Below are 72,089 nucleotides of genomic sequence, written 5' to 3' on the forward strand. Positions count from 1 at the left end.
CAACCAGCACCGTACAATAAAGGGCCATTGTATGCACAATAAGAAAGCCAAAAATTTACACAGTTGACAGCTTCCATTGCTACAACCAGCACCGTACAATAAAGGGCCATTGTATGCACAATAAGAAAGCCAAAAATTTACACAGTTGACAGCTTCCATTGCTACAACCAGCACCGTACAATAAAGGGCCATTGTATGCACAATAAGAAAGCCAAAAATTTACACAGTTGACAGCTTCCATTGCTACAACCAGCACCGTACAATAAAGGGCCATTGTATGCACAATAAGAAAGCCAAAAATTTACACAGTTGACAGCTTCCATTGCTACAACCAGCACCGTACAATAAAGTGACATTGTATGCACAATAAGAAAGCCAAAAATTTACACAGTTGACAGCTTCCATTGCTACAACCAGCACCGTACAATAAAGTGACATTGTATGCACAATAAGAAAGCCAAAAATTTACACAGTTGACAGCTTCCATTGCTACAACCAGCACCGTACAATAAAGTGCCATTGTATGCACAATAAGAAAGCCAAAAATTTACACAGTTGACAGCTTCCATTGCTACAACCAATACCGTACAATAAAGGGCCATTGTATGCACAATAAGAAAGCCAAAAATTTACACAGTTGACAGCTTCCATTGCTACAACCAGCACCGTACAATAAAGTGCCATTGTATGCACAATAAGAAAGCCAAAAATTTACACAGTTGACAGCTTCCATTGCTACAACCAGCACCGTACAATAAAGTGACATTGTATGCACAATAAGAAAGCCAAAAATTTACACAGTTGACAGCTTCCATTGCTACAACCAGCACCGTACAATAAAGTGCCATTGTATGCACAATAAGAAAGCCAAAAATTTACACAGTTGACAGCTTCCATTGCTACAACCAATACCGTACAATAAAGGGCCATTGTATGCACAATAAGAAAGCCAAAAATTTACACAGTTGACAGTTTCCATTGCTACAACCAGCACCGTACAATAAAGTGCCATTGTATGCACAATAAGAAAGCCAAAAATTTACACAGTTGACAGCTTCCATTGCTACAACCAGCACCGTACAATAAAGTGCCATTGTATGCACAATAAGAAAGCCAAAAATTTACACAGTTGACAGCTTCCATTGCTACAACCAATACCGTACAATAAAGTGCCATTGTATGCACAATAAGAAAGCCAAAAATTTACACAGTTGACAGCTTCCATTGCTACAACCAATACCGTACAATAAAGGGCCATTGTATGCACAATAAGAAAGCCAAAAAATTACATGAAGCTTCTTCTTCTACTGCATTTGTGGGCTGCAACTCCCACGTTCACACGAGTGGGCTTTTACGTGCATGACCGGTTTTACCCCGCCATGTAGGCAGCCATACTCCGCTTTCGGGGGTGTGCATGCTGGGTATGTTCTTGTTTCCGTAACCCACCGAACGCTGACATGGATTACAGGATCTTTAACGTGCGTAGTAGATCTTCTGCATGCATTTACACACGAAGGGGGTTCAGGCACTAAGCAGGTCTGCACATATGTTGACCTGGGAGATCGTAAAAATCTCCACCCTTTAACCACCAGGCGCCGTCACCGTGATTCGAACCCGGGACCCTCAGACTGAAAGTCCAACGCTTTAACCACTCGGCTATTGCGCCCGTCGTACATGAAGCAAAAGGTAGAGAGAGAAAAAAAGAAAAAAAAAGTACCTGCTGTTTCGCACATTGTGCCTCTCTCGATCGCCTTGTTGCTCGCAAATTTGGAGAGCTCTTCAATTTCGGAGAGCACATATGATGATAATGATGACGATGATATGGATACTTATATAGCTGGGTACCATCTTGTTTCCATACTGAACTCACCGAACGCTGATATGGATTACAGGATCTTTAACGTGCGTATTTGATCTTCTGCGTGCGTATGTATACACACTGGCACGAAGGGGGTTCAGGCACTAGCAGATATGCACATATGTTGACCTGGGAGGTCAACCTGATCATCATGTCGGTGAAACTTCTTCTTCTTCTTCTTCTTCGTCGTCGTCGTTCGTGGGCTGCAACTTCCACGTTCACTCGTATGTACACGAACGGGCTTTTACGTGTATGACCGTTTTTACCCCGCCATGTAGGCAGCCATACTCTGTTTTCAGGGGTTGTCAATGAAGCAAATGGGAAGCCTTTCATTAAAAAAAAAAAAAAAATTAAATATTGCCTGTCCACAATCATTTTATCACACACACGCTGCACACGCGTTCACACACACACACACACACACACTTCAGTTTGGAGAGTACATACACATATCATGTGACGCGCCTCTTATTTAGTCATGTGAGCAAGGAAATCTAGGAAGGAACGGTCTATCTGCCACACTCTCAGTGGGCACAGTTCACGTACATAGCAGGGAGTCAGTTGCTACACTCTTCAGTGGGCACAGTTCATGTACATTGCAGGGAGTCAGTTGCTACACTAGTCAGTGGGCACAGTTCATGTACATAGCGGGAAGTCAGTTGTCACACTAGTCAGTGGGCACAGTTCATGTACATAGCGGGAAGTCAGTTGTCACACTAGTCAGTGGGCACAGTTCATGTACATAGCGGGAAGTCAGTTGCTACACTAGTCAGTGGGCACAGTTCATGTACATTGCAGGGAGTCAGTTGTCACACTAGTCAGTGGGCACAGTTCATGTACATAGCAGGGAGTCAGTTGTCACACTAGTCAGTGGGCACAGTTCATGTACATTGCAGGGAGTCAGTTGCTACACTAGTCAGTGGGCACAGTTCATGTACATAGCGGGAAGTCAGTTGTCACACTAGTCAGTGGGCACAGTTCATGTACATAGCGGGAAGTCAGTTGCTACACTAGTCAGTGGGCACAGTTCATGTACATAGCGGGAAGTCAGTTGTCACACTAGTCAGTGGGCACAGTTCATGTACATAGCGGGAAGTCAGTTGCTACACTAGTCAGTGGGCACAGTTCATGTACATTGCAGGGAGTCAGTTGCTACACTAGTCAGTGGGCACAGTTCATGTACATTGCAGGGAGTCAGTTGCTACACTAGTCAGTGGGCACAGTTCATGTACATAGCGGGAAGTCAGTTGCTACACTAGTCAGTGGGCACAGTTCATGTACATAGCGGGAAGTCAGTTGCTACACTAGTCAGTGGGCACAGTTCATGTACATTGCAGGGAGTCAGTTGCTACACTAGTCAGTGGGCACAGTTCATGTACATAGCGGGAAGTCAGTTGTCACACTAGTCAGTGGGCACAGTTCATGTACATTGCAGGGAGTCAGTTGCTACACTAGTCAGTGGGCACAGTTCATGTACAAAGCGGGGAGTCAGTTGTCACACTAGTCAGTGGGCACAGTTCATGTACATAGCGGGAAGTCAGTTGCTACACTAGTCAGTGGGCACAGTTCATGTACATTGCAGGGAGTCAGTTGCTACACTAGTCAGTGGGCACAGTTCATGTACATAGCGGGAAGTCAGTTGTCACACTAGTCAGTGGGCACAGTTCATGTACATAGCGGGAAGTCAGTTGCTACACTAGTCAGTGGGCACAGTTCATGTACATAGCGGGGAGTCAGTTGTCACACTAGTCAGTGGGCACAGTTCATGTACATAGCGGGGAGTCAGTTGTCACACTAGTCAGTGGGCACAGTTCATGTACATTGCGGGAAGTCAGTTGTCACACTAGTCAGTGGGCACAGTTCATGTACATAGCGGGGAGTCAGTTGTCACACTAGTCAGTGGGCACAGTTCATGTACATTGCGGGAAGTCAGTTGTCACACTAGTCAGTGGGCACAGTTCATGTACATTGCAGGGAGTCAGTTGCTACACTAGTCAGTGGGCACAGTTCATGTACATAGCGGGAAGTCAGTTGTCACACTAGTCAGTGGGCACAGTTCATGTACATAGCGGGGAGTCAGTTGCTACACTCTTCAGTGGGCACAGTTCATGTACATAGCAGGGAGTCAGTTGTCACACTAGTCAGTGGGCACAGTATCAGTATTAGTATCAGTAGCTCAAGGAGGCGTCACTGCGTTCGGTCAAATCCATATACGCTACACCACATCTGCCAAGCAGATGCCTGACCAGCAGCGTAACCCAACGCGCTTAGTCAGGCCTTGAGAAAAAAATGAATGTAAATTAAAAAATAAAAATAAATAAAAATAAATAAATAAAATAACAAACAACACAAACAAAAATAAAATAGAATAAATTAAAAAGAAATAAGTAAATAAACAAATAAATAAACAATAGATAAATACATAAAAAAGAACTACTACTACTACTACTACTATTTATAAGGTGCAAAAACTTGATGAAGTCAACTGTAAGCGTACCAAAAAAAAGTATCAGTGCGGTTTCAGTTAATGTCACACACACGCGCGCGCGGGCAGCCGTCCTCCGTGTAAAGAGGGAGACAGAGAGAGAGATATGACATGACATAATGATTAGTTTGTTGTCAAAAGCATTCACAGCCATTTGTGAGACAGACAGACACTGACACAGACAGCACAGAGAAGCAAGCACACACAGTGGGGTCTGCCTGGAGAGAGGGAGAGAGAGGGAGGGAGGTACCGTAGTGTAGAAGGGCAAAAGAAGACCGCAGTCTTCATTTCCAAGGAAAAGCTATGGTATGGTCTGTACTGCTGAATCTGATGATAACTGAGGCGGAATATATGCGGCACTGATGATCACACACACACACGTACACTCACACACACACACACGTACACTCACACACACACACACACACGTACACTCACACACACACACGTACACTCACACACACACACACACTGACACACATACACACTGACACACACACACACACACTGACACACACAGCACACACAGGGAGAGAGAGTGTGGCCAAGTTACTTGAAGTACAACTTCGACCCACTGCCTGCTCCACTGACTCCTCGCGGCATTCCTCAGCGCCGGTCGCATCGTCACAGTTACCGCCGTCTCTCCAGCTCATTGTGTCTTGTTCATTTCGTTCATTCACCCGCTACCCCCTACCCCCCACACCCTCTCCCGGCCCCACAAGAGCTGCGCGTGCCTGGTGGCCGGCCGGGTCAACATGACAGGCTGACACTATGACAAAACCGGAGATCCACAACTTGAACGCTACACCACATCCGCTAGGCATGTGACGGCACAACGCGCCCAGCCACCCTTGACGAAAACATAAAATGAAATAAAAGTGAATACATAAATAAATAAATGAATAAACGGAAAGAAAGACAAAACTTGAAGAAAGAGCCGCCAAGCTGACCAAAATTAATAATGGCTAAGTTTGTTTTGTTTTTTGTTGTTTTTTTAATGTCAGCATCATGGCTGCTCAGCCAACTACAAAGACCACCCATCATTCTGAATGGGCATAACTGAGTCTGGCAAGATAATGATAAATAATTGAATAATAAACAATTCTTTGGCTGACGAACTCAGACTGATACGATGATTCTTCCGTCGTCATCAAGAGTAGAAGTTCTCCCTGGCAATCAGTTTCTTGAGCGTAGCAAATTGATCCGATGAGACTGACATCAACTGATGTTGTCAGTTTCCACGTGCTTGGAGTCAATCACTTTAGGATGTGACGCGCATGAAATAAACTACGAACTTTTTTTTTCCTCCCCTCAGTGATTGATTTCTGACTCAATCCCATCTTGCCAGCGCTTTTCGCCGTTTACTCAATTCATTAAGAGTAGGTCGTTTGAGGAGCTGGCATACAGCAGTATTTAGGCCTAATTAACGCTTGGAGAGAGCCTTGGTATACAAGGTCTTCGTCTCGGCAGTAACAAGAAAGGGGCGGAGCTGCGGAAAAGGAAGAACGCCCTGCATGGCAGCACACACGATTGGCGTGCAAACATTTGGTTAAGTCATAAGATCTAAACTATATATAGACAGCGATTCGAATTGACCTTTTTCTCTCCAAATATTTGAATACCTTCTCGTACGCTAGGCTGTGTCAGGAATGCTAATTAGGAAAAAAATTAAAAAAAGAAAAGAACTGACTGACACCAGGCTATTTCAGGATATTACTCTCGTACTCAAGGTGACGGATGGCATGTTTGTTCAATGCTGTGTGACTCTGACTTGGAAGCAAAGGTTTAGATACCTGTGAAGGTATCCCATATAGATTGCCGCTTATACTATTTCTTACTGACCGATTGATCGATGAAATGAACGATAGGACATTGCTTTGTGAATGATGACTCTTCAGTCCCCTCCCCCCGGCACCCCCCATTCCCCCCCCCCCCCTCTCTCTCTCTCTCTCAGTCTCTCCCCAGTTTCTTTTCCACTCTTTGTGAATATATTTGTCAGTGATTTGAAAACTGCCGGTTTTCTTCTGTGAACCATTGTCAATGGAGTTGGAGCTGATTTCCAGTTTCTTGGTCTGCACTCATTCACTGATTTTCATCCCATTCATTTTCAAATTCCACAGCTCAGTCTCATTCGACTGCAAAGTTTTATGATAATCCACACACTAGTATGTTTGAAACTGTGTAAAGTTTAATTCGGAGCCCAACTGGCTTTCTGTTGAAGTACTTTGCTGTTTTCGACTTCTCAGGATACCTCACGTCAGAAGTAAGACCTATGGACACAGATCGTTTTCTTTTCAATCGCCAAAGACGTGGAACAAGCTCCCTGATAACCTCCGTCATTCTGATTCCCTCGCATCTATTAAATCTCGTCTCAAAACTCACCTTTTCCCTCAGCAATAAGTTCGACTGTGGCAGGTCCACTTCCTTTGCGTTAGCTGTGCTTGACTATGTGTGTATACATATGTATGTGTACATAACTACATGCATGTATATGATTATGTATTGTGTGTGCGTGTGTTTATGTAAGTTTGTGCCTTCCTATGTGTGCGTATGTGTTAGGATAGCTGTTAGATACACATGTATGTTAAAATGTATGTAAAGCACCTAGAGCAGATTTCTGGATAGTGTGCTATATAAATATCCATTATTATTATTATTATCATCTTCATCATCATTTTCTCTCCATTGAAAAAGTAAATAGAGGATGGTAGAGACTCGGAAGGGGTGGGGTACGGTGGGGGCAAAAGGCATGAACAGATTAGGAAGAGAAACAGTGATGGTTGAGTAGTATATTTTCGTCTATTGAAAATCTACTGAAAAAGGTGGATTTTTAAACAAGAGACCCCCCTCACCCCCTCACCCCTGCACGCAAGCACACACATATGCCGAGAGAGATAGACATTGAGAGGGGGGTGCAAGACAAGACAATATTCTTTATCAATTACAAGCATAGAATTATGAAAAATACATAAGCAACCAGTGCTCTTTTTTCAGTTTTCCTCCAGATTCTGCCCTCAACACTAAGGTCTACACTACACAATACTAAGTGATAAAGGCACAATTGGTAATAAAATAGTACGGGTAATAAGGGGGGGGGGGGGGGGGTAGGGAGAGATAGAGAGAGAAAACCTAACTGTTAATGGTCAGCCAGCGTCACATCATCGTCGTTTACCCTTAATCTTGTCCGATCGCTGCGCAATACTCCCCGGCCGTGCTCCCTCCCCTATGACATAACAGACTGTAGTGATGTAAGGGTTGTCCAACGATTTCTTTGTGTGTGTGTGTGTGTGTGTGTGTGTGTGTGTGTGTGTGTGTGTGTGTGTGCGCGCGCGCGCGCGCTTTGAGTTGACTTAATCAAGATTTTGTGCCTTTTGAATATTATTATTATTATTAGTAGTAGTAGTAGTATTTTTATGTATTTATCCATTATTCATTTATTTATTTTATTTTATTTTTGTTATTTTTTACTTTATTTATTTTATATAAATTTATTTATAATTATTATTATTTATTTTTATTTTTTGTTATTTTCTTTCTTTCTTTTTTTTTTCTCTCAAGGCCTGACTAAGCGCGTTGGGTTACGCTGCTGGTCAGGCATCTGCTTGGCAGATGTGGTGTAGCGTATATGGATTTGACCGAACGCAGTGACGCCTCCTTGAGCAACTGATACTGATTCTCAACGATTTCGAAGGTGGAAAAATATTTAACGAGGCTTGTGGCCTTTTCCACACGTGAACCATCGCCAAGCGGCCTCTTGGCAACCTGTTCAAGTGCAAGAAATAGTTCTTCTTCTTCTTCTTGATGTAATGCCCACAATCATCTGGATGCCAATGTATTTTGAAGTATTGATTTTGTTCAGTCAGTCTCGAGTATAAGTTTGCTTTGTATATGTGGATATATTTCTATTTCTGAAGCATATAACTTTATTTACAGGAAACATAATTCTGAGTGAGTGATTTTACGCGGATTAATTTTGAAAACTTCCGGTTTCACCGCCATCACTAAAGGTCGCGAGATCGAACCGAGTAGTCTCACATTAACTTCAAGTTGAAGCTTCGATCGACTGCAACGAATTTGAAGTATGTCGTGCAAGACAGGTGTTAAGAATCATTCTGCAAGGGTTTAGAAAGTTGCGTTTGAAGAAATGCAATCACCCATGCTACTGAGGGGGCTCGCTCAACTGGGTAAGTTGTGTCACATTTCCCCCCCGACTGTGTTACACATGCTCGGATGATGCAGTCTTGTCTTTGCTCCTTTTTCATTTTTTTTTTTAATCCTCCATTCAGAATCGATATCGTAGATGCCATCAGTAGCACTGTATATCTGAAATTATTTATATGTGATTTTGCTGTCATCAGAATCCATGATTCAGGAAAATGTGCAACACGATTTGCCTCCTTTTGAGTCCTTAGCTTTGGCCCCTTCAAGCAACCATGTTGTTGTTGGACTGGGATGATAGAAAAATTTTGAATTTACGTACAGGAGGACAAGTCACTAGGTTTCGGGTTACCTAGTCTGAATGGTATATTGTTTTCCAGTTGTTGTATTGTACGGTTCAGGACTGTTATCCGATGCTCTCTGTTGCATTTCTGTGGAAAGCAGTAGAGGCAGATAACTCGTGTATGAGAGACACGCAGACAGCAAGAGAACGGTCCCACATCGGGATGGTTGATGCCACTAGTGGTATGATTACCTTATTTTTGCAATTCTTTTGTGTACAGAACGGCACAAAACGAAGTTAAATGTCGAACATGACAACAATTATCGCGGATCACAAAGTTTTCTTTTGAGTGACATGGCACAGGCAGCCATGCTCATGTAAGGTTTGTTTCATGGACACAGGTTGGCTGCCTCTTTCTTATTAGTATTTTAATGGGAAGAAGAAAGACAGTTATCGAAATAAGTTACTTTTAAGACATAGTACATAAGCTTAGTTGTATGGGATACGTGCTTTTGCATTTTTTTCACCCCAGGATATTCTATTGTAGTTTGCTGTTGTAGTTTGCTCTGGTCTATGTTTACCTATCGATGACAGGAATTCATTATATATTTGTTCCATAATAATGATAAATGAAAAGCTTGGAAGATTGACAGATATGTGTTTTGAATTTTGAAAATTGCAGCTTCAGTGCAAGGAAAGGATGAAAGGTACTTTCTGCTGTGGATAATTTTTTGATATGTGGCATGTTTAAAGTACTTATGGTAATGGCAGTTTCCAATATAATTTGATATTTGTACAGGTATGTGAAAGTTGACAAAATCATATTTTGTTAAAAAAGGAATGAGAAAAAGGTGTCTTTGTATATGATAGACGTTTTGTATGTTGAAGCTGGCAAAATCACAATTTGTTACAAAGGAGTTCAAATACATATGTTTCATGGCAAATGTTTGGGCTTGTAAAAGAGAAAAACTTAATTCTTTTTGTGTTAAATTTAATTATTTTTTTTATGACATTGCTCTTTTAGAATTTGTGATGAAATGCACATTGACTACAGTGGTACTACCAGCAGACTGTGTTGATGATATGCAGATTGTGTGGATACTATTACTAGTGGACCTGTAGTGGCTTCATGAGTGATTAAAAAAATATATTAAAAAATGCACTTTTGACTACAGCGTACTATCAGCAGACAGTATGAATGGTGTAATGTGGATACTGGACGACCTGTAGGGTGTCATGAGAGGTGAAACACACTTTGACTACAGTGGTACTGTCAGCAGACAGTATGAATGGTGTAATGTGGATACTGGACGACCTGTAGGGTGTCATGAGTGGTGAAACACACTTTGACTACAGTGGTACTGTCAGCAGATGATGAGTGCCTCAGGTGATAGCCCAGTGATGAACAGATGGTGCAAATGGAATAGACTGAGATACAGATTTTTAAAGCAAATTAGCCACTGACAACTGTATATGAGAGTTTGATCAGTTGATGAGATACAGATTTAAAAACAAACCAGGTATTGACGCGATGGAATAGATAATATTTATACAATGTCTCTTAACCCTCTTACCCCCAGGTCGCCCAGCACTAATCACCCATGAAATCCCATGCCAAGGGGAATAACTCTTGTGACTTTCGATAGTGGGTTATTATAGAAATTGATTAAGAATATAATTACCTTTTTTTGTTGCACATATTTATTTTTCCTGCATTTTAATTTCTACACATAATAAAGTTGCAAAAGAATTTTTTCCAGGCTTATGTTACTTTGTACTTACACAAACACGAACAAAAGTGTCAAATTTGATGGTCAACTTCGAAAAAAATCTAATTACAGTATGATTTTTGTTTTTGTTTTTTTTTGTTTTTTTTTTAATGCTTGTCTGGTGTGCAGTGTCTTCTAACACATCTTTTAAAATTCTTTTTCTTACTCAACTTGAATTGCAACAATGAACATGTTGATTTTTTATGCTCTTTTCATTTTGAGGGATATGTTTTCCTATGATGGTGGGGAGAAAAACAACAGCAAACAAACAAACAACAAACCTACCTCACTTGTAATTTCTCCATAATGAAAAGAAAACTATAATCCATTGAATTAGCAAAATCAAGAAGATTGTGCAGAATGCCAATAAGTATCACTGACAGTATCGATTCTGACAGTCTGGCAATCAGTTCACATTTTCGGAGGCCTGGCAGTCGATTCACAGTTTCGGAGGTCCGGCAATCGATTTTACAATTTCGGAGGTCCGGCGATCAATTCACACTCAAGTACCGACTAGACTCTTAATATTGGTGAAACTCGGTCGATGTCTAGGTCACTCAGTATGATTGACTTTTACAAAATTCTCACACAGAAATCATCTTCAGAATAGTCGTTCAGATTATGCTACAACTCTGGACAGTCATCAAACTCATTGTGCAACTTTGAAACTTCAGAACTTTGGCAAAACTTAACCAAATCAGTAATATATTCCATTGAACTAGCACAGTCACGAAGATCGTGCAGAACGCCCATAAACATCAGTCAAATTGAGATTGACTCATTGACAGTTTCAATTTCGGAGGTCCGGCATTTGATTCATGATTTCAGAGGTCGAGGGGGGGGGGGGGGGGGGGGGGGCTGGGTGTGACTAATGTTTTCCCAACAATTTTTAATTGTGGCCTCCCCCTTTCTCCCAAGTTTGACTGGAAAATCAAACTGAGTGTTTAGTAATTTGGATGACACTGAAGACCAAGGTCCCCAGTGCAGCATGCACTTGCCATATTGAAAAAGAACTGATGGAAATGGGTGTTGTCTTCTGGCAAAATTCTGCAGAAGAAATGCACTCCGATAGATTCACATGTATGTATGTATGCACTCATAATGTGACCAGTGCATTGGGTTAGGTTGCTGGGCAGGCATCTGCCTGACGGATGTGGTGTTGTGTATGTATTGATATACCTGTTCAGTCCACATGCAGTGACACCTCCTGGAGAACATGAAACTGAGTTTATTCAAAACAACCAGATACTTATAGTTGGTATTTGAGTCATTCTCCAAGATTGGTGACTCACATGCTGGAATTGTATATATATATATATATAAAATAAAATAAAAATAAAGAAGCTACTGAAGTACTAACTTCTTATAGAGCTGTATACACAACATGCGTCTTGTATTTGAAATGGAAAATGAAATATCAGTGCAGTGGTCCGATTTTCTATATTTTTGTTCAGTATATTAGTAGGGGGGCAGGTTATTCCTCACACGTTACAGTGTGCCATTAAGTTGCATAAGGGAACAGTAAATGGAGGCCTCAGGAAATAACAGCTTGTCAAGTGATTCTGGTGCATAGAAGAAATCCAGGAACACCTTTTTATCCTCTAACCTGTATGTGTGTATGTGTGTGCAAGGGAAGGAAGTACGGTGAATACGTTTAGGCATGTAGGTATTTTTCTGTAGGAGTGGAGGGGGGGGGGGGGGCAGGATATGGAGTGGGGGAGTGTTTGGGGTCTTTGATTTAGTATGAATGAATTCAAGTTGTGTTACTGTGCCGTCTCTTAATCTAGTGATCTATGGAAGTGCTGCTTTGTGATTTGATATTATTAGCCTGATGATATTTAATTTGTGAATTTTTGAATAAACTATGTACCTGGAAGTTGTATACATGATATTTGATTTGTGAATTTTTTAATGAACTAGGTATCTTAGTAGTTGCATACTCTGTGTTGTGTACATATGCATGTGGGGCATGGGAAGATGTGCAGTGTAGTTTGGTTGACAGCAGTGGAAGTGCACGCTAATTCAATCTGTATATTTGTACATATATAGCTATTTGTTCAGTGCCATCCAGTTTATCTTTTTATTTTTCATATGTTTTATTTTACTTGTTTGTTTTTATGTTGGACACTTGCTGCTGCCAAAAGGCAAATCTCCATACCTAAGTACAGACAATGAAGTGTGGTTATTGTGTTGTGTATTGTGAACCCATCTGCACAAAGTGACTTTTTAATGCGCATTTGAATGCCACAATGTAATACATGAGATGCCAACTTTCAACAATTTTTGAGGCAGTAAAACTTCTTAGAGGCATCCATACAAACTAAAAATATCTTCACTGTATATATCAGTTGTTAAGAGCTTACAATGAGCCCAGTATGCTATAATATAGTTATATATATCTCGCTGGTGTAGTTTTAACGAGGACTTGTCAATGTATTTTTTTTTTATTGTCATGTTCCAAGTGACAAAAAATAGCAAATACAGAATCAGAATCCAGTAACACCATGTACAGTATCATAAGTTTGTTCCATGGTGTCTACAATTTTGTTGTGACTAGATTAAGTTGTATGTCAACAAGCTTGTGTCTTTGATATTGACTGTGTTGCCAGCGACAGTGCAGGAGGTCTATCCATTGTCGGGAAGTGATACTTTTGTTTCTTCTGAGTCACAGCATTTCAGGTTTATTGCCCAGAACCAGAACTTAAAACCACTGAATGAACTGTTTGAAAACAATGCTAAAATAATATGTAAAGAGTTCTACAAGAGAAAAATTGAATGATAACTCAAGTTTTAGTTTTTCCAGAATGTTGTCAGCAACCTAACATTTCTGTTAAATCACAAAATGTGTCAAATAAATCAATGGAAATGGTACTGCAATTGTCACATTAATGAACAAATCAAGATTGTGTTAATAAATTCATTGGGAACCTATAAGATAACAAAATATTTAATGAAAAATGTGATCGTCATGATGGATGCAAATTGTTTCTTTAAGCTGCTTTTTGTTGAAACACAATAAAAGTAAAACTAATGTGAGATATTCTTTCTCATGTACACATTTCCCACAAAGATATTTGAATATCATCAGTGGGGAAAGTGGTAAATTTTTTGCAGTCTGTTGCCTCATGGCGTTACGTGACATAGCAGATAGATAAAAAAAAACCCAAAAAACTTGTCACAGTTACGGGTGTGATGCATTGTCATTTAGAAATTACCTATGCCATAGAGTCATCGGAATTAGAATCTGTGAACCCTGACCTGTACGTTTTATGTGTGTGTGTTATCAGGTGAACTGTGAACTGACCTGGCTCTGGAAAAAGGATGTCCACACAGACAGCGATTTGATCAAAATTGAGGACGAAAAAAACACGTCCGCTGGAAGAGAGGAGAGATTCAGCAAGGCTGATCAATTTTTTTGAAATCCCTATCCTATCCAAGATAGATGAAATAAATTTGCACATCAGCTGCTTTGAACACTGATGCACATGGTACAAGAACTGCCACATCCATTGTAATAGGACCTAAACAGGTCCTGGAATAAAAAATAAATTAGGAAGATAATTTTTCTTTTGTGTAGAATCAAATTGGATTTCAATTTTTGAAAGGTCTATTTGCAGTGTACAATCTAGCAGTTAATTGTAGCTTGTACTATGCATGACAAACCTGCTGGTGAAAATACCAACATGTCTGGTATGAGTGTTCTGGAAGAGAACTTGTTCTCTTGGCTTAAGGATAATTTGGATACGTTAGGATTGGTCGAAAGGGATTTGACAAAGCTTTTGCGAAGTCTAGCAGGCATTTTTAAGATGAGTCGCCAAGACTTGATTCAGGACGTCAGCGAAGAAGCCCAGCATTCTTCGCAAGCGCCAGCGCTCCTGGATACGTCAGTCAGGGATGAAGTGCTGCAGAAGCATGTCTTCATCCTGGAGCTCACCAAAGTGGCAGTGAGTATCTCGCTTCACTCTTGTCTATCTAGGCACATGTGGGGTGCAAAGTTGTACGCAGACATATAAAACTTCAAAGTTTGACAGAGAGGATGCAGGCCTGTGGAAAAAGGAGGAGGTTTTAACTGAAGTTCTCAACCATCAGTTAGGAGCAGGAGCAATTTGCCGAAAGACTCGTGTATTATTGTGCTAAACTGAAAGCTGGGTTGCCCCTGTTAACTCCCATCTTTCACTGGTCCTTTTCTTATGCCGGATCATTGAGTGGAGGTCTGGGTGCTTGTTTTTAGCCTTCCCTATTGCTGGATCATTGAGTGATGGCCTGGCTCTTGGTTTTTATGATGTTATATATATATATATATATTTATTTATTTATTTATTTATTTATTTATTCTGTTTATTTTATTTTATGTAACTAAGAGAGGGGAAGAGAGAATGAATAGTTTATACTCGAGTTCTTGTGATTGTTTTTTATATGGTAGGTTTTGTTTGTCATTATTTTGAGAAAGTTTTGTTTACTGTTACAGTGTTTGAGCAAGGAGGAAGTGGAGCAGTTGGTGGTTCAACTGTTTTCACAGGACGGCCTGATCGCTGTCAACGGAAGAGAACAGGATGGTAAAGTTACAACTTACAGATTGCATGCATTTTAGATTAAATGTATTTGCTCTCTTTTGGGTGTGTGTGTGTGTGTGTGAATGAAATTACAAGCTTAAGCGTTTTAGTGTTTGCGAGTATGAGTGTGAATATATTTTTAACATTTTATCAGCAAACAGCAGGTACCAGTGCTAGAAAAAGTTATTTTGGCGGAATGATTCATGAATAATGACTATAAGTAACAGAATGCTGAATGTGTAGATAATTAACGCCATTCCATTTATGAAGATGGTGCTGGGGTATAAGACAATTTGAGGTCCATTATTCATTGGTGAATGAATGATACAACAGTATTTATGATTTGACTTTTTGTTCTGATAGACAAAAAAGTTTGTTTTACTGGAAAGTGTTCACTTACATTAAGTGACCTTTTCATGCAGGTATGAACTGAAACATAGAGCACATCCGTACTCCCAGCTTGGGCAGAATGAAGAAACTTGCATGAGAGGACAAATGTAGCAGTAGGAACTCTGACCTCTTGTGACATTTTGCCATTGGTGTTTTGTGGAGGGAGTCCATTCTGGTTGTCAGTGAACAGACTGGTGGGCAGTGTGACTCCGGGTGCACCACACAGTGATCAGTCTGTGTGTTGTACAGACATTGCTGCACAGACAGTGACATGTTTACCACAAAGTGATCAGTCTGTGTGTTGTACAGACATTGCTGCACAGACAGTGACATGTTTACCACAATGTGATCAGTCTGTGTTGTTATTGGTGTACAGACATTGCTGCACAGACAGTGACATGTTTACCATAGTGTGATCAGTCTGTGTGTTGTTGTACAGACATTGCTGCACAGACAGTGACATGTTTACCACAAAGTGATCAGTCTCTGTGTTGTACAGACATTGCTGCACAGACAGTGACATGTTTACCACAAAGTGATCAGTCTCTGTGTTGTACAGACATTGCTGCACAGACAGTGACATGTTTACCACAAAGTGATCAGTCTCTGTGTTGTACAGACATTGCTGCACAGACAGTGACATGTTTACCACAAAGTGACCAGTCTGTGTGTTGTTGTACAGACATTGCTGCACAGACAGTGGCATGTTTACCACAATGTGATCAGTCTGTGTTGTTATTGGTGTACAGACATTGCTGCACAGACAGTGACATGTTTACCACAGTGTGATCAGTCTGTGTGTTGTTGTACAGACATTGCTGCACAGACAGTGACATGTTTACCACAAAGTGATCAGTCTGTGTGTTGTTGTACAGACATTGCTGCACAGACAGTGACATGTTTACCACAAAGTGATCAGTCTGTGTGTTGTTGTACAGACATTGCTGCACAGACAGTGACATGTTTACCACAAAGTGATCAGTCTGTGTGTTGTTGTACAGACATTGCTGCACAGACAGTGACATGTTTACCACAATGTGATCAGTCTGTGTGTTGTTGTACAGACATTGCTGCACAGACAGTGGCATGTTTACCACAATGTGATCAGTCTGTGTTGTTATTGGTGTACAGACATTGCTGCACAGACAGTGACATGTTTACCACAATGTGATCAGTCTGTGTTATTGGTGTACAGACATTGCTGCACAGACAGTGACATGTTTACCACAGTGTGATCAGTCTGTGTGTTGTTGTACAGACATTGCTGCACAGACAGTGACATGTTTATCACAAAGTGACCAGTCTGTGTGTTGTTGTACAGACATTGCTGCACAGACAGTGACATGTTTACCACAATGTGATCAGTCTGTGTGTTGTTGTACAGACATTGCTGCACAGACAGTGACATGTTTACCACAAAGTGATCAGTCTGTGTGTTGTACAGACATTGCTGCACAGACAGTGACATGTTTACCACAAAGTGATCAGTCTGTGTGTTGTTGTACAGACATTGCTGCACAGACAGTGACATGTTTACCATAAAGTGATCAGTCTGTGTGTTGTTGTACAGACATTGCTGCACAGACAGTGACATGTTTACCACAATGTGATCAGTCTGTGTGTTGTTGTATAGACATTGCTGCACAGACAGTGACATGTTTACCACAATGTGATCAGTCTGTGTTGTTATTGGTGTACAGACATTGCTATACAGTGATATGTTTCCCACAAAGTGATCAGTTGGTGTGTTGGTGTTGTACAGACGTATCTGCACAGAGGAGACCGGTGACCCGGCCAGCACCCAGGAGTGAGCCAGTGTCCAGAACAGAACTTGAGAACAGGTAATTTGTGTCCTCTGTCATAACTCATTAGACATGATTAGTTTTACTAGAGAACAGGTAATTTGTGTCCTCTGTCATAACTCATTAGACATGATTAGTTTTAGTTTTATAGAATGATTTACTTAATTCCCACCAGTCAGCTTATAGACGTGGTCATAGTTGCGAAACAGCCCTTCTTAGAATAGTGAATGATTTGCTTTCGGGATTTGATGAGGATAAGATATCTGTTCTCGCTCTCTTAGATTTGTCAGCAGCTTTTGACACTATCGACCACTCTATCCTCTTGAACAGACTTAAAACTTCCTTTGGTATTCGTGACACTGCACTAGCATGGATCACGTCTTACCTGTCAGATCGTACACAGAAAGTGTGTGTAAATGGTACATACTCTAGAGTATCTGCCTTGAAATATGGTGTCCCACAAGGGTCCGTCCTAGGTCCTGTTCTTTTCGTGCTGTATGCGGCTCCTGTGTCGGATGTCATCAGTCATCATGCGATGTCGCATGAGAGCTTTGCTGATGACACACAACTTTATCAGTCGGCTTCCATAGCTGAATTTGATGCACTGGTGACTCAAACACAGGAGTGCATTGCTGGCCTAAAGGACTGGATGACTCTCAACAAGCTGCAATTAAATGATGATAAGACTGAATTTATGATAACCTGTCCAAAGAAGTTTCGTCAACATCCTTCCTTTCCTGACTCTGTTCTGATCAATAGCACACCTGTTTCACTTTCTCCCTCTGTTCGCAGTCTTGGTGTAATCCTGGACCAGTCTCTTTCCTTCCAACAGCACATTTCGAATATCTGTAAAGTTGCCTATTTGGAACTGCGTAGAATCAGCTCTATCCGCCACTATCTCTCAACCGATGCAACCAAGACACTTGTATGCTCTCTGGTTCTCTCAAGATTGGATTACTGCAACTCTCTTTTGGCCGGCCTTCCCAAATACCTGTTAGACAGACTCCAAAGAATTCAGAATAACGCTGCCAGACTCATTTGCAGAGCTTCTAAATTTGACCATGTTTCTCCTCTCCTTCAGTCTCTCCACTGGTTGCCTGTTTCTGATCGAATAGACTATAAGCTATCCACTCTGACCTTTTCTGCAGTCAACGGATCTGGCCCCAAATATCTTTCTGAACTCATTCATATCTATACCCCTTCTCGCCAGCTCCGTTCTTCCTCTGATACTCGACTTCTCAGGATACCTCACGTCAGAAGTAAGACCTATGGACACAGATCGTTTTCTTTTCAATCGCCAAAGACGTGGAACAAGCTCCCTGATAACCTCCGTCATTCTGATTCCCTCGCATCTTTTAAATCTCGTCTCAAAACTCACCTTTTCCCTCAGCAATAAGTTCAATTGTGGCAAGTCCACAACTACATGCATGTATATGAATGTGTATTGTGTGTGCGTGTGTCTATGTAAGTTTGTGCCTGCCTATGTGTGCGTATGTGTTAGGGTAGCTGTTAGATACACATGTATGTTAAAATGTATGTATGCAGTGTGCGTGTGTGTGTGTGCGTGCGTGCGTGTGTGTGTGTGTGTGTGTGTGGTCACATTTTGGTGTGTGCATGTAACATAGATATAATGTTTTATGTTATCAAAAGCGTTTTTGTAAAGCACCTAGAGCAGATTTCTGGATAGTGTGCTATATAAGTATCCATTATTATTATTATTATTATTATTATTCATTCCTCCCAACACATACTCATCCATAGATGCTAGCTGTTACAATTTTGCCGTGTTTTGTTCCGCTTGATCGCAGTTCCAACATTATGCCAGTGTCAGAATTGTTCTGATGAATTCATCTACCTCTAGAGACATAGCATGGTCACACGCTTTCCTGTCGTAACTTTACCCAGATGCTATTGACTTATCGGATATGAAGCTAGGGCAGTCACTACTAACCTTGGTCTCATGTGATGATGCTCAGCTAATTGCATGCTTGTTTACACTGAAACAGCATTGAGTGGACCAGTCACCTTAATCATTTGCCCGAACAAGAGAGAATGTGGCTAAATCAAGTTGCGTCTCAATCAAACAGCCCATTTGCTAATGTGGCCCAGAGTCTGAGTGTTCCTACCAGATTCAAAATGTTCCTACCAACTTCCCTGATTGTACCTACAAACACTTAACAAGGGTTGGCATCTCTGCTTATGAGGCATCAGAGCTTTCCCAGTTTGTTGAGTGTGGCATGTCCAAGGGACATGCAGTGATGTGCTGACACTGCTTTGGTCTGGTTTGCCTGTTTTAGAACCCACTTGTAAATACTGACAGCAAATTTGATGCATTGTCCATTTCAGTTGTTGTAATCCACAGCAGTGTATGTGTCTGTTTGCAGGTTAGGAAGGGGATGCAGAGAATTTGATGCATTGTCCATTTCTGTTTGCAGCTCATTTTGATATATATTCCAGTGACCTAGACTTGTCTTTCTGTTTGCAGCTCATTTTGATATATATTCCAGTGACCTAGACTTGTCTTTCTGTTTGCAGCTCATTTTGATATATATTCCACTGACCTAGACTTGTCTTTCTGTTTGCAGCTACACGGTTGCTTTTCCACCTCTAACCCCCAAAGGCGCCAAACCAAAGGCAGTCAACATGCCCCCTGTGTGGCCAGAAAGGAGTCCGCTGCGTTCAAACCTGCCTGTTCAACCTTTGAAGATCAGAGGCCAGGCCATTTCCCCTGAAAAGAGGAGACAGAAACATCCAGGAAAAGAGAACGGGGGGAGTGATAGCCGTGCTGAATGGAAGAGAAAGAATGTCCGCCGCAACATCTATGATGAACCGGCGGAACGATTCCTCATGATGGGCATGCTGAGCACGAGGTTAGGGGTAGAAGATGAGGACTGGAAAGCAGAGGACAGTCGGCTCCAGGCCCAGAGTCCCGTACAGCTGTCCTCAGTGTGGGGCCCGCAGCATGTCACCAACTACCCCTCCTGGCCGACCAGTGCCCTGCAGCTTGGAGACACTGGGGGTTACAGCACTGGCAGCCAGCGCTCCACCTCAGAGCCCCATCTTGCTCAGCAAGAGGCATCGCAGCCCTGTATGGCACAACCAGACGTTCCTTTGGCACAGCCAGAAGGTCCTTTGGCACAGCCAGAGGCCTGTTTGGCACAGCCAGAGGTTCCTTTGGCACAGCCAGAATCAAGAGAAAGCGGCAGAGGGACCACTCATCCAGTACTGTCCCCTGCAGTCCTGGGGTCTGGATATGAATTAAATGAAAGATCACCGGGAGTGCAGTTTGACTGCCAGGGCCATCAGCCTGCTGTTGGTAGCGGTTCCAGCATTAATCAAGATTGGTTATTTTTCAACGGTCGAGAACCATCCATCTGGAGCAGTGACAGTCTGCCACGAGCTAATTGGCCTCTTAACCTGTTTTTCATCAAAGAGGAGCCTGAGGAAATAGCTTTTGGTGAAGGTCTTCACTGGGATTCATCAGAGAAGTATAGATATTCCTTGGAAGTTATAGATGATCCTCTGCGACGAGGACGACGCCGTCAGCCGCTGTATGCCCGCAACTTTTCTGGTATCCGAGCGCAAGGATTGTTAGACATGAGCTTATCTTCCACAGAACTCATACAGCAATCATTGAATGCCTACAGGGAACCTTTCAGTGTTGGAGTGGTCATTAAGTGCCCAGTTGAGAGTAGTCCAGAAGAAGAGCACATCATCCAATTTAATCCAGGCCCGGGATTCTCTCTCCTAAGCAGAGCTGGTGCTCATCTCCTTCATCCCCCTGCCGTCCAGCGCAGCCCTTTCTCCACTTCGCAGTGCCACAGCCAAAACGATGTGGCAGATTTATTTTGGAATCGTCGATTCTCTACTACCTTTGAGAGTTTGACTCCGCGTTCTCATCATCAACAAACTGGGCCCTTCAGTCATCTCCTGTCATTCCAAAGAGATCTTTGGCCCCAGAGTTCCAGTGCACTGGACTTCAGTGATCCCCTAGGGATGAGACGCCTGCCGCAGCAGCTTGAGCAGATGGTTGATCCAACAGTGACACTTTCTCCTGGCCAATTAGAGGGCGTCCTGTACAGCCCTGCTCCCATTCCCAGCCCCTGTGATTGTGAAGGGGCCTGTAACTGCGGGACCATGGCATCCTCCAAGTGTCAGCAAGCTGTTGGGGAAAATGGAGGAGGCAGCTGCAGCTTAATGCCATCTGACACGTCGGCCTTTGAGGAGGTGAGCAGCCTCTTCAGCCCGCCCCACCTCCGGCCTCTGAGAGTGGAGGTGCCTCCTCAGGTTGACCTGCGCTGCATTGCTTGGCGTTCGGCCACCTGCTTGGTGGAGAACGCCTCGCACGACCAGCGAGAGAGGATGAGGGAGAACATGGTGAGTGTCATCCAAGAAGAGGTGGATGGGAGTCCAGAGACTTCCTTGCTTCGCTGGGGCGACCTCTATGGGATGTGGAACCCTAGGAGTGAAGAACTGCCGAGCTTTCTGCTGATGGAGTCCAAGTCGACCCAGACCCGGGACAGCAAGGTCAGCTCAGACGGGGCGTCCCCAGGCCCCTCGACCAGCCTGTCCCCGGCTGCGATGGTGTACGAAGAGAAGACCTGGAAGGACATGTTGCCCCTGACAGAAGAGGACATCAGGAAGGACAGGCTGTACCATGCAATGCAGACTGAGCAGCAGTATCTGACAGATCTCGACGTGGCTGCTTTGGAGGCGGAGGTCAGTGGTTTTCTGTGACTTTTCTGTATGTCCACTTGTTAGATAGAGCATGCGTTGGGAGGGGGATGTGGGGGGGCTGACTTGGGGAAGACTGTTTCAGATCATCCATTTCAGTGTGTAAATAAGTAGTGTCTGAAATAAGAGGCATCACTGTGTTTGGACACATCCATATACACTACACCACATCTGCTAGGCAGATGCCTGACCAGCAGCATAACTCAACGTGCTTAATGAGACCTTGGGTGCATGTGTATACATTTGTGTACCTATTGGAGTGGATTTCTTTTCAGTTCAGAATTTTGCCAGAGGACAGCACTCATTACCATTGCTTATTTTTCAGTGCGCCAAGCATGTGCTGCACACAGGACCTCGGTTTATCGTCTCGTCCAGATGACTAGACGCTCAGTTTAATTTTCCAGTCAAACTTGGGAGAAAGGGCAAGAGGGGGATTTGAACCCAGACCCTCACGGACTCTCTGTATTGGCAGATGAGCATCTGAATGATTGTGCCATCTTCCTCCTTATCTTGTGTAAAGATAACCCCAAAGAAACCCCACTAGGGTTGGGAGCACAATGTTTTGAGAATTGATGCTTTTTCAGTTCTTTTCATACCAGACTTTCTCTTTGTTAATGTTGTTTTCCTCTTCATATACAATTTTCCAGATTGCTTCCACAATCTTTCTTCTTTTGTCATACTGTGTCTGTCTGTCTGTCTCTCTCCCCCTCCCTTCTCTCTTTCTCTCTCCCCCATCTGGTCTCTCTCTCTCGTCTCTCTCCCCCCCTCCCTTCTCTCTTTCTCTCTCCCCCATCTGGTCTCTCTCTCTCGTCTCCCCCCCTCCCTTCTCTCTTTCTCTCTCCCCCATCTGGTCTCTCTCTCTCGTCTCTCTCTCCCCCTCCCTTCTCTCTTTCTCTCTCCCCCATCTGGTCTCTCTCTCTCGTCTCTCTCCCCCCCTCCCTTCTCTCTTTCTCTCTCCCCCATCTGGTCTCTCTCTCTCGTCTCTCTCCCCCCCTCCCTTCTCTCTTTCTCTCTCCCCCATCTGGTCTCTCTCTCTCGTCTCCCCCCTCCCTTCTCTCTTTCTCTCTCCCCCATCTGGTCTCTCTCTCTCGTCTCCCCCCTCCCTTCTCTCTTTCTCTCTCCCCCATCTGGTCTCTCTCTCTCGTCTCTCTCCCCCCCTCCCTTCTCTCTTTCTCTCTCCCCCATCTGGTCTCTCTCTCTCGTCTCTCTCTCCCCCTCCCTTCTCTCTTTCTCTCTCCCCCATCTGGTCTCTCTCTCTCGTCTCTCTCCCCCCCTCCCTTCTCTCTTTCTCTCTCCCCCATCTGGTCTCTCTCTCTCGTCTCTCTCCCCCCCTCCCTTCTCTCTTTCTCTCTCCCCCATCTGGTCTCTCTCTCTCGTCTCTCTCCCCCCTCCCTTCTCTCTTTCTCTCTCCCCCATCTGGTCTCTCTCTCTCTCTCTCTCTCTCTCTCTCTCTCTCTCTCTCGTCTCTCTTTCTCTCTCCCCCATCTGGTCTCTCTCTCTCTCTCTCTCTCTCTCTCTCTCTCTCTCTCTCGTCTCTGTCTCTCCATCCCTCTCTAGTCTCTCTGCCCTTCTTTTGTCTCCCTCTCCCTCTCTTCTCCCTCCAACCCTGGTGTTTTCTGAATCTCTTTCTGACAGGTGATCAGTAATCACACTGTGTGTGTGTGTGTGGCTGTCTGTCTCTCTGTGACTGCAGTCCCGTTTTAGAGAAAAAAGATTGACATGATTATGAATCATCCATGATGTAAGTTGGATGCGCATGCACAGGATCCAAGATGGCTGTGGAACTCTCCACCGGTCTATTGGTTGGACGAATTTGACCAGTTTGAGCTTGTCTTTCTTAGTTACACGGAAGCTGAGTGAACAACTGACACATTCTCTGCCTTGATCTTTCACTTTGTTTCAACCCACTTTATGAATTTGTTTAAACTCTGTGACAGAGAAGGGTGGTGGCAGGGTGGTGATATGATGCACAGTCCGATCGAAGACCACTTTGAAGGGTGATTTTTTTTTTTGGGGGGGGGGGGGGGGAAGAAGGATAGAATTGAGGGTCTGCTCCTCGGCATATCTAAGGTAACATTAGCGTAGGATTTCCCCTGGCCCATTCTCCAAAGTGCCAGTCACATACCTCATAGTGCCTGAGACAGAATGAGGTGGGTTGACTTTCAAGGCAGACGGCCCTAAGGAAATGGATGAGACAGAATGAGGTGGGTTGACTTTCAAGGCAGACGGCCCTAAGGAAATGGATGAGACAGAATGAGGTGGGTTGACCTTCAAGGCAGACGGCCCTAAAGAAAGGGAGTGTGGAAGGGGGATGAGACAGAATGAGGTGGGTTGACTTTCAAGGCAGACGGCCCTAAAGAAAGGGAGTGTTGAAGGGGGATGAGACAGAATGAGGTGGGTTGACTTTCAAGGCAGACGGCCCTAAGGAAAGGGAGTATGGAAGGGGGATGAGACAGAATGAGGTGGGTTGACTTTCAAGGCAGACGGCCCTAAGGAAAGGGAGTGTGGAAGGGGAAAATACTAGGGTGTATGTGAAGGAGAGGAGCAGCATGTGCCTGATCTCATCACCAGGTCAAAGACTGTCTTTGCATATGACTTTTTGAGCCCACTGTTCACCGCACTTGCCAGGCTGCACTGGCAAACTTGTTTAAACCCCATCACTGCAGTTTACATGGTGGTCAGATTCACAAAATGTTAGATTCCCAAACTGTCTGCTGTCAGATTGAAATGACTGTTCAGTACCAAATATTGGTGCACATCTTCCCAGGACCTGATTCTTACTGACTGTGCCATTGTAAGGTCCTGGTGGACTGTCCGAACCAGAATGGTGCTGGTTTTCTGAGGGCATGGTGGTGTGCAGAGCCACTCTGAGAACAGCACCGGAGTCGCTTTGCTGAAACGTCACAGAAGATGAGGCATTCCAAGAAAGAGTGTGCATGCATGGTGTTGAAGAAGTGATGCTCTACTTTCAGTTTGCCGAGTTCCAAGTGTTGAGTGACGCTGCAGCCTGTCTGCATGTGCCGCAGAATCAGGCGGTGTACGTTAAAGATCTGGAGAAAGCTTGGCTTAGCGAGTCGCACAGACGCTTGGGAAAGAACAGAGTGCGACGTAAGAGACATTCTGCCTCTGTGTTGATGTCCAGCACAGCTGTCTGTGTCCCTGATTGTGTATCAACACCAAGTGATGTTCAGTGTTCACATTTTCCCATTGCCATGCTCATTGACACTCATTGGCATACTCACTGACTCTGGACCTTGCCTCATTGTCAGTCAGTAGCCAGGGACCTGGGAATACATTGACTAATCCGTCTGACATGTGGTGTGTGAGGCATTGACACACAGAGATTAACTGACCGCTTTCCACCAATGGGCTTGACCTGTATTGTATCACTTTGTCACAACAGATTTCTCTGTGTAGCAGGTTCTGGTCCTGTTTTGACCCATCTCACCAGCAGCTGCCCTCCACTTTTAAGGGTGGGTTGAATGCTGGGTATGTTTGAGTTTCCATACTATGGACCACTTTGTGCTGTCCAGATCTTTGACATGTGTACTGGGTGTTTGCGCATATGTTGTCCGACACGAGTTGGGGGCACCGGTAGCTGTGCACATGCATGGCATGTTGACCTGGGAGACTGGAAGAATCTCCTGCCTATTTGAACCTGAACTCATTTCTCATTCATATCATACCCCATTCTGCAGTGGCATCTGTTATGTGTTGTTGCTTTTCCTCTACGTGGTATTTCCCTTCATTGCACATATGTTTTGTGTTGCTTAATAAGTGAATTAAGAGTTTCCTTTACTTGATACACTTCTGCCTCACTCTGTTGTCATCTGTTTTGTGTTGTTATTTTTACGTTTCTTTCTTGCTACACTTCTTTTTGTATCCCGGCTCACTTCATTGGCATCTGTTTTTGTGTTTTGCTGTGGAGTTCCTTTGCTTGCTACACTTCTTTTTACATCCTACCTCACTTCATCGTCATCTGTTTTTGTGTTTTGCTGTGGAGTTCCTTTGCTTGCTACACTTCTTTTTATATCTCGCCTCACTTCATTGTCATCTGTTTTTGTGTTATTGCTGTGGCCTGGAGTTCCTTTGTTGGCTACACTTCTTTTTATATCTCGCCTCACTTCATTGTCATCTGTTTTTGTGTTATTGCTGTGGCCTGGAGTTCCTTTGCTTGCTGCATTTTTCTTTTATATTCTACCTCACTTGTTACATCCTTTGTTTTATTGGTTTGAACTGAGTTCCATTACTTGCTCAGTTGCTAGCTTTCTCTTTTATATTACACCTTCTTCTAATTTCTTGGCTTCTGTATAATTTCTTTCTTTCTTTGTTTCTTTCCTTCTGTGTCCTTTGACCTGCCTGCCTTCTTGTTTTTCATTTTCTGGTTTTTGTCATATTTCATTCACCACTGTTCATTTTTTTCGCTTCTTCTTCTTCTTTCTTTATTGTTTTATTTTATTTATTTTGTTATTTATTGTATAATAAGTTTGTTTATTGGGTTTTTTTTTTATTGTATAATAATTTGAGTGAATAAAATGTCTGCTTGTGTCCGTTGTTAAGTTATCCATTGTTATATTTACAGTAATTGCAAAGTGTAAGCACTTTGGCATAGTCATTTAGACTTTGGACTTCTGCAGTGTTCACCAGTGTAATGTCCTTGGAAAAGGCACTTTACTCAGGTATTCCTTGCTCCACCTGATGTGTGATTGAATGGGTGCCCACTGCCTGACTTTGGTTGTGGCAGGTTAAAATGTTGGAAGGGCGTGATAGGACACTGCCTTCCTCTTGTGAGGCCTACACACAGTAGATAAGATTTCACTGTTCCAATGGCTGGTAAAGGCCATAGGGTCTTTGACTTGAAGAAAACAGCTTGATGACTCCTATGAGATTTGTTTTTATGAACCTCTGAAAACATAATTGTTGAGTAATGTTGTAATTTTATATTAGTAGTGTAGAAGTCTAGTAAACAAGACAAAGATAATGAAAATATTCTGAAATAATGATTGTGTTGAGCTTGTACTGTTGTAGAACTCATACTTTTCGCCATTGGCAGTTATTGGATCAGTTGATAGCATTTGCACTTTGCTTTCATGAGATGTGTGATGTTGTACAGAGTGACTGCATTTGCTTCAGCCAGATGGACATTGCTGTTGCATAGAACGATAGCAAGATTTGCTTCAGCACTCTTGTTACTGAATAGATTGATAGCATTTATTTCAGCCAGATGATGAGAAAAATCAGTTAGATTAACAGTGTTGTTGGTTAGATTGATAGCATTTATTTCAGCCAGATGATGAGAAAAATCAGTTAGATTGACAGTGTTGTTGGTTAGATTGATAGCATTTATTTCAGCCAGATGATGAGAAAAATCAGTTAGATTAACAGTGTTGTTGGTTAGATTGATAGCATTTGTTTCAGTCAGATGATGAGAAAAATCAGTTAGATTAACAGTGTTATTCACTTATTGGTTAGATTGACAGCATTTGTTTCAGCCAGATGATGAGAAAAATCAGTTAGATTAACAGTGTTGTTGGTTAGATTGACAGCATTTGTTTCAGCCAGATGCCATGAGGTAAGCTGGTGAGCGGACATGTATTCACTTTTCTGTTGAGCGCGTTGTCGGGTTGTGTTTTCAGGGAAGCTGTTGGGGGTTGGGAGGTGGTTAGAGGGGAGGTTGACATGATGATAAGAACAACAAGCAGAGATCTATGAAGTAAGGTTTCTTTGAAGTCTAAGACTGCTGCCTTTTTCCTGCTGTTGTTATCCAGAAAATGTAAGTAAGAAGAAGAGTTGACATTGATGTGGAGTCAAACCCCAAGACAGTTTGCTGATGTTGTTAGTGAGCAATAAAAATGTGTGTTAGAGCACTAAGACTTGGAAGTGTTGATGTTGAAGTCTGTTCATGTCGAGTTCAGCTTGGAGATGTTGCTAAATGCTGTGTGTGCATTGTTTGCCAGGTTCTAGCTATCATCACAAGCCCTGTTCCTTCTACCTTGAGGGGTGCTGCTACCGCCTTGACTGCAAGTTCTCCCACGACATCAGCTCCATTACTTGCCAGTTCTGGGAGTCCGGACAGTGCTTCAAGGGACCTCTCTGCCCTTTTCTGCACGGATATGGGTAGGGCCACCTTTGTCACACTGGTTAAGGATTCATTCTTCAGGCACCTTTATACACCAAGGCACTAACATAGATTTACAGTTAGTACGACATGGAATTTATTTGTTCCAAAAAAAAAGAGAGAGAAAAGAAAAATGTGTCACCGCTGTAAGGGGGAAGAATGAATGTCACTTTAGTCGCTTGTTCTCATAGAAGATTTTCTACACAATGATACATAGCTTTGTTGAGTCCTTCCTGGTTCAGTTCTGCACGTTGTGGACGAAGTTAGTGTTTGGAGTTCTTCCCCGTAGATTTGAAGCTTGATGCTGGAGATGTCAGCTGGGAATGGGAGTCCAGGAAGTTGGTACTGGAACATGGAACCAGCTGTCTGAAGAATTGTCTTTTTTTTTTTGGTTTTTGTCTTGCTCTTTCAATCCTAACCACCCGCCCGGTGGCACTCTACTTGTAGCTACATTTCCTACTCTGTATTTTTTTAATTTTATATTTAAATTCCACGTTAGGACGACAGATGTACAAACATGACAGTTCTCGATACAAACAAGTTAAGGGGATAGGACATGTATAATGTAATTACACTACAGTCTTTTGTGTGAGAATGCACTCTTTCTCTTCCTTGTTGGAAGTGTATGTACTTTAATCTTTAAGCCTAACCTTTCTTTTCCAAAGTTTCAGTGATTGTTGCATCCCATTTACATTATATCCTGTAGTGTTACATTTATCCGGGGCATGATAAATACTGACCATGTAATGAATATTGTGGAGATAGATGAGAATGACTTCCATCTGTCATTCATCCCTGCCGTCATGTCCAGCGTCAAGTCAGGTTGCAGTACATATAACGGTTATCATTTCAATCATTCAAACAACCAGCAACAGGTAATAATTATTGTACAATGCCCATTCGATTTACTGTCTAGTCCTCACCACCTTAGGGCCTAAATATCAATATCATCAATGATAGCGCATGTAAAAAGAACCCACGGCAACAAAACAGTTGTCCCTGGCATAATTCTGTAGAAAAATCCACCTTGATAGGAAAAACAGATAAAACTGCAGGCAGTGGGCTAGAGGTGTGTGCTAACATTTATCGATGACAGGTGTGTGTAGAGACGATGAGTCTTTCCCATCAGGTGTCAAGTTTTTTTGGTGTGTGTCTCCTTAACTGGAAGTACTGTTTTGTGGTTTACAGAAGCGATGCGTGCACCTCGACTGCAAGAGCGGGACAGGAGAACAGATTACAATGTCCCGAGGAGAGAGCAACAACGGAAGAGCAAGCAGAAATAAGAAAGGTGAAGACTCTTTGTGTGTATGGACTCGTGTTGTGTGTGAGGATGTGCATGCCTGCATGCATGTGAACTCAAGAGTAAGGACAAGGTGCATGAAGGTAATTCTGTCATTAAAAGTTAATTTTAAAAGTTCACTTTTTTCTTTTTTTCTTTTTTTCCAAGTGGTCTCAGGAAGTTGATTGTTCAGTGTGTTATTAAAACTGGATTGTTGGGAAGGGGTGATGGGGGGAGCCAAACCTGCTGTAGTGTGGAAAATGTTGTTGATACTGTGTCGGGAAAGTCAGTTTCTTAATCAAGGTGGCCTCACTGCATTCAGACAAATCCATATAGGCTACACATATGCAAGGCTGATGCCTGACAACTGCATAACCCAGTGTGTTAAGTCAGGACCTGGAGTGTCTGACAGCAGCATAACCCAGTGTGTTAAGTCAGGACCTGGAGTGTCTGACAGCAGCATAACCCAGTGTGTTAAGTCAGGACCTGGAGTGTCTGACAGCAGCATAACCCAGTGTGTTAAGTCAGGACCTGGAGTGTCTGACAGCAGCATAACCCAGTTAAGTCAGGACCTGGAGTGTCTGACAGCAACATAACCCAGTGCGTTAAGTCAGGACCCAGTGTGTTAAGTCAGGACCTGGAGTGTCTGACAGCAGCATAACCCAGTGTGTTAAGTCAGGACCCAGTGCGTTAAGTCAGGACCTGGAGTGTCTGACAGCAACATAACCCAGTGTGTTAAGTCAGGACCCAGTGTGTTAAGTCAGGACCTGGAGTGTCTGACAGCAGCATAACCCAGTGTGTTAAGTCAGGACCTGGAGTGTCTGACAGCAGCATAACCCAGTTAAGTCAGGACCTGGAGTGTCTGAAAGCAACATAACCCAGTTAAGTCAGGACCTGGAGTGTCTGACAGCAGTATAACCCAGTGTGTTAAGTCAGGACCTGGAGTGTCTGACAGCAGCATAACCCAGTGTGTTAAGTCAGTACCTGGAGTGTCTGACAGCAGCATAACCCAGTTAAGTCAGGACCTGGAGTGTCTGACAGCAGCATAACCCAGTTAAGTCAGGACCTGGAGTGTCTGACAGCAGCATAACCCAGTGTGTTAAGTCAGGACCTGGAGTGTCTGACAGCAGCATAACCCAGTGTGTTAAGTCAGGACCTGGAGTGTCTGACAGCAGCATAACCCAGTGTGTTAAGTCAGGACATGGAGTGTCTGACAGCAGCATAACCCAGTGTGTTAAGTCAGGACCTGGAGTGTCTGACAGCAACATAACCCAGTGTGTTAAGTCAGGACCTGGAGTGTCTGACAGCAGCATAACCCAGTGTGTTAAGTCAGGACCTGGAGTGTCTGACAGCAACATAACCCAGTGTGTTAAGTCAGGACCTGGAGTGTCTGACAGCAGCATAACCCAGTGTGTTAAGTCAGGACCTGGAGTGTCTGACAGCAGCATAACCCAGTTAAGTCAGGACCTGGAGTGTCTGACAGCAGCATAACCCAGTGTGTTAAGTCAGGACCTGGAGTGTCTGACAGCAACATAACCCAGTGTGTTAAGTCAGGACCTGGAGTGTCTGACAGCAGCATAACCCAGTGTGTTAAGTCAGTACCTGGAGTGTCTGACAGCAGCATAACCCAGTGTGTTAAGTCAGGACCTGGAGTGTCTGACAGCAACATAACCCAGTGTGTTAAGTCAGGACCTGGAGTGTCTGACAGCAACATAACCCAGTTAAGTCAGGACCTGGAGTGTCTGACAGCAACATAACCCAGTGTGTTAAGTCAGGACCCAGTGTGTTAAGTCAGGACCTGGAGTGTCTGACAGCAACATAACCCAGTTAAGTCAGGACCTGGAGTGTCTGACAGCAGCATAACCCAGTTAAGTCAGGACCTGGAGTGTCTGACAGCAGCATAACCCAGTTAAGTCAGGACCTGGAGTGTCTGACAGCAGCATAACCCAGTTAAGTCAGGACCTGGAGTGTCTGACAGCAACATAACCCAGTGTGTTAAGTCAGGACCTGGAGTGTCTGACAGCAGCATAACCCAGTTAAGTCAGTACCTGGAGTGTCTGACAGCAGCATAACCCAGTTAAGTCAGGACCTGGAGTGTCTGACAGCAGCATAACCCAGTTAAGTCAGGACCTGGAGTGTCTGACAGCAGCATAACCCAGTTAAGTCAGGACCTGGAGTGTCTGACAGCAGCATAACCCAGTGTGTTAAGTCAGGACCTGGAGTGTCTGACAGCAGCATAACCCAGTGTGTTAAGTCAGGACCTGGAGTGTCTGACAGCAGCATAACCCAGTGCGTTAAGTCCGGACCTGGAGTGTCTGACAGCAACATAACCCAGTTAAGTCAGGACCTGGAGTGTCTGACAGCAACATAACCCAGTGTGTTAAGTCAGGACCCAGTGTGTTAAGTCAGGACCTGGAGTGTCTGACAGCAGCATAACCCAGTGTGTTAAGTCAGGACCTGGAGTGTCTGACAGCAACATAACCCAGTTAAGTCAGGACCTGGAGTGTCTGACAGCAGCATAATCCAGTGTGTTAAGTCAGGACCTGGAGTGTCTGACAGCAGCATAACCCAGTGTGTTAAGTCAGGACCTGGAGTGTCTGACAGCAACATAACCCAGTTAAGTCAGGACCTGGAGTGTCTGACAGCAACATAACCCAGTGCGTTAAGTCCGGACCTGGAGTGTCTGACAGCAACATAACCCAGTGCGTTCAGTCAGGACCCAGTGTGTTAAGTCAGGACCTGGAGTGCATGCATATATATATATGTGTGCCTGTTGGAGTGGATTTTTTTCAAAGAACTTTGTCAGAGAGCAACACTTTTGTTGCCATTGGTTCTTTGCAGTGTGCCAAGTGCGTGCTGCACATGGGACCACTATTTTATCGCCTTATCTGAATGATTAGACGCTCAGTTTGACTTTGCAGTCAATCTTCAGGGGATAGGGCAAGAGTGGGGTTCATGCTCAGAGCCTGGTGTGCAGTGAATGCTGTGGGCAGATGGTGTCTTTCCTGTTCTGCCACCTCCCTGCAGTGTTTGAGGGATCCCCACTGCCCCCTCCACAGATCTGCTTTGAGAAAGTGAATGCTGTGGGCAGATGGTGTCTTTCCTGTTCTGCCACCTCCCTGCAGTGTTTGAGGGATCCCCACTGCCCCCTCCTCCACAGATCTGCTTTGGGAAAGTGAATGAATAGCCAGGGGGTGAATGGTGACAGGGGGAGGGAGCTGTAGGTCCTCCTGTCTGAGGGGGTGGCTGGTTTGAGATGACTGAACAAATAAATGTGTGTCACCGCTAACTGAACACGGTGTTGTTTTGCTTTCCCACAGGACGTGCGTCTGAACAGCGCTCCGGCATCAAAGAAAAGGAGGAGCAAGAAGAACTCAGTCCACCGGCTTCAGCTGCCAAGAGGAACCTGACACCCCTCCACATTCCTCACCCCTAACCCCCCCTCCACCTCCATTGCCTTCTAATTTCCAGCTACCCCCCCCTCATCCTTAATTCTCCCCCCCTCCCCTTCCCTTCCAACTACCCCCCCTCATCCTTAATTCTCCCTCACCCTCACCACCTCCCCTTCCCTTCCAACTACCCCCCCTCATCCTTAATTCTCCCTATCCCTCTCCCTCACCACCTCCCCTTCCCTTCCAACTACCCCCCTCATCCTTAATTCTCCCTCTCCCTCACCACCTCCCCCCTACCCTTCCCTTCCAACTACCCCCCTCATCCTTAATTCTCCCTCTCCCTCACCACCTCCCCCCTACCCTTCCCTTCCAACTACACCCCTCATCCTCAATTCTCCCTCTCCCTCTCGCTCACCCCCCTCCCCTTCCCTTCCATCTACCCCCCTCATCCTTAATTCTCACTCTCTCTCAACCCCCTTCCCTTCCCCTCCAACTAACCCCCGCCCCCCCACCCCCTCATCCTTAATTCTCCCTCACCTTCCCCACTCACCATCTAACCCCGTATCTTCCCATTCTCTCTTTCCATATTTCCCAGCTTTTTTTTTCTTCTTCTTTTCAGTTAATCTCACTGTTCTGTGCATGTGTGTGTGTGTGAGAGATTTGTGTGTGTGTGTGTGATGTTTGTCTCCAAAACTTGACGGTCAGTCCTGTTGGTCTGTTTCCTTTCTCTTTGATACCCCCCACCCCACCCTTCCCACCCCCACTCCTTAACCTGACCCCATCATCTTTCCCCTCAACCCCCACCCCTGTCCACCCTCTGACCCCTCCCCCTCCCCCCACCCCACCCTTCCCACCCCCACTCCTTAACCTGACCCCATCATCTTTCCCCTCCACCCCCACCCCTGTCCACCCTCTGACCCCTCCCCCTCCCCCTCCCCCCACCCCACCCTCCCACCCCCACTCCTTAACCTGACCCCATCATCTTTCCCCTCAACCCCCACCCCTGTCCACCCTCTGACCCCTCCCCCTCCCCCTCCCCCTCCCCCCAACCCCACCCCTTAAAACTCTCCAATACATCTCCCTCAGTACACTATTTTATCTGGCCTTTTGAGCTTTTTGTTTGATTCCTTTGATGTCAAGGCATCTGTGTATTTGGTGCTTTGGCCATCATGTCCTGTTTTGGTTTTTCCTTCTTTGGTTTTTTCTCATGCACTTTTTTTTTATAATCCTGAATGTTGTTTTTTTTTTCCATGTTTTGATTGCAGTGCTTTTTTATCTTGATTTTTTCTTTTTTCATGTAGTGTTTTTTGTTGTTGTTGTTTTTATTATTGTGAACTGTACCACCCAGCTGTTGTGGGTTAAAAACAACAACAAAAAACCCAGCGAAAAACAAAAACTTTTCGGTAATGTCAGGCTATTGGTTGGCTCTGACATAATTGAAAATGTGAAATGAAAAATTTCTGCTGATAATCAGTAGTGTGTGTGTGTGAGCCCAGAGCTCATTAATCAGGGGGGGGGGGGGGGGGGGGGGGGGACCAGAAAAAAAAGGAAAGAGTAGAAGAACAACGATAATTTACAGTAGTAAAATTGTAGATGTTTGCGGTGTGATTTTTATACATTCCTTTTTATTTTTCATATTTTTTTGTATTGTATTTTCTCTTTTTGTCACACCAGATGTGAAATTCAGGCTGCTCTCCCCAGGGAGAGTGCATCGCTGCACTACAGCGCCACCCATTTTTTTTTAAGATTTCAAAAAAATTAGGCTCTAGTCAGGAGGGAAAGGGGGAGGTTACCTACTTCTGGGAGGTTATCGGCCGTAACTACTTTAGTTTTCTCCACATAGGTGGATAGTAGTTTGCACAGGACAGGAATGTCAGACCCCTGCCGGAGTCTGCACTAGTGGGTCACGGTATGTATGTTACTTGAACGTAATTTTAGATAGAAAATTTCCTCTCTTTTTTTTTCTTTAATCTTTTTTTTGATTTTATTATTTTAATTCTTTCAGTGAAACGGATAAGATCTGGTGGACATAAGTGTTGATCAGTTTACGTATCTGTGACTGCGCCGCCACCCCCCCCCACCCAATCACCCCTCCCGCCCCTCCACCAATTTCAAACAATGTGAGAACTAGATTGAAATAAAATGGAACGTAGCAGTGTACAACAGGGAAACATTTTAAAGTTTTATTTATTTTAATTGGGTGAGGCGGAAGTAAAGTTTAAACATTACCAGTCCAGTTTTCCCTGCCATGCCAGACCTTCTCCCTCCCTCCCTCCCCTGCTTCCCCCCCTGCCCAACTTCCATGGATAGAAACATCATCTTAAAGTACCAGTTTGATGAATACATCCTCCCTTCCCCCCTGCCCAACTTCCATGGATAGAAACACCATCTTAAAGTACCAGTTTGATGTATACATCCTCCTTTCCCTCCTGCCCAGCTTCCATGGATAGAAACACCATCTTAAAGTACCAGTTTGATGTATACATCCTCCCTTCCCCCCTGCCCAACTTCCATGGATAGAAACACCATCTTAAAGTACCAGTTTGATGTATACATCCTCCTTTCCCTCCTGCCCAGCTTCCATGGATAGAAACACCATCTTAAAGTACCAGTTTGATGTATACATCCTCCTTTCCCTCCTGCCCAGCTTCCATGGATAGAAACACCATCTTAAAGTACCAGTTTGATGTATACATCCTCCTTTCCCTCCTGCCCAGCTTCCATGGATAGAAACACCATCTTAAAGTACCAGTTTGATGAATACATCCTCCCTTCCCCCCTGCCCAGCTTCCATGGATAGAAACACCATCTTAAAGTACCAGTTTGATGTATACATCCTCCCTTCCCCCCTGCCCAACTTCCATGGATAGAAACACCATCTTAAAGTACCAGTTTGATGTATACATCCTCCCTTTCCCCCTGCCCAACTTCCATGGATAGAAACACCATCTTAAAGTACCAGTTTGATGTATACATCCTCCCTTCCCCCCTGCCCAACTTCCATGGATAGAAACACCATCTTAAAGTACCAGTTTGATGTATACATCCTCCCTTCCCTCCTGCCCAACTTCCATGGATAGAAACACCATCTTAAAGTACCAGTTTGATGTATACATCCTCCCTTCCCTCCTGCCCAACTTCCATGGATAGAAACACCATCTTAAAGTACCAGTTTGATGTATACATCCTCCCTTCCCTCCTGCCCAACTTCCATGGATAGAAATATCATCCCTACCTTTTTAAGTGTTAGTTTGATCATTTTTGTTGAAATGGTTACATATGTACCAAATATTGTGCTTTGCGAAATGTTCACTTTGAATGGTTAAACATGCACCAAAATGTTTTGCCAGATGTTCTTTTTGAATGGTTGGACATGTGCCAAATGTTGTGCTTTGCAGGTGTTCACTCACTGGGTCAGTGCCTTAAGTATCAGCATGCTTGGTAATTGTCATGGTCATTTAATTGTTGTGCGTGAAAACGTGACATGCATGTGCCTGTGTGTTTGGTGTTTTGATATGAAACACCATTTCAGTTATGTGTTCACCATGTGTGTGTGTAAATGTGACATGCATATAGCTACTGTCTGTGTGCCGGCGTTTGGTTATGAACACGTGTACAGTCACATGTGAAGTTGAGGAAATGTGACATGCATATAGCTACTGTCTGTGTGCCAGTATTTGGTTATGAACACGTGTACAGTCACTTGCGAAATTGAGTAAATGTGACATGCATATGGCTGAAAAATGAGTGGTAATTGGTGTGGAACGTCCGGTCCCATGTGGTGGCTCATTTATACGCTTTCAAAGTAGTTGAGAGAGTTATTGTGAACAGACAGAAATGACATTGTCCGTGTGAGGTTTCTGTCATTTATTGTGACTTTGCTGTTCATGATAGGGGGGGTGTAATGCTCAGTAATGGCCGAAGGCATGGAATCAGTGGTTCGTTGTTCATTCTGGTCTTCCACAGGAATTCAGCATTGTGTCTCATTTTCTGTTTGTGCTGAAGCGTCATTTGGGTGAATACAGCATGATTTGATTGGGAATTGAAAGCATAACTGTTGTGGGATGAATCGATAAAATGGCCAAAAAAAAAAAAAAAAAAAGTTGGTGAATTGTTTTGATCGCAAGCATTTGTTCATGTCTATATGGCTGGGGTTTTATGGGAAAGGTTCATATGTTCTTTCTTTCTCGCCCCAAAACTTGCAGGCTTATAGAAAAGCTGTTGGAGATGTGTTTCCTGAACTACAACAAAATTGTCATTCTTTCTTTCTTTGTTTTTTTGCAAATTCATTCTTTGTTTGTTGTTTTTTTGCAAATTTGATTTGTCATGTCTATGCTTCGGTTGTATGTGATTGTGTGACGAGAGAATTTGTTTGAATGTTGCAAGGCATTGGATTTACCAAGGGATGACTTTGGTGGGTGGTGTGGGGGGGGGGGGGGGGGGGGGGCTAAGGCAGGAAACACAGGTGTGAAGAGGGTAGAATATTGTACAGCAGAAAAGTGTCCTTCGTTTGCTGGACGTCTGAGAGCTCACAAGGTGTGTGGACAGGGTTTTAGATCCAACATTTTTGTCAGGTTTATTGTTTGTTTGTTTGTTTTTTGTTTTTTGCTGAAAGTGACTTCTCTGGCCGGTGTTTTACGTCATACAGTGTCAGTGTTTAGTGTTAAGAATAGAACTATGTAGGAGTAATCCATTATTAATCAAACTGGGTAGGGATGATCATTTACCAATAGAACCATATAAGGATAGTCCATTACTAATAGAACCATGCAGGGATAATCCATTTTCAATAAAAATGTAGAGATAATCCTTTATCAATAGAACCATGTAGGGATAGGTCATAACTAATGGAATCATGTAGGGATAATCCATTTTCAATAAAAATTTAGGGATAATCCATTACCAGTTGAACCATGTAGGGATAATTCATTTTCGATCAAAGTGTTGGGATGATCTTTACCTATAGAACCATGTAGAAATAGTCCATTACTAATAGAACCTTGTTGGGATAATTCATTTTTAATTAAAGTGTAGGGATAATCCTTTACCAGTAGAACTGTAGGGATAATCCATTACTAATAGAACCATGTGGGATTATCTATTTTCATTAAAAGTATAGGGATAATTCTTTACCAATAGAACCATGTAAGGATAATTCCCTGTGTGCAGGAATGGCATAGATAAGATTTGTCTGGGTGCCAGATCTTTTGAAATTTGTGAATTAGAGAGCTGATTTTGGAACAGAAAAAAAAAGTCAATTTGTGCATTAGTCATCAATCATGCAGTAATATGTCTTCATACGTTTTCATCCTGGAGTCAAATGAAGCACCTTATTTGTGAGGGAAGTGTGCCACCTACAGTGAATCCGTCCTGAACAGCAAAATCAGTAAGAAAGAATGAGTAGAGGTTCTTAACCAAAGACACATTTTGGAAAAAGTAAAGAAAAAAAAAGGTAGCTGAACATTGGTTGTTGAAGAAGAGAGAAGGGTAGAGTTGGGACCATGCCATCTTTGTTTTGTCTTGGTAATTCCAATGCCTGTGTAACTGTTCACACCGGGATGGAGTTTTATGTTTATCCACAAAAAAGAGAGAGAGAGAAAATGTGTCCACATGTAGGACATTTTTTTCCCCTCTCATGAATGTTGATGTGGGGCTGACGGCGTGTTGAGCCCTCAGTTTTATTGTCTCAATGTTTTACGGAAACTCCCCCTCCCCACCTCTTCATGTAACAAAACACACTTTTTTTCTCTCATTTTTTGAAGTAGGTATTCTTTGGAGTCTGGTCTTCTCCCCACCCCCTACCCTTCTTCTCCCCCCTCCTGCCCCCCTCCTCCTCCAGCTCCTCTCCCCTCCTCCTCCAGAAAACAAAGTGTGACACCCAGACAGAAGAAAAGAGACGTCTGTCTAGCGAGGATATGTCTTTGTCAAATAGTTCAAATCTTAGCTGTGTCTTGTTCATTTTTTAAAAATTTATTTTAAGCAAATATTTATATGTCTGGTGTTTTTTTTTTTTTTTTTTTTTTTTTTTTTTAAGAATGTTCATCTTTTGCAAAGCTTTTTAGAAGACATAGAAGAGATTTGCCTGCCGCATCCCCATCATCAACAACAAGGAATCCATTGAAGATTGAGTGTTTTGTAACTCCAGGTGTAGAACGGTATGACTGCGTGGGGAGGTTTGTGAACAGGGCAGGTCAGGGCCCCGAGCCCTTGTCGTGAATCTTCTCGTACTTTGTGGAGCAGCTGCAGCCTGGACCATCTGTGGCCTGCAGTCTGTCGTCGTCATCGTCACCATCATCCAGAAGTGGTCTTCACCCAGACAGGAGACGGCTGCCACCAGTCTTTGTGTTCACGACAGCAGACTTCTTTCAGTAACTTGTTGGAAGTGATGTCACGGAACTTGGTTTGGTTTGCTGTTATCGACAGCTGGTGAGGAAGAAATGAGATGTTTGTGACAAAGAAAAGAATCACTGAGGAATGGTTCTTTTCATTCTAGGTTTTCTGGGGGGTTTTCTGATTTTTATGATGCTTGTGTATTTTTGTGGTTTTTTGTTTTTCTCGCTGATTGTTCTGATTTTTAACAGTGTAACAGTAGATCTTTGACTGTTTGTATCTTAAGGAATTGTCAGGAAGCATTTTTAGATTTTTTAGACTTTTTTTAATTCCTGGTTTGAGTTTTTTCCGAAATAAAAGGTCTTTCTGACCAAGTCCTGTTCTTTCCTTTCTTTTTTCCTACCTTGACTCACACAGTCAAGTCTATGTAAAACCCCAGTGTTACTGGAGTTTTGTGGGTGTGCATGTGTGTGAGAGAGTGTGTATTTCCATGGCACATTGGTGCAGGCATTTTCTCCGCCACGGCAAGTGGCTTCACAATACACCCGACAGAAGGCAGTTGCAGCCCAGCACTGCACAAGTAGACCTCTGGGGCACACACCAAAGGTCGTTAACCTCTACCATGTCAACACCCTGTGTGATGTGGTCATTGGGGTGAGAGGTCAAAAGTCAAGGTCTACCCTTTCCATGGTCCGTTTTGAAGGTCAAGGTGACAAGGAACAACGTCTTTGTGTGTGTGTAAAAGATAATCTGATTTGTTATTACCCTGTTCCATAATTTTTTGTTTTGGATTTATGTGGGTCTTGAAGGAATAACCTTTCTTGTTTTTTTCCCCCTTATTTATTTACTAAAGTTTTGCTTATTGGGCTTCCCCACACCCTTACTTAACCCCACTCTCACAGACTGGTTTTGACTTTAAAGTCTCCTGGTCAGTTGTAAATGTGTACACACATACCATATCTAGTCAATCCAAAATATATATTTATAATCCTAAAGCGGTACCTTGAATTGTTGAAGCAGTTCTGATGGCTGCTGACGTTGGTCTCCCAGCAGAAACCACTGTTTTGTTCGAACGGGCAACCTCAGTTCCTCAAAACAACCACCAACCGTTTGGAATGCAACCTTTTCACTAACAACACAAGATGAGTTAAATGTGCCTTTCCTAGCCAACAGACTGTAGTGAAACCATTTTACACTGTGTTCAAAATATTTATTTGATCACTGGTACTATACCGTGAGCCGCTGGTGCAGACTCTGGCAGGAGTCTTGATTCTTGTCCTGTGCAATACACCACTCCTTCCATGTGGAGACATCAAAAACAGTTGTGACTGGTTGCTTCCCATTGTATATAAACTCCCTCCCGTTTCCTAATGCAACTAGTTATGTTATTTAAAAAAAAAAAAAAAAAAAAAAAGGACTGGCTTGTGGAGCAATCAGATCACCATGGAATGATGATACTGACCTGAAGAACTCGCCTTGCAGATCTTAACACTCGTGCAAGCTGGTTGAAAAGGAGAAAAAAGTATTTTCACGCACAGTGTAAATTCGTTTTTCGTCCAGTCTTTGTTTGCTGGAAGAAGGCACACTTTCGCAGAAAAAAAATGAAGCCTTCATTGTGTCCTAACCCTGATTCATCAAAAAGTTTGTATTCCAAACAAGTTTGTATTTCATTGCTTGGCGTACGAGGACAGAAATGTGAAGAACAGTGTCCACTGAGACTAGGGGCTGATTTCCTGTCAAGTGAGTGGTGCTACTTTTTTTTTTCTCTTTTTTTTTTTTGACTGTCTAACCAGATTTTTGCTTCCTTCTGGTTGAGTCAGTTGTTGAAGGGTTGGGTGACTAAGTTCTCTGGCCCAGTCAGCAGTTTGTTGAGAAAAAAACAAAACAAAACAAAAACTCTTCGGCTTGGGCAGGTGGTGATGATGCCACATGGTGCTTTGTGATGTCACGCAGTAACTGAACAAAACGTTCCTACACAGTGGTTTTTATGAGCTAACTGACATTGCTTAAACTTAAACATTCACCTTTTGGTGATGCCTCATCTTTTGCCCCTCACCAGCCTTCCTCACCTCCTCCTCAACACCATCCCCTGCAGATGCTGGAGGGAGACCTGACCACCCTTTCCTTCCACACACCCTCCCTTCCCCCAACCTCACCCCTTTCCCTGTCCCGTCCATGTTTCATGGTGTTGTGCTCACCCCTCAAACTGCCACCTTCATCCCCCCACACCCCCCTCACTGCACCACACCCTCCATCCACCCTCCTGTTGCATGGTGATCTGTTCATCACTCACCCTCAAACTGCCACCTTCATCCCCCCACACCCCCCTCACTGCACCACACCCTCCATCCACCCTCCTGTTGCATGGTGATCTGTTCACCCCTCAAACTGCCACCTTCATCCCCCCACACACCCCTCACTGCACCACACCCTCCATCCACCCTCCTGTTGCATGGTGATTTGTCCATCCCTCACCCTCAAACTGCCACCTTCATCCCCCCACACCCCCCTCACTGCACCACACCCTCCATCCACCCTCCTGTTGCATGGTGATTTGTCCATCCCTCACCCTCAAACTGCCACCTTCATCCCCCCACACCCCCCTCACTGCACCGCACCTTCCTTAACCAACCATGCACTTTGTGTTCTACTCAAGAATGCATTTTATGTCATCCATATTTAAACAAAAAAAACGAAGAAACAAGAAAAACAAAATGTTGGTGTGTCTGTGTTTGCCTAAAGAGGTAAGTGTTTGAATCAGGATGTAAAGTGATGTTGCAGAAAAGGAGATACATGTGTGATTTGGAATGCAAAGTTATGTCGTAGATTATGAAGGATGTGATTGAGAATGTAAAGTTATATTGGAGAAAAAGATATATAAGGGTTTTAATCAGAATGTAAAGTTATGTTGCAGAAAAAAAATATAAGCGTGTGAATCAGAATGTAAAAATATTTTTGCAGAAAAAGATTATGAAGGGTGTGAATCATAATGTAAAGATATGTTGGAGAAAAAGGTTCAAGCTTGTGTATCAGAATGTTAAGTTATGTAGGAGTTTTTAAAAAAGATTTAAGGGTTTGAATCAAAATGTAAAGTTATGTTGCAGAAAAAGATACAAACGTGTGAATCAGAATGTAAAGTTATGTTGCAGAAAAAGAACATGAAGTGTTTGAATTTTGAATGTAAAGCTGTGTTGCAGAAAAGGTGTGTGAATTAGAATGTAAAGTTATGTTGGAGTTTTTAACAGATGTATGGGTTTGAATCAGAATGTAAAGTTGTTTTGCGGAAAGAGATTGCTAAGTGTGTAATTCAGAATGTAAAGTTATGTTGCAGAAAAAGAGGTAAGTAAGTGAATTGGAATGTAAAGTTATGTTGCAGAAAAAGATATAAAGGCTTGAATCAGAATGTGAATTGTCCAAAAGGTGGTGGTGGTGTGGGAAAGGTCAGTCCTAAGAATGACAAACTGCGGCTGTTGTCAGGTGATAGTGTGTCTGCACACAGGTTGTCTGTCATTCTATGGGACTGGCAGTATTCACTGCATTAAAAGATTTTTTTTTCATCACATGATGTTACATGTTGATTGGATCACACTTCGCCTTAGTATTGATGTTTGTTGATGTAGTATTGATGCATCTTTTAAGTTTGTGTGTGTGTGTTGTTGTAGTCTGTGTGTTTGTACTGATGTTCCACGTAGTTGCTTGTGCAAGGTGCGTGATATTTTCCATGATGGGGTTTTGGGTGAGGGTGTCAACACAAACCTGTACTGTTCCCTGCCAGTAGGGGACAGCTCCACGCATGGACCAGACCGTCAGCTTCTCCGGGGTCGTTTCAAGTCGCTGTGGTGATCATCGTGGGAAGTGTGCTTTTGGTGCAGCAGCACACAGACGTGCTGTGTGAGGACGTGGGTGAAGACGGGACGGTGTGCAGTGTGGATGGGGAGAACCACTGAGTCCATGGTGTTGTTGTTGTTGGTAGTGAGTGTGTGTGATGATGGGACGGTGTGCAGTGTGGATGGGGAGAACCACTGAGTCCATGGTGTTGTTGTTGGTAGTGTGTGATGATGGGACGGTGTGCAGTGTGGATGGGGAGAACCACTGAGTCCATGGTGTTGTTGTTGTTGTTGGTAGTGGTAGTGTGTGATGATGGGACGGTGTGCAGTGTGGATGGGGAGAACCACTGAGTCCATGGTGTTGTGTGTTGTTGTTGGTAGTGTGTGATGATGGGACGGTGTGCAGTGTGGATGTGGAGAACCACTGAGTCCATGGTGTTGTTGTTGTTGTTGGTAGTGTGTGATGATGGGACGGTGTGCAGTGTGGATGGGGAGAACCACTGAGTCCATGGTGTTGTTGTTGTTGTTGGTAGTGTGTGAAGATGGGACGGTGTGCAGTGTGGATGGGGAGAACCACTGAGTCCATGGTGTTGTTGTTGTTGTTGTTGGTAGTGTGTGAAGATGGGACGGTGTGCAGTGTGGATGGGGAGAACCACTGTCCATGGTGTTGTTGTTGTTGTTGTTGTTGGTAGTGTGTGAAGATGGGACGGTGTGCAGTGTGGATGGGGAGAACCACTGAGTCCATGGTGTTGTTGTTGTTGTTGTTGTTGTTGTGTAGTGTGTGATGACGGGACGGTGTGCAGTGTGGATGTGGAGAACCACTGAGTCCATGGTGTTGTTGTTGTTGTTGTTGGTAGTGTGTGATGATGGACGGTGTGCAGTGTGGATGTGGAGAACCACTGAGTCCATGGTGTTGTTGTTGTTGTTGTTGGTAGTGTGTGATGATGGGACGGTGTGCAGTGTGGATGTGGAGAACCACTGAGTCCATGGTGTTGTTGTTGTTGTTGGTAGTGTGTGTGTCTGATGATGGGACGGTGTGCAGTGTGGATGGGGAGAACCACTGTCCATGGTGTTGTTGTTGTTGTTGGTAGTGAGTGTGTGTGATGATGGGACGGTGTGCAGTGTGGATGGGGAGAACCACTGAGTCCATGGTGTTGTTGTTGTTGTTGGTAGTGTGTGAAGATGGGACGGTGTGCAGTGTGGATGGGGAGAACCACTGAGTCCATGGTGTTGTTGTTGTTGTTGTTGGTAGTGTGTGTGTGATGATGGGACGTGTGTAGAACCACATTGCTACACTTGTTTTTAGGCTGGCCCCACATGCCGCAAGTTTGTAGGCTGGTTACCACCGTGATATATCTATCTTTCTGTCTGTCTGTACGTATGTCTTTCTTTATTTTCTTTTTAAGGATAGCAAGAATGATACGTTTTCATCAACCTTCCATCCAAGTGGATCAACATGAAGGGTTTGGTTCAGAGCTGGTTGTCCTGATCCCCAGTGAACTGTTATTTTGGGGTTAACATGTAACATGTACGTTGCTTACTTTTTCACTTTTTTTGGTGTTTTGTTTTAATAAAGAAGATTAACAGATTTATTTCACTTTTTTTTTGTTTTGTTTTAATAAAGAAGATTAACAGAACCTTGTGGAAAATGAAACGTTGTTTTACAAACGAAGGAAAAAGACAGGTGTGGAGCAGTGTATGTCAGTCATTAGGGAGGTTTGTAGGCCCACTTTTGTCTTGATTTTCCTGAAGATTCCCAGGTGGTTGTTTTTTTTATCGAAAACCACATGCGCATACACATCTCCTTTTCCTTTTTTTTTTTTTTTTTTTTTTTTTCTCAATCACTGAAAGGCTAGAATTTCTTTTTGGAAATTGCTGACCTGACAAAGGGATTTTTTGCAAGTTTACAAGATATATTTGGTTTTATAGTTACACCCATTATTTTCTTTAGTCTTTTATGTTTACTTTGAGCGTGTTTCTTGCCACATTTCTGCCATTATGCATTCAAACTGATTCATTTATAAACAGTGCTGAAAAGTTGTTGGAACAAAGGCAGTGCAAACTAAGAAAAGCAAATTATGGGGTGGTGGGCTGCCCTTAACGTGATGTGACCTACTTCTCACTCGGGTGGTCTGTGTCTTGGTTCATCAGTTCTGCTGGAAGTTCTAGTGATGAAAAAGTGATCATTGTGAAGGCAATTAGAAGCAGTTATGACCCTGGAGTCACTAATGAGAAGTGATGAATGATGACAGTGAAGGGCGGTGAGCGTGTGTCCAGACCTTCCGTGAGGGAGCTACACTGATGACCTGCAGAACCAACGCTTGCCGCTCTTGTCTCTCTGGAAATCCACACACTGTGCTTCCAGTCCACTGAGGTCGTTTCCTTTCCTTGATCCTGGTCACTGTGAGGTCAGAGGTTGCAGAGAGATGCTGGTCAAGGTCAGAGATGGCGGTCATGGTCATTTAGGTTAGAGGTGGCAGAGGGATGGTGGTCAAGGTCAGAGGTGGTGGCAGAGAGATTGTGGTCAAGGTCACTGAAACCACAGGTAGCAGAGATGGTTAAGGTCACAGGTTAGAGATGGAGGTCAAGGACACTAAGGTCAGAAGTGGCAGAGATAAAGGTCAAGGTCACTAGGGTCAGAGAGCTCCATTCACCGACTGTTTGCAGTCTGGACTGCATGGATTACCATCATTAACATGGCTTTGAGCGGTGAACTATTGAATATCTCTTCTTAACTTTTTAAAATTTTGTCAAAATATGTTATTAATTGTATTTTAGTTTTTTATGCTAATCAAATTTATTAATTCATTGATTTGTTTACTTGTCTCCTTAATTACTTTTGTATCTTATTTTGACTTAATTTCTTTTCATTTTCCCATAAGGCCTGACAAGCCTGTTGGGCTACACTGCTGGTGAGGGATCTGCTTAGCAGATGTGGTGAAGCGTACATGAATTTCATCCCAGTGCAATGACACAACCCAGAGTAACTGAGCGAACGTGAACTTGTTGTTGAATTCATAAATGAGATTTGAAATTGATTAATTTATGAACATGAGTGTGCATGGACAGAATCTTTCAACGAAGGTGACACTGCTATTGAACAGGTTTTTGTGTTTATGCAACCTCTTCATTTGGTACAAGCTGCTGGCTATTTATTTGTTTTTGGTTGTTGGTTTGTTAGCTTTTTGTTTCTGTTTGTTCGTGTGACGTTTTTGTTGACCATCAGCACTATGGGCAGGGAGGTTTTTCACCAAGAAATTGTATTGGTTTCCTGTTTCCTCATAACCAGAGGCTGATAACGAGGGAGCTTTCATTGTGTGTGACAAAGATGTGAACGATGCTGGTAGTGATGGAAGGTCGTGTTGATGTTTTAAACGCTGTATGGCAGTTAGGTCCGGTCTCCATGTTTCCACACCAGGCTGTGTATACTGACTGCAGTCCACAGATGATAGTTTGTTCACACTGGTCAGGGGGTGGTGATCACATTGAACATGTCTGAACTACTGGACTTTTGGAGGAGAAGATTGGTGGCGATGGTAGAAGATGGAACATTTCTGAAGATAACAGTTATTTTTGTTGAGAAATGTTTTGGTATGTAATGGTTTAGCCAAAAAGAAAAAAAGAAAAAAAAAATCTTTGCCCCCTTTATTTCCCCTTGAAATGATTAATTTTTGTTTACTTCTAGTTTGGATGTTGATTGTGTGATGGTGATGTGCCAGTGGCTGTGTTGCCCCTTTGCACCACATGGAAATTGGGGGTGGTATTGGTGGTCACATTGACAGTGTCTGGTGTGGTTCTTGTGTGAGTTGTGTTTGTTGTGTGTGGAGATGTTTGATGTGTGAGTGATGATGTTTGTTGCATGTGTGGTGACAAGTCTGGTGACATTCACTATATGTTTTGTGTTGATGTTGATGATTTGTTTGTACTCAGTTAAACGTCTGACGTGATAGAATGTGTGTCAGTGCGATGTGTGTGCTGTGAGTGTGCACACGTGTGTGTGTGTGTGTGTGTGTGTGTGCGCCTAAAACTTTCCTTCTACACAACGCATACAGTTCATGTGGGGCTGGGCCTTTGAAAACGCAACAAAATTCTGCCTACACCACAGCCATTATCACCATTAGACAGTGACAAACGCTGCAGTGTCTGAGTTAAATGTTGTCTGGCTGTGCCTTTTGCAGACAGACAGCAGCAGCAGCAGTGGTCAGAACGGTTGTTTGGACGCTGGACAGCTCTCCTAGCAAGTGGAACACTGTGTTTCCAGACATGGAGCATATGACAGTGTGTATGCAAAATGAAAGGGAAGGAATTGTGTAGGAGGAAAGTTTTTAGGTACACGTGTGACAGGCAGCGAGATCACACCTGTCGAGGTGAGGAGGGAAAATTCTGAGCACACTTCCTGTCAGCTGCAAACCACATGTTGCTTGTGAACGGTGGGTTAAAATGGAATAATTGGGATGGAATGCAGTGTGGGTTTTTGTTGACGGTTTGTTTGTGCACCGTGTTCTGGTGGAGGAGGACTCCAACTTTTCCGCACTCCACCCTGGTGTGAATGGCTACCTGACTTGGGACTTGGTTTGCTTGGGGGTCAGAACAGCGGAAGGAGAGGATTGGGTCTTGTTATCCTGTGCCGAGCCCTTGATTTACAGTGGTGATGAATTCACTACCCCCATGGTCATAAAAGGCCATGAGACCTTTAACCTTTCAGTTGAATTTTAACGTTGTTTTTTGGGGGGTGTGGATGGCCAGTGAAGCGGACAGGACCTGGTCCCTGTCTGTGGGAGTGGAGTGTGGTGTCTGCCGGTCAGAGCTGACCGGGTGTTGTGTAGTATCGGCTATGTGGCGCGGAGCACTTCTCTGCCTGTTCTGGACATGTTCGGCTTCTTCCTATGCATCTGCAATTTTTACATTTTACTTACTTGCTAGTGGTATGTGTTTGTTTTGTTTGTGTTTGTGATGAAACGTTTTTAGACGGTGGGGTTGAGATGTTAGCTGGATGTTTGGTATGTGTGTATATACTTTGTGTAGATTGTGGTGTTGAAATAAGAAGCAGATGTTCGGTATGTGTGTAGCTGCTTTATGCAGATTGTGGTGTTGAAAGAAAAACCAGGTGTGTGTGTGTGTGTGTGTGTGCAGGTTGCATGGAAACCGACCAGTGCAGTGTTGCAAGGTGTACTGCACTGGTGTGGTCACAACTCTTACTGTGGACAGTGTGGATAGCCTTGCCTTGTCTTGGATGGGAGTGCTGATAGTTGGGGGGGAATAAACTGTCTGCAGTTTCGTGCAGGGAAGTCACAGTCCAGTATTTGGTTCCAGAGCTGCTTTTTTTTTTTTTTTTTTTTTTTTTTGTAAGGTAGGGTTTGTTTCTTTTTTTTTTTTCTTCTTTTTTTTTTGTAAGGTAGGGTTGTTTGTTTTTTGTTGATTTTTTTTTTTTTTTTTTTTTTTAAGGTAGGGTTGTTGTTTTTTGGGTGTTTTTTTTTTTTTTTTGTAAGGTAGGGTTTGGTTTTTGTTGTTCTTGTTGTTTGTAAGGTAGGGTTGTTTGGTTGTTGTTGTTTGTAAGGTAGGGTTGTTTGGTTATTGTTGTTGTTTGTAAGGTAGGGTTTTTGTTGTTGTTTTTGTAAGGTAGGGTTGTTTGGTTTTGTTGTTGTTTTTGTAAGGTAGGGTTGTTTGGTTATTGTTGTTGTTTGTAAGGTAGGGTTTTTGTTGTTGTTTTTGTAAGGTAGGGTTGTTTGGTTTTGTTGTTGTTTTTTGTAAGGTAGGGTTGTTTTGTTATCATTGTTGCTGTTGTTGTTGTTTTTTGTAAGGTACAGTTTTTTTGTTTTGTTTAAGGTAGGGTTGTTTGGTTGATGTTGTTGTAGGTTTTTTTTGTAAGGTAGGGTTTGGTTTTTGTTGGGTTTTTTTTGTAAGGTAGGGTTTTTTCTAAGGTAGGATTGTTTGGTTTTTGTTGTCGTTGTTGTTGTTTTTTTTTGGGTTTTTTTTTAAGGTAGGGTTTTTTTTGTTTTTGTTGTTTTTTTGTAGGGCAGGATGGAGTCATGTGTTGGGCATGACAAAGCAGCAAATAAAGCAGACTTGATGATGACTGGCATTGGATGTTACACGATGCACTATAAGCACAGTTCACCGTGTTCCTTTCTCTTGTTACCACTGACTTTGGTCTGTATGTCTGATACAGGTTGTTGGGAACCTTTCAATTTGTTGTCGCCATGGTTTGGTTTTGAACAGTTCTTTTTTTGTAACGTGTTGAGACATCACAGTTTGAACTTTCCTCACAATACATACGCTGATGCATGTATTTGTATGATTACATATATGCACATTGTGTGTGTGTGTGTGTACTTTATATGTATAACATGTGTTAATTCTTACAAATTTGTATCCGGTGGATACCAACTGTACTTGGTGCTATTTTTCTGTGGGTACAAGTGCTTGTCACCAGAGTCATGTGGGGTGTTGGAGAGGCCATTGTCATCCTGTTTTGTTAAGGGTTTTTTTTTTGAGGGGGAGGGGTGAGGTTCTTGTTTTTATTTTAATATGTTGGTTTGTTTGGGTTTTTTTGGGGGGACCGTTTTTTTTCTTGTTGATTTTCACCAGGTGTGTCCCAAGGTTTTTCATGACCACCCCTTGTGGGTGAATCTCATTTCCCTGAGCACCCCACCCCCACCCCACCCCTAGTCATTTTATCACACTTGCTATCATTTGCTGTTCAAGAACACTAACACAGGGGGGGGGGAGTATATCTCACTTTTGTAGGGGTTTAAAAAAAAAAAAAAAAAAAAAGGTGAAAATGATAAGGTTTGTTACAAATGCGCTTGTAAAGACACAGCTGGCTTTCTTTTGTTGTTGCTGTACCTTTAGCTGTGTACTCCTCCATTCAGTGTGTGTGGTCGGTCCACCATGAATGGACTCGAGTCGCACCACTGGGCACCTATTTGAGAAAATCATGTGCTGTTCATCCCTGTGGGCCATGTTGAAGACGGGACCAGGTGGCTGCACACACACACACACACACACACACTGCGTGTCTCCCTGGCACCAGAGGCTCCCTCACTTCCTGACAGGAGCTGGCCATTAGAGACTGTAGAACATCAGTCATCTGCTGTGCAACTGGAAGGCCTCTGAAATACACACACACACACACACACACACACACACACACACACACACTCTGTCCCACCCGAAAACAGAGGATGGCTGCCTACATTACAGGGGTAAAAATGGTGGAGCTGTGCAACTGGATGGCCACACCCACCCACCCACACACACACACACACACACACACACACACACACACACACACACCAGTGCCCCACTCAAAGACGTGGAGTATGGCTGCCTACATGGCAGGGGTAAAATCGGTCATACATGAAGAAGGCCCCTCGTGCATGCGAGTGAACATGGTTGTTGCAGCTCACGAAACGAAGGAAGACATCAACTTAGAATTCTTGGATTGCCTTGATGCTAACGGTTGTGCTCTGTCGTTCCCTGCACATATGAGTGATCATGGGAGTTGCATCCCACCAACAAAGAAGAAGATGAGATACTGAAGCAAAAGTCTGTAAATCTGTTGGCCTCCCCCCCTCTCCACCCCCCAAGAGTTCATTACCAAACACTGTTTTCAGTTCATTGAAAGCAGAAAAGGGTTTTGCGTTCATCATTGGTGGTGGAAGTGGACGTTGAAATCAGGCGTGTGGAGGTGTTGATGGTTTGGTCTGACCACACGGCCCCCAGCCCTGCTCCCTGCTCTGTGGGGTGAGGTTCAAACCTTTGTGTGCGCACATCAGTTTGACAATCCCCAGCAAGGGAGGACATGGGTACTGCAGCACTGGTCCGTCGTCAGTTCTTTCTCTGTTTTCTCCTCTCGGCTGTGCTTTGCCATGTGTGGTGGTGGTGGTGGTGGTGGTGACAAATCCGTGCTTCCTCTTTGTGCAGTTTGTGTGTGTGTGTGTTGGGGGTGAGTTGTCATGGTGATGACTGGTGGTCTTACCTTCATGTGTGGAGGGTGGGTTGTTGTCATGGTGACGTTTTGTCGTCTTACCATCATGGGGGTGTGGGAGTTATCATGGTGATGTCTTTAACTGTGTGTGTGTGTGTGGGAAGAGGGGAGGTCATGGCAATGTCTGGTGGTCGTACCTTCATGGGCGTGTGTGGTGGGGAGTTAGTTGTCATGGTGATGTCTTGTGCTGGTACTTTCATGTGCGTGTGGAGGTGGTGATTGCCATGGTGAAGTCTGGTGGTCATACCTTCAGGTCTTAGCGGTGTGTTGAGGGTGCCACACCCTGCACCCAGGTATCTGGTCCTCTGAGCTTCCACGGCTCTGTTGGTGTGTAGTGTGTTCCACTTCCCTCTTTGGATGTTGTTTTTTTTTTAGTTGGTTTATTATTAGTATTATTATTCTGCATTCCCATGACTGTGCTGTGTGTCAGTACACTTCTGCAAGCGTTTCAGTGGGGTTTGTGTGTTGTTGCACTTTCACAATCGTTATAGTGTGTCATGTTCATGTGTTTCAGGCATCTATTCAGGTTTTGTTGTAGTTGGGGGTTTTTGTCCCCCCTCAGCAGATGTGGTGTAGCGTATATGGATTATTCCACACACTTTTGACACTTTCTTGAAGCTGAAAATTTGTGGTGTTATACACATAACAATGTTAGTGTGTTGTATTTGTATCGTTGCCCTTTCGACAACTGTGTTGATGAGTTTGCGTGTTGTTGTACTTCCACAGCTGTGTTGATGACAGATGTGCTTTTGTGGTGTTATACTTCCACAGCTGTGTTGATGTGTGTTGATGTTCTTCCACAGCTGTGTTGATGTGTGTTGTTGTTCTTCCACAGCTGTGTTGATGTGTGTTGTTCTTCCACAGCTGTGTTGATGTGTGTTGTTCTCCCACAGCTGTGTTGATGTGTGTTGTTGTTCTCCCACAGCTGTGTTGATGTGTTGTTGTTCTCCCACAGCTGTGTTGATGTGTGTTGTTGTTCTTCCACAGCTGTGTTGATGTGTGTTGTTGTTCTTCCACAGCTGTGTTGATGTGTGTTGTTCTTCCACAGCTGTGTTGATGTGTGTTGTTGTTCTTCCACAGCTGTGTTGATGTGTGTTGTTCTTCCACAGCTGTGTTGATGTGTGTTGTTGTTCTTCCACAGCTGTGTTGATGTGTTTGTGTGGTGTTGTTCTTCCACAAGCATGTGTTAGTTGTTTGCTGTGGAAAGATGTGTTGGTGTGTTGTTACACTTGCCAAAGGACGTGTGCTGTGTTGTTTGAACACGCTGCTGGCTGTGTTGTCTGCACACATAACATCATCATGCCTTCTCTGTGTTGAGTGTCTGAAGTGTCACACAGCTGATTTTTCCACTTTCTTAAGTTCATTTTTTTGTCGTCCTTTTGCTGCAGTTGAGTGTTACGGAATTTTGACGCTGTCTGAACAGTGACGCCAAAGTGGAGGTGTGTTACGTCGTTTGAAGAGAGCGGGATGTTGACATTCCCAGCTTGCCATCTCTCTTTCTCCCTTCCCTCCCCCCACCTCCCTCCTTTATTTTTAAAATTTATTTTTGGTGGGTTTTTTTTTTTATATATATACTGCTCTTGAAAAGGGGGGATCCATTGAGATTTTAACCACAAGCATTACACACACATGTGTGAGTGTTCTTTGCAGTCATGTGACTGTGCATGTGTGTGACTCTGTGTATGCGTGTGTGAGTAATCACATACGCATGTCACTGTGTGTGTGTGTGGGTGTGGATGAAGTAAAAAGGACATGTATGTTGCTTTGTGTGTGTGGGTGGGTAAAATAAAAACATGTCCAGCTGGGGGAAAAGGGAAGTGAAGAGCTTCAAGAGATGTTTAGTGGTGGTGTTTTTTTGTTTGGTTTTTAGCCAGAGCAGTTTAAAGGGTGATGATGATAAATAAACAGTGATGAAGTGGGTCCAGCTTTTAGGCTGATAATACTTGGCATTCTGTTTTCAAAGCTCATTGAGGACTCACCAGTGAAAGGTTGCTTTTCTTTTTTTTTCTTTTTCTTTTTCTTTTTCTTTTTCTTTATGTTTTGTGATGGTGGGGTGGGGAAATGGGGGTTAGGGAGATGGGCTATGGCGAGTGGAAATCAGAATGTTCATATCATGCAGCATGCGTTGCTGACAGTGAAGAAAGCTTTGTAGGACTTAACTGTTTGTATTGTTTACTTCATCTTGAAATAGGTGTGTGCGATAAGTACCAGCGAAGGTTGAGGTGTGTGTACCTGTGTGTGGAAGGTACTATCCAATGTTATGTTGAGGTATGATTACCTGTGTGTGCGATAAGTACCAGTGAATGTTGAGGTGTGTGTACCTGCGTGTGGTAGGTACTATCCAGTGTTATGTTGAGGTGTGATTTCCTGTGTGTGCGATAAGTACCAGCGGAGGTTGAGGTGTGTGTACCTGTGTGTGGTAGGTACTATCCAGTGTTATGTTGAGGTGTGATTACCTCTGTGTGCGATAAGTACCAGTGAATGTTGAGGTGTGTGTACCTGTGTGTGGTAGGTACTATCCAGTGTTATGTTGAGGTGTGATTACCTGTGTGTGCGATAAGTACCAGCCAGTGATGAGGTCTGTGTACATGTGTGTGGTAGGTACTATCCAGTGTTAAGGTTTGCGTACCTTGTGTATAGTAGGTGCTGTTCAGTGTCATGTTGAGGTGTGATTACCTGTCTGTGTGACAGGTACTATCCAATGTTGAGGTTTGTGTACCTGTGTGTGTGTGGTAGGCGATATCCAGTGTTGAGGAATGTGTGTGTGGTGGGCACCATCCAGTGTGAGGTATATGTACCTCTGTGTGTGTGGTAGATAGTATCCAGTGTTAGGCTGAGGTCTGTGTACCTGTGTGTGTGTGTGGTAGATAGTATCCAGTGTTAGGCTGAGGTCTGTGTACCTGTGTGTGTGTGTGGTAGATAGTATCCAGTGTTAGGCTGAGGTCTGTGTACCTGTGTGTGTGTGTGGTAGATAGTATCCAGTGTTAGGCTGAGGTCTGTGTACCTGTGTGTGTGTGTGGTAGATAGTATCCAGTGTTAGGCTGAGGTCTGTGTACCTGTGTGTGTGTGTGGTAGATAGTATCCAGTGTTAGGCTGAGGTCTGTGTACCTGTGTGTGTGTGTGGTAGATAGTATCCAGTGTTAGGCTGAGGTCTGTGTACCTGTGTGTGTGTGTGGTAGATAGTATCCAGTGTTAGGTTGAGGTCTGTGTACCTGTGTGTGTGTGTGGTAGATAGTATCCAGTGTTAGGCTGAGGTCTGTGTACCTGTGTGTGTGTGTGGTAGATAGTATCCAGTGTTAGGCTGAGGTCTGTGTACCTGTGTGTGTGTGTGGTGTTGCATGTTGGTGGTGGTTTGAGAGAATGCGTGGTCTGAAAGAATGTTCCCATAGTGATAGATGGGGAAGCTTTAAGATGTTTTCTCACACAGTAAGGGGGATGTGTGAAGAAAAACGTGAAAAATCTGTGTGTGTGTGTATCTGTGTGTGTGTGTGTGTGTGTACACTTGTACACACAAATACTGTTTTGAATACTTGTTCCATTGGGAGTTGGTATTCACAGTGTTTGCATGTTTGGGGAATAATCTGAGAACTTTTACACACACACACACACACACACACACAAATCACCAATGTACATTTTCGCTCAATGTTGAAGATGCATGTGTTTTTTTTTTGAGCAAATGTTTACAATTTTAATGTGTGCAGGCATTCTGTACGAGTGAGCATGGAAAAGCATAATGAATATCAGTATTTGAAGTAACTTTTTTTTTGAAAATCGGATTATTGTGGGTTGATGCTCAGAAATGTACTTGTGTTGCTGGAAAGCCAGTGACGATGTGAGCAAAAGCAGAATCCTCTCATATTCTGTGGTTCAGTGTTGAGCAAAATGATCTGCTGCATTGGTGTTAGAGTTGATGTTCATTTGATAATGTGTGTTAATGACTGCGTAGGATATAGGAGCCTGATTATGTGTGTGAAGGAATATGCCTGTATATGCAAATCCAAAGTTGATTGCAGGTCATTTTCTTTTTTTCCATTAAAAAAAAAAATTAATAATCAGAACGTTACCTGAATGAGCAGGCAGTTGAAGAAATGAAGTTAAACATGGAATCTTTTTTTTTTTTTTTTTCCATGTTGAGTGTCAAGTAAAGTTGGTAGAAATATGTTGTGCATGTGTGTAATTTTACCATCATGAGCAGGCACTTGAAGAAGTGAGGTTAACATGGTGTGTGTTTTTGTTTTTTGTTTGTTTTTTCTCATGTTGAGTGATGTGCATGTATGCATGCATGTGGTACGAAAGGATGTGTAGGCAGGTGCCTGCATTGTGTGTTGTTTGTGTTGACACCAGTTTCTTGAGGACTGTCAATGTTTGTGTTGATACCTCTGTGTCAGTGTTTGTGTTGACACCACTGTGTCAGTGTTTGTGTTGACACCAGTTTCTTGAGGACTGTGTGCCAATGTTTGTGTTGACACCAGTTTGCAACTGTGTGTTTGTATTAGCGCCAGTTTGCAAAGGACTGTATGCCAGTATTTGTGTTGACACCAGTCTGCAGAGAACTGTGTTTCAGTGTTTGTGTTGACACCAGTTTCTTGAGGACTGTGTCAATGTTTGTGTCAACACCACTGTGTCAGTGTTTGTGTTGACACCAGTTTGCAACTGTGTTTGTGTTGACACCAGTTTGCAACTGTGTGTTTGTGTTAGCGCCAGTTTGCAAAGGACTGTATGCCAATATTTGTGTTGACACCAGTTTGCAGAGAACTGTGTTTCAGTGTAAGTGTTGACACCAGTTTGCCAAGAACTGTGCCAGTGTTTGTGTTGACACCAGTTTACCAAGAACTGTGTCAATGTTTGTGTTGACAGCAGTTTGCAGAGGACTGGTGAGACATTTTCCCTTGACAGGGAAGGTGAAAGAGGAGGGGAGGACAATCCTGATTCCTATTACCTCCCCCTTGCCCAACAAATGGGGCAGGGGGAGACACATCACTTGTGCCTATTCAGGTAGATGATGTAGCCTCTTTTTTTAAATCCTTTTTTTATCATTTTTTTAAAAAAACAACAAAATAACTGGACATCGCCTAGCGATTGCAAATACTTTGTCACATTGTGAACAAGTGTTATGATCATGAACCATAGCTTTTTTTTTTCTTTTTTTTATTTTTTACGGTGGTACTATAGACTCAACAGGGTGTTGGTGTACTCATCAGAGTAAAGACAGAAACAAGCCAGAGTATACCAAGAGACAGGCAGTTACCATCATCAAAGTAAACATCAATGGTTCTGAAGCATTTTGTGGGTCTCGTGTTGAATCTATCTGTATGCAAGGAAGCAAACTCTGTGTGTGTGTGTGTGATTTTTAGAAGATTTAAGTGTGACAACAAAGTTCCACGCATGTACGCTCACGCACACACACACACACACAAAAGAAGACGCAACGAATATTCACAGTACTCTATGATTGGCATTCCCTGTACTGAAGAAAATGGTGCTGGAAGTGAATCAGTAAACTGAAAGTAGGGTTTGACCCTGTTAGAAAGAAGAAGCGAAATACAGCTTGAGCAATACTGATTTGTGACGTCTTCAAATACAAAAGGATTATTACAGTAGCAGAAGCCTGGTTTAACCAGTCCAATATACAGACTGTGACTGCATGGATGTTAAAAAAAAAAAAAAAAAAAAAAAAAAATCTGAAATGACAATTTGTGGTAATGCAGTTGCACCTGTGCATATTTGTGAATGGAAACAGCTTTTTTTTTTCTTCTTTTTTTTAATATTTTAATTCCTTTTATTTTACAAAATCCACAGTTCTATCTGCATCCATTGGAAACGCGTATTTTTTTTTTTTCTGTTTTGTTATTTTTATAATGACAACTAACTCGTATTTGAAATATGTTTGGAACAGATCAGAGTTAAATTAGGAACCCCATGGACTGTCCATTGCAATTTTACTCAGTTGTAATTTTACTGGATGTGTAGTTGGTGGTTTATTTTGTTCATACTTCTTGTTTTTAATTGAAGAGAGAGGAATAGAGAAAGTAGTGATGACTTGAGGTATGGGTGGGTTGGGAAAGTGGGTGTGTTTTCGTCTGAAATCAAAATTGTGGATAGACGTTAAACAAAAGAACTACTTCTGCATTCACTTGTATGCACATGAGTGGGCTTCTACGTGTATGACCGTATTTACTCCGCCATGTAGGCAGCCATACTCTGTTTTCAGGGGTGTGCATGCTGGGTATGTTCTTGTTTCCATAACCCACCGAACGCTGACGTGGATTACAGGATCACTTGGCTGTTGCACCCGTCAAACAAAAGAATGAACACGCACACACACACGAATTTTTAACAGTTCGTTTTTTATTTATTACTGAGAAATGAGCTCATGGTCTCAGCATGAGTATAGAAAGCTTGCACGAAAGGCGAAAGTGTTTCACAGTCCAAGAGCGAAGAAGGAAATGAAGATGACGTGAATGGTGTGACGATCTTTGGCTGGTGCAGGAAGTCGGGTGGTGAGTGGAACCATCCTGGCATCACTGTCTGCTGACTGCTGGGCCCTGGAAAATACACAGTTTGTTGAAACCGGAAACTGGGAAAATACACCATGTGTTGTTTGTTGAAACCTGGAAAACACAATGTGTTGTCAGTTGGGCTTGGGCCCTGGAAAACAGTGTTGTGAGTTGGGCCCTGGAAAACAGTGTTGCGAGTTGGGCCCTGGAAAACACAGTGTGTTGTTTGTTGGGCCCTGGAAAACACACAGTGTGTTGTGAGTTGGGCCCTGGAAAACACACAGTGTGTTGTTTGTTGGGCCCTGGAAAACACACAGTGGTGTTAGTTGGGCCCTGGAAAACAGTGTGTTGGTTGGGCCCTGGAAAACACACAGTGTGTTGTGAGTTGGGCCCTGGAAAACACACTGTGTTGTTTGTTGAAACCTGGAAATTATACACCATGTTAGTTGGGGCCTGTAATTACCCCCCCCCCATCCCCGCCCCATCCCCCCCGTCTCACCCCCCCGCACCCCCCCAGTAACAACCCCCCCCAGTAACAACCCCCCTTCTCTTCCGTCACGCCCTCCATCCTGCTAAAGGAGGAACAGCGAACACCAGAGGGTGACGTGAACCAGGAAGCAGTGATCAGTGTGTTGCCGGCGGACATAAGTGATCACCCACAGCTGTCAAACCCCGCACGTCCGCCCACCGTTACTGCCGGGCCTGAGGCACGTTGTGTTGTGTCGGGAACTGGGTGGTCCTGAGGCAGGACAGGACTTCCTCCACACGTGGACTGAACCGCCCTGTTCCTGCTCGCCGTCTGATTTCTGTTTGACCCCGCGTGAAGTTTCAGTGAAAACAGAACGGTAGTTACCCCCCCCCCCCCCCCCCCCCCCCCGCCAGCATCCACACCCCCCCATGTTGTGTCACAAATGTTCTCTCTCAAAAATCAATACAAAAATGAAAATGTAATAAAAATGTATAAATAAATAAATAGCACACACACCACATCCCTATCTCTCTCTCTCTATATATATATAGAGAGAGAGAGATAACGTCATCGATCTTCAAATGTCATGAATATCCGTATCAGCAGCTGCCACATTTTTGATTGAATTATTCGTGACTCGTCCAAAAGATTCTTCAACAAAGAAATTGTGGATTGTTGCCCCTGTATAGGGATTACCACAGGATTATAGACAATACAATACAATACAATGAAATAAAACAAAATGAAAATAAAACCAGATTTACAGAAAAAATACAGGGGGCAGTTCGGTGAAACGTGTCCAACGGACATCGGCCGAGGTCACCAGCTGACGACACTGTGATGGATTTGTCCACGTCATTTCATTGACGTCAGTCCGACGCCGGCTGAATCCCTGACGTCATTTTCACAGACCAGCACCTGGTTATCGCATCATTGCTGATTTGAATCATTTGTTTTTTTTAGGATCTTCAAAGGCGCGGCTTCCTATCGACGCAAAAAGAAAATTAATGCAAAAGACACCCGTACCCCCCCCCCCCCCCCACCCCCCCCCCCCCCACACACACACCCCTCACCTCCCTTCCAAAAGAAAAACAACTTTTTTTTTTTTTATCTGCACGGCTATTGAGACGAATGAAGTAATGCTTCGATCAGTCAGCCAACCCACCAGTTAAAGAAAATGAGGAAACGGTTTTTAATAGTATATAAATCCAGTATCCTTTCCATTCGCTCAGTATCCATATGTCGTCAACACTTTACTGCTATCATAATCCATCATCTTCACGTGTTCAGTATCTATATGTCGTCAACACATTACTACTATCATAATCCATCATCTCCACGTGTTCAGTATCTATATGTCGTCAACACATTACTACTATCATAATCCATCATCTCCACGTGTTCAGTATCTATATGTCGTCAACACTTTACTGCTATCATAATCCATCATCTCCACGTGCTCAGTATCTATATGTCGTCAACACATTACTACTATCATAATCCATCATCTTCACGTGTTCAGTATCTATATGTCGTCAACACTTTACTACTATCATAATCCATCATCTCCACGTGTTCAGTATCTATATGTCGTCAACACTTTACTGCTATCATAATCCATCATCTCCACGTGTTCAGTATCTATATGTCGTCAACACTTTACTGCTATCATAATCCATCATCTTCACGTGTTCAGTATCTATATGTCGTCAACACATTACTACTATCATAATCCATCATCTTCACGTGTTCAGTATCTATATGTCGTCAACACTTTACTACTATCATAATCCATCATCTCCACGTGTTCAGTATTTATATGTCGTCAACACATTAATGCTATCATAATCCATCATCTCCACGTGTTCAGTATCTATATGTCGTCAACACTTTACTGCTATCATAATCCATCATCTCCACGTGTTCAGTATCTATATGTCGTCAACACATTACTGCTATCATAATCCATCATCTTCACGTGTTCAGTATCTATATGTCGTCAACACATTACTACTATCATAATCCATCATCTCCACGTGTTCAGTATCTATATGTCGTCAACACATTACTACTATCATAATCCATCATCTTCACATGTTCAGTGTTGATATGTCGTCAACACTTTACTACTATCACAATCCATCATCTTCACGTGTTCAGTATTCATATCTCGTCAACGCTTTTCTGTCATCATCCAACACACTTTGGTGTAAATAAAATAAAATAAAATAAAATAAATAAATCTCACATGTTCACTATCCATATTTATGTCGCCAATGCTTTACTATCATAATCCACCATCCTAAACAGTTCATGGTCCATACATCGTCAACATGTTACTGCTATAACCCAACATCCTGACATGGTGACTAGCCCTAAGTCATCAGTGTGTTACTGCTATAACCCAACATCCTGACATGGTGACTAGCCCTAAGTCATCAGTGTGTTACTGCTATAACCCAACATCCTGACATGGTGACTAGCCCTAAGTCATCAGTGTGTTACTGCTATAACCCAACATCCTGACTTGGAGACTACCCCTAAGTCATCAACGTGTTACTGCTATAACCCAACATCGTGACTTGGAGACTACCCCTAAGTCATCAACGTGTTACTGCTATAACCCAACATCCTGACTTTGGAGACTAGCCCTCAAGTCATCAGCGTGTTACTGCTATAACCCAACATCCTGACATGGAGACTAGCCCTAAGTCATCAGCGTGTTACTGCTATAACCCAGATCCTTACGTGGAGACTAGCCGTAAGTCGTCAACGCCTTCTTGCCCAGCATGTTCACGGAGCCGTAGCCAGCACCGTACCCCACAGCGGAGCCCGGGTAGCCCACCGGACCGTAGCCGCCCACCTGTTTCCCCACGTAGCCGCCCGGGTAGCCAGCAAGATGGCCGCCACCATAGCCGCCAAGGCCAACACCTTTGTTCACGTAGGCGTCTCCGGCGTATTTTCCATGCAGGCCCCCGTAAGCAGCGTACTTTCCGTACATTCCCCCGTAGCCTAGCTGCGGAGCAAGGTGCGAGGCTAGTGCTTTGTATTTGTGGCCCAGAGCGGGGTACATCCCGTACTGGTTCATGTAGCCCCCGGCTTTACCCCCGTAGGCCTTCAGCGTGTGCTGAGGGTTGTAGCCCAGCTGTGCTCCATAGGCACCCAGTCCGCCATAGGCTGCTGTTTTACCATAGGCACCAAATCCACCCAGTCCGCCATAGACTGCTGTTTTACCATAGACACCAAGTCCACCCAGTCCGCCATAGACTGCTGTTTTACCATAGACACCAAGTCCACCCAGTCCGCCATAGACTGCTGTTTTACCATAGACACCAAGTCCACCCAGTCCGCCATAGGCTAAAGATTTGCCGTACAATCCCCCTGCCCCCAAGCCGTAAGGGCCCAAGCCGGCTAGTCCGACACCTCCGAAGGGAAAACCAGCTCCGTAGGCACCCCCGTAGGCCAGTGCTCCTGCTGCAGCGCCGTGGAGCTTCTTGTACCCGTACCCGGAGGACTTGGCTGCGTGCATGGCCGGGGAGGCATGCTTGAGGACCGCACCGGGGTGGACTGCCGGGGCCGGGAGGGTGAGCGCCATGACTGGCAGGACGAGGAGACACAGGGTGAGGTGAGCCTGAAACAGTGACACCACACTTGGAGACTGTGCCTCGTGGGCTGACTTCTTATCCGCCTTTTATCTATTATTTCTTTATTCTTTGTTTTCTTGTTTTTGTTTTTTGTTTGTTTCTTGTTTTGTTTTTTATTTCAAAACGCTGTGGAAACTGTTTTCACAAGATGGCATTTTCTCTGTCAGTTTCGAAAAAAACTGTGTGGAAACCAGTGTTCATAAATTCAATGGCATTTTCTCTATCAGTTTCTGCAATCCACAATGGAAATCTTTGTTCATAATTATATTGATATTTTCTCGGTCAATTTCTACTATTAACTGTGGCAACTTTGTTCATTTGCTGACAGTTGCTCTGTCAGTTTCTATAATTACACTGTGGAAACGTTGTTCATTTGCTGACAGTTGCTCTGTCAGTTTCTATAATTACACTGTGGAAACTTTGTTCATTTGCTGACAGTTGCTCTGTCAGTTTCTATAATTACACTGTGGAAACGTTGTTCATTTGCTGACAGTTGCTCTGTCAGTTTCTATAATTACACTGTGGAAACTTTGTTCATTTGCTGACAGTTGCTCTGTCAGTTTCTACAATTGCACTGTGGAAACTTTGTTCATTTGCTGACAGTTGCTCTGTCAGTTTCTACAATTACACTGTGGAAACGTTGCTCATATGCTGACATTTTCTCTGTCAGTTTCTACAATTACACTGTGGAAACTTTGTTCATTTGCTGAGATTTGCTCTGTCAGTTTCTATAATGTGTCAAACATCTGTACACCTCCATCTTCTCAGTTCACTGTTCTACTCGTCTCCAGGGCTCACGAGTCCAGGTCCTCATCCTGCTTCTGGTCATGGACAGGAAGTCTGGTGTCTATGTTGTGGTCATGGACAGGAAGTCTGGTGTCTATGTTGTGGTCATGGACAGGAAGTCTGGTGTCTATGTTGTGGTCATGGACAGGAAGTCTGGTGTCTATGTTCTGGTCTTGTCGGGTCGTCAGGTCTGTGGGCGGACTGGTTTCCTGAAGACCTCGGGTTCTGGAAGACGTCATGAGGTTCTGGAAGGGGGTTTGCTTACCTATTTATTTATTTGTTTATCTGTTCATTCATTCATTCGTTTATTTTCTTTTTTTTTCCACAGGAACGGATCGTTCGTTAACACAGTGCCCAGTATCCAGTCTGAAGGAACCAGCAGCTCTTTCAGGGAGGCGCACCATGCACCTCCCCCCTTCCTCCACCACACACACACACACACACGCACGCACACACGCACACACACAGAGGTGCAGACACACAGAGGCATGGGCACATACACACGCACATACGCAGAGCACGGACACACACACACACACACACGCACACAAACATACACAGAGGCACAGGGAGACACACACACACACACACACACACACACACACACAGAGGCTTTGGACACACACACACACACACACACACACACGCATAGGGACACACACACACGCGCACGCACGTAAACACACACACACACACAAACACACACACTCATAGACGAATACAGACAGACAGACAGACAGACACACACACACACACACACACACACACACACACACACACGCACGCACACACACCATATAGCCTACTTACCATTTTTGTTGTGGTAATTTCTCTTCAATGCTCTTTAAAACCAGTTTCTTTTCTTGTCGCTTTTTTAGAGTTGTTTTTTCCTTTTCGTTGTTTCGTCGTCTTACTTCCAAGTTGTTGTTTTTTCTGGGTTTTCTCTCTCTCTCTTAGTTGTTCTGTTGTTGTTGGTTGTGTGGTGGTAGTTGCAGGTATCAGTGTGGTGGAGAGAGGCGAGGGCAAGGGTCAGCCCTTCCTACTGGTGTGTTGCAGTCTGGACAACCGCCACAGTTTTGTCACACATCGTGACGTCATCCTCCTCCCCCTGTGACGTATGGGGTCCCGCCTCCACCCTCACAATCACCTTCCCCGTTGCTCTGAACCAATCAAATCAACGGCTGGCTGCCTGATGCCCGCAGACATACATCACAGTTCATGTTGGTGGTTGTGCCGCGTCATTTTGTCACTGAAGGTGGATGTTGGCAATATTTTTTTTCAGTCTGACCATTCAAAGATTTTTTTTTAATACTGAAACTGAATAAACTGAATTTTAAACTTTTTTTTTTTTCCTGACGATCTGATAATCTTATTTTCGAAAGGGACGCCAAGCGTGAAGTTCTTTTCCCCTTTCGATGATGCATTTATTTGGCTTGATCGTAATAACTGTTACAAGTGTGTTAACCGTCGATAGGTTTTCCAGCCTGGATACAAGGGGAAAAAATGATATGAGAAAAAACCCAGGCCAAAACACTTACCCTTCTACCCGCAGTCTACTATCCTTCCTTATAGTCCTCATCTCCATACCCCCCCCCTCCCGCCCCGCCCCCTCCTCCGCCTCCCCATTTCATCGAGAATTCTATTTTGATAGATTTAATTCAGGATCTCTGTTCAAACGTCGCATTATAAATGCGACTACACTGGGAAATTCGTGTTTAGAAGTGAGGTACATTTGCTGGATAATTGATGAGAGACTAACAACACTGCTAGACTCCTAAGCTAGTAATTATGACATGTTAGGTTATTGCTATGTCGTATAGATTATTTTCAACACATCAGGTTATTGCTATGTCGTATGGATTGTTTTCAACACATCACTGACAATGAGTAGCTGAAAGCACATGGAGCTTCAAGAATACGCGCTAAAGTAACACGTTTGAATAAAAAGATAAAAATTAAAAAACAAACCAATGACGCACAAATTCTTTGTGTGGGACAGTCAACCTAGTGAAAACCATCTGCTCTCAAAGATATGCTCCCTTTTTCTAACGTGTCAAAATAGCGTTTTTCTCCGCCTGTTCTAATTTGGAAGTTTGCCAGCTCGAAAGTAATTTCTAGTTAAAGCTCTCGTTCGAAACAATCGCCCTCTGACTGATTGAAAATCATCACATTTAGATACCTATAGAACATTGACTGATGAACTGGCGGGCTGACTGATGGACCGATTGAATGATTGATTGATGAGTCATGACGTGAGGACCGAGAGGTAAATCGTGACATGGACGTACCACACAACGTCACCGTCAGTCGGGAGGGACGGCTTGTTAATTAAGTTCTTTTCGCCCCAAGGTTTTGGTATATGTTATTGGGTATCTCCGCTCCCACACACCTTCTGATGTTCTGCCTCTTCCTTCTTCTCTCTCTGACTCTGATTCTGTCTGTCTGTCTGTCTGTCTCTCCATATATATATATATATATATATATCCTTCCCTCTCCCTACCCCTTTCTGTGTCTCCCTTGTTTTCTTCCCCTCTCTCCCTTCCCTCTCTCCCTCCCCCTCTCTATGTCTCCCCCTCCTTTCCTTCCCTGTCTCTGTCTCCCCCTCTGTCTCCCTCCCTCTCCCTTCCCTCTCTCCCTCCCCCTCTCTATGTCTCCCTCTCCTTTTCTATCTCCCCTTTTCCTTCCCTGTCTCTCTCCCTATGTCTCCCTCCCTCTCCCTTCCCTGTCTCTGTCTCCCTCCCTCTCCCTTCCCTGTCTCTGTCTCCCTCTCACTCCCTCTCCCCTTCCTGTCTCTGTCTCCCTCTCCCTTCCCTGTCTGTCTCTCCCTCTGTCTCCCTCCCTCTCCCTCCCTGTCTCTCTCCCTGTCTCTCCCTCCCTCTCCCTTCCCTGTCTCTGTCTCCCTCCCTCTCCCTTCCCTGTCTCTGTCTCCCTCTCCCTCCCTCTCCCTTCCCTGTCTCTGTCTCCCTCCCTCTCCCTCTCCCTTCCCTGTCTCTGTCTCCCTCCCTCTCCCTTCCCTGTCTCTGTCTCCCTCTCCCTCCCTCTCCCTTCCCTGTCTCTGTCTCCCTCTCCCTCCCTCTCCCTTCCCTGTCTCTCCCTCTCTCTCCCTCTCCCTTCCCTGTCTCCCTCTCCCTTCCCTGTCTCTGTCTCCCTCCCTCTCCCTTCCCTGTCTCCTTACCCCTTCTCTCTGTGTGTAGTCCCTTGCTCTCTCTTCCCTCTCTCTCTCCCTGTCTTTGTTTCCCTCTGCCTCTTTCTCCCTCTCTTCCTCCTGTCCCTCGGTCTCCCCCGCCTGTTCTCCTTTCTCTCCCTCCCTCTCTGTCTCCCCATTCCCTCTCTTCCTTCCCTCTCACCCCTCTCTTTTCTGTCTCCCTCTTCCTCTCTCTTCCCCCATCCGGCCTCTCTTCCTCCCTTTCTCTCTGTCTGTCTCACCTCTTTCTCTCTTTCCCATCTTCTCGCCACCCCCCCCCCCCTTCTGTCTCCCCATTCCCTCTCTCCCTTCCCTCTCTCCCCTCTGTTTGTCTCCTGCCCCTCTCTCTCTTTCCTCTTTATCACTCTCCCTCTCTTTCACTTCCCTCTTCCCCTCATTGTATTTGTCTCGTACTTCTTTCTCTCTCTTTCTTTCTCTCTCTCTCTCCCCCTTCACTCTTTCCCGTCCCTCTCTTCCCCCTCCCCCCGCCCTCTCTCTGTCTCCTCTTCCTCTCCCTCCATTTCTTTGTCCGAGTCCCCCTGTCTCTCCTTGCGGTCTATTTCCTCTCTCCACCTCCTTCTCTCCCTCCCTTTCTTTCAATGTCTCCCTCTGCCTTTCTCTCCCTCCCTCTCTCCCTCCCCTCTCTTTCCCCCCTCCATTTGTCTGTCTTCTACTCCTCTTTCCCGTACCTCGCTTCCTTCTATCTCTGTCTCCCCCCCCCCTCTCCCTCTCTCTCTCATCTCCCCCCTCTTCCCTCCATCTCTGTCTTCCCTCTCTCCATCCTCTCTGTCTCCCCCTAATTCTCTTTTTCCCTACCCCCTCTCTTCCTCCCTTTCTCTGTCTCCCCCCCCCCCCCGCCCCCCTGAATAACTTGCTAATGGCCATATGGACAGCAGATTGACGGCGTTTTTCCTCCCAGCTTTCTTTAGCGGTTATCATTATAACAACTGACATTTCAGCCGGTCACTGTTCACTGAGTGCAAGTTTGGCAGCTTTGTGTTGGTAATACTGATATCTCATTAGGTGCTGTTCGACTCGTCAGTAGTTACAGGCCAAACTCCGAGCCTCGAGGTCCAACAGTAAATCTACCAACCACTGCAAATGCAGGGATACGAGCTTTCTGCGGACAGTCACGTTTTGAGTCAGTAGAGGTCGTACAAGACCATGTGCACTTCACGCACTGAACTTGAAATGAATCTATGGGAACACAATGTACATTGTTCTCTGTAAGAAGAAATCCAATATGTCAGTAAGAAAACATGATTAGGTTATACTACTGTCAGGCATCTACCTAACAGATTTAGCGTAGCGAATGTGGATTGGTCCGAACGCAGTGACGCCTCGTTGAGAAACTGAAACTGAAACAGAAACATTCTCAGCACGTTGTCAGGGAAACAAAAATACGTCTTCAACGTCTCTAATTATTCCCCTTGGAATTTTTGCCGAAGCTTTTCACAAATCATATACGATTTCATCTGCAGACATCTGTCGATTCTATCTTTAACTCTTTCTTTAAATACAGGTGTTCTTTTATTAAACCATACTCAATGTAGTTTAGAAACGCATTTTATCGATCTGGTTTTTCCGGAAATAAAAGGCCCAGCTACACGTCACGTGACTTACAAGACTCCGTCATCAACAGTGATCAAAATGAACAGTCTTAACAATTTGAAGCGGAATATGGCTGCGACGCCGAAAGTTATCTTGTTGGCGTGTGGTTCTTTCAACCCCGTGACGAATATGCATCTGCGGATGTTTGGTAGGTAATCTGTGTTGTCTTAGTATATATTTTATATTCGATTGTTTATCACCTTCAGTTTCCTCACGGCCATGTGAATATTCATGGCGTCAAATCAAATGCGAAAGTAGGTACCGTTTTCCAGATGTACTCGAATCTTTTCCTGTTTTACTTTTATAGATTTAGTCATTTTACACGGACAGTCTCTCAAAGATAAGATTAAGATGAAAGATTTATCGTTACTCCATGATACTTTGAGGAGGCGAGGCACGAGTTGATGGTGTGATGAGGGTGAGACTGAAAGAGAGAACATTTCTGTGAAACTCAGCGTTCTCGAAATCGTTATCATTCGTTTTGATTCCGAATTTGCTGTTATGAATAATGATGATGTTTTTCCATTGTACGCATACGCCATTTTCAATATTTAGATAAACAGTATTCTTATTCTACATCTGTTACACAACCACATGCAACAGGATGTAAACCAGTGTGTCATGGGATTGCATAAGAACACTGTTAACAGGAAAATGAAATATTTCACAGTGAGAACCCGACTTTATTTGTTAAGTACTCTGTCAGTCTGTATGAAGTTGATCAGCAGACTACTACATTTTGTTTTTCACCCTGGAGGACTAGATAAAAACTGATCTGCCCTTTAGTGTCTTTCCCAACAGGACAAATTGTGCACAGCAAAGTTCCGAGTCACAGACAAATAACTGTATTACCACTGGAAGTGATCCAGTACATAAGTTAGATTTTATATATTGTGGTTTTAACTGAAAAAGACAAATACACCTTCCGTCAGTTTATCTGTCAATCTGTCTCTAGTGCTCTCTTTCATTCACCAGTTATTTTTCATCTTTCTTACTTCATGGTTCGAACAGAAACACAGAAGTATTTCAATGCATACTTATTCTGAGCAGGTATGACAGTTGAGTGATTAGATGTGAGGCTTCCACTTTGTTTTATTTGACTGTTTCCCCTTCAAGGGCTTCGTGAAAAACAACATTGCTTTAATTACTCTATTATAACCCCCCCCAAAAAAAACAACAAAAACAACAACAGCAAAAACAACAACAACAACAAAAAAACAACAACAACAAAAAACCAAACCAAACAAAACAAAACAAAAAACAAACAAAAAAACAAAAAAAAATCAGTTCAATTCAGTGTCTGGCATTTGAATCAGCTGCACTGAAAGAGTAGAGACATGCAGAATACTTTTTCTGCATTTGTAATGTTGGTGCAGACCTTTTAGCGAACGTGTTATGCACACACACACACACACACACACACACACACACACACACACACACACACCTCTCTCTCTCTCTCTAAATGTGTGTATTTATATATGTAAGGAACATCCACTTATTACATTTTATGTGTTTTTCTTTCTTGGAATCTGGTTCCATCCCCCACACACTGGTTTTAAGTATTTTTTTTCCAGCTGACCACCCTCCCTGCACAGAGTTGAACAAAACAGGAAGGTTTAAAGTGGTTGAGAAGGGGGAATACAGGTTTGTCGTAATGCATGGTGTGTACAGAACTTCTGGCTGTTGTGTGCAGAACTAGGGCGAGACGCTTTGAACAAAACAGGAAGGTTTAAAGTGGTTGAGAAGGGGGAATACAGGTTTGTCGTAATGCATGGTGTGTACAGAACTTCTGGCTGTTGTGTGCAGAACTGGGGCGAGACGCTTTGAACAAAACAGGCAGGTTTAAAGTGGTTGGGGGGATCATTTCACCTGTCAGTGACAGCTACAAGAAAAAGGTGAGAACAACTGATTGCACGTGTTCCTCTTAGAGAGATTCTGCTTTTTGATTTTGGAGATTTCTTCTTTGATTTTGATTCAGAATAAACTTTGTTTCCAGGAATTTAAACAATATGTTTATGATAAATGACATGATTGTTTACCTGCATTGAGACTAATGAAGGCTGCAAAGGTGACAATGAAATGGAGTCAGATAAATGATGTTGGTGGATACACAACACACACACACACACACAGACTACACACACTACATACACACACACACACACACACACACACACACACACACACTACACACACACACACACACACACACACACACACACACACACACACACATTCACACACACACACACACACACATTTTGCATAAACACACACACACACACACACACACACACACACACACACACACACACACACACACATATTTTGCATAAAACAAATGCAAAGTCCTCGCAAGAAGCCACTAAAAATATGTTTGTGTGTACATGTTCATATGTGCATGTATGTGCTGAGAATGATTGATATTAATGATGTTAATGATCATAACTGTGATGATTGATATTAATGATGTTAATGATCATAACTGTAATGATATTCGATGATACTGATTGATATTAAATAATTAATGGTATTAACAATGCTGGTAGCGATGATTTGTGATGAGCATAATAGATGTAAATGGTATTAACAGTGGCGATGGTGATGATGATATATTGTGAGAAATTGACACGGATGGTGTCAGTGAGGATGGTGATGAAATGTGGTGAGAGTAACATTGATGAATGTTGTTGATGGTGATGGTATGTGGTGAGAATGATTGACATTCATGAATGATGGTGATGATATGTTGATGATTGACATTCATGAATGATGGTGATGATATGTTGATGATTGACATTCATGAATGTTGTTAATGATGATGGTGATGGTATGTGGTGAGAATGATTGACATTCATGAATGATGGTGATGATATGTTGATGATTGACATTGATGAATGTTGTTAATGGTGGTGAAGAAATGTGGTGAGAATGATTGACATGAATGGTGTTAATGATGAAGGAGATATGTGGTAAAAATAATTGACATGAATGGTGATGACGAAGGAGATATGTGGTGAGAATGATTGACATGAATGGTGTTAATGATTAAGGAGATATGTGGTGAGAATGATTGACATGAATGATGTTAATGATGAAGGAGATATGCGGTGAGAATGATTGACATGAATGATGTTAATGATGAAGGAGATATGTGGTGAGAATGATTGACATGAATGATGTTAATCATGAAGGAGATATGCGGTGAGAATGGTTGACATGAATGGTGGTAACTATGAAGGAGATATGTGGTGAGAATGATTGACATGAATGGTGTTAATGATGAAGGAGATATGCGGTGAGAATGATTGACATGAATGATGTTAATGATGAAGGAGATACGTGGTGAGACATTCATGAATGATGTTAATGATGATGGTGACGATGATTTGTTGAAGGACCTTGCCCCAGCAAAGGACCGTTGTAACATGCTGCGTCAGGCTCTGAAGACATCAGACTGGGTGAAGTAGGTGACAGAATCTCTCTGACTGTTGTATGGATCATTGTGTTCATATCTCTCTGTTGTGTTGATCATTGTGTTCATATCTCTCTGACTGTTGTGTTGATCATTGTGTTCATATCTCTCTGACTGTTGTGTGGATCATTGTGTTCATATCTCTCTGACTGTTGTGTTGATCATTGTGTTCATATCTCCCTGTTTTGTTGATCATTGTGTTCATATCTCTCTGACTGTTGTGTTGATCATTGTGTTCATATCTCTCTGTTGTGTTGATCATTGTGTTCATATCTCTCTGACTGTTGTGTTGATCATTGTGTTCATATCTCTCTGTTGTGTTGATCATTGTGTTCATATCTCTCTGACTGTTGTGTTGATCATTGTGTTCATATCTCTCTGACTGTTGTGTTGATCATTGTGTTCATATCTCTCTGACTGTTGTGTTGATCATTGTGTTCATATCTCTCTGTTTTGTGGGTGCGGGTCACTACCGCGAGCGTCACTACCGCGTGTAACACTGCCGCGTGTAACACTAACGCGAGTGTAACCCTACCGCGAGTGACACTTCCGCGAGTAACATTTCCGCGTGTGCAACAGTAACGCGAGTGTAACCCTACCGCGAGTAACTACTTTGAACGTGCCGTCGGCCATCCAGTTAGAGTTTGCAGTCATAAACCGCAACATTTCGTCGGTTCCGAAGAGGATAATGCGTTTCAACCGGTTTTCTTCTTCTTCAACATCATTATCAGCGTCACCTGTATCATGCAATAGAAACCTAACTTGAGTGCCTCCAACTAGAACGTCTCTGAATTGTTCCGGAATTTCGAAGTCTTCCAAATTTCGTGGCAGAGGGGGAAAGGCATCATCTCTTTTCCGTTTTCTCTGAATTGTTCGCCTGAGTGATGATCTCTGTGGCAAATTGGTCAGCGTCTCATCAGTCAAATTTGCCATCATTTCACCAATTAACCTTCGAGGTGGTGCATCGGTAGCAGCGGCTCTTTCTTTCATCTCAGCAACACTTTTCTGCTTCTGGACGTCAGCTGGGTTGGCAGGGTGGTTGTGGTCATATTTTACATTGGGGACCGCACCATTGCGGTAGTCAAGCGGTGTGCTGATTCTCCCTTTACATGTGTCCTGTACGCAGCGCCAGTTGACCGTTGTTTTATTTATACGGTCTCGACGGTAAATATACCAGTTGTAGAGGATCTTGTCATTGGAGTAACGAGACTTTATTACCTCCATGGCCAACGTTTGAAGCAAAGTGCGTGTTCGACAGAAGAACACTGTCCTTGAACACTAACTCAACGCTTGTTGTGCTAACCAAAAGAACTTACACTCTCTCTTGTGGCCGCTCAAACTCACTTGAGTGAACTTCCACTCTCTCTTTGCGGTAGTGACCAGCACCTGTTTGAAACAAAGTGCGCGACAATGCTGCACGCGCGGAAGTGTTACATGCAGTAGTCTTAC

The 72,089-nt window shown here is 43.6% G+C and overlaps 3 protein-coding genes across 8 annotated transcripts in view; 2 read left to right on the top strand and 1 right to left on the bottom strand.

Annotated features, from left to right (window-relative positions):
• Positions 1-8,369: 8,369 nt before the first annotated feature.
• Positions 8,370-32,967, top strand: LOC143294399 (uncharacterized). Its single transcript, XM_076605874.1, has 9 exons — positions 8,370-8,527; positions 13,841-14,497; positions 15,022-15,109; positions 17,259-17,337; positions 19,884-22,017; positions 25,005-25,140; positions 27,990-28,149; positions 29,339-29,438; positions 32,750-32,967. Exons 2-9 carry the CDS (start codon positions 14,204-14,206, stop codon positions 32,837-32,839), a joined length of 3,081 nt encoding a protein of 1,026 aa, XP_076461989.1. The 5' UTR covers positions 8,370-8,527; positions 13,841-14,203; the 3' UTR covers positions 32,840-32,967.
• A 24,383-nt stretch (positions 32,968-57,350) lies between these two features.
• LOC143294400 (uncharacterized) lies at positions 57,351-63,276 on the bottom strand. The gene is made up of 3 exons (XM_076605875.1): positions 63,178-63,276; positions 60,686-61,568; positions 57,351-57,516 (listed from the first exon to the last, which is right to left on the bottom strand). The coding sequence occupies exons 1-2, from the start codon at positions 63,178-63,180 to the stop codon at positions 60,693-60,695; spliced, it is 879 nt and encodes a 292-aa protein (XP_076461990.1). The 5' UTR covers positions 63,181-63,276; the 3' UTR covers positions 57,351-57,516; positions 60,686-60,692.
• A 3,893-nt stretch (positions 63,277-67,169) lies between these two features.
• LOC143293936 (nicotinamide/nicotinic acid mononucleotide adenylyltransferase 3-like) overlaps positions 67,170-72,089 on the top strand; it is a 42,610-nt gene continuing 37,690 nt past the window's right edge. For all 6 annotated transcript variants that reach the window (XR_013056856.1, XR_013056857.1, XM_076605325.1 and 3 more), the window contains exons 1-3: positions 67,170-67,310; positions 68,972-69,060; positions 70,564-70,631. Coding sequence is in view for 4 of the 6 variants with exons in the window: in XM_076605325.1 (XP_076461440.1) it covers positions 67,202-67,310; positions 68,972-69,060; positions 70,564-70,631 (266 nt within the window). In the remaining 2 variants the exon portion in view is untranslated. The remainder of the gene's footprint in view (positions 67,311-68,971; positions 69,061-70,563; positions 70,632-72,089) is intronic.

The sequence above is a fragment of the Babylonia areolata genome, chromosome 19 (assembly GCF_041734735.1).
Source record: "Babylonia areolata isolate BAREFJ2019XMU chromosome 19, ASM4173473v1, whole genome shotgun sequence".
Lineage (NCBI taxonomy): Eukaryota > Metazoa > Mollusca > Gastropoda > Neogastropoda > Buccinidae > Babylonia > Babylonia areolata.

What these genes read in the sequence shown, in the direction of transcription:
- LOC143294399 (XM_076605874.1), top strand. Translation starts at nt 14,204, where the DNA reads ATGCATGACAAACCTGCTGGTGAAAATACCAACATGTCTGGTATGAGT. An exon ending in TGGCTGCTTTGGAGGCGGAG is followed by an intron (nt 22,018 to 25,004) that starts GTCAGTGGTTTT and finishes CTCTACTTTCAG; the next exon opens with TTTGCCGAGTTCCAAGTGTT. An exon ending in CCTTTTCTGCACGGATATGG is followed by an intron (nt 28,150 to 29,338) that starts GTAGGGCCACCT and finishes TGTGGTTTACAG; the next exon opens with AAGCGATGCGTGCACCTCGA.